Source organism: Rhinopithecus roxellana, chromosome 12 (genome assembly GCF_007565055.1).
Source record: "Rhinopithecus roxellana isolate Shanxi Qingling chromosome 12, ASM756505v1, whole genome shotgun sequence".
In the NCBI taxonomy this organism is placed as follows: Eukaryota; Metazoa; Chordata; class Mammalia; order Primates; family Cercopithecidae; genus Rhinopithecus; species Rhinopithecus roxellana.
The window spans coordinates 79,948,114-80,019,956 of NC_044560.1; the positions used below are offsets into that span (position 1 = coordinate 79,948,114).

Genomic DNA, 71,843 nt, shown 5'->3' on the forward strand with positions numbered 1-71,843 from the left:
TTTTCTTTTCTCTTCTTTTCTGTTTTCTTTGTTTCTTTCTCTTTTTTTGATGGAATCTCACTCTGTCACCCAGGCTAGAGTGCAGTGGCACAATCTCAACCCTGGGGTTGAAGCCTTCGTCTCCCAGATTCAAGCGATTCTTCTGCCTCAGCCTCCCATGTAGCTGAAACTACAGGCACATGACACTATCTATGCCTGGCTAATTTTTGTATTTTCAGTAGAGACAGGGTTTCACCATGTTGGCCAGGCTGGCCTCAAACTCCTGACCTCAGGTTATCCACCCAGTTTGGTCTCCCAAAATACTAGCATTACAGGCATGAGACACCATGCCTGACCATTGTGTGCTTTTTTTTTTTTTTTTTTTTTTTTTTTTTTTGAGATGCAGTCTTGCTCTGTCACCAGGCTGGAGTGCAATGGCACAATCTTGGCTAACTACAACCTCCACTTCACAGGTTGAAGCAGTTCTCCTGCCTCAGCCTCTTGAGTAGCTGGGATTACAGGTGCCCACCACCATGCCTGGCTAATTTTTGTATTTTTTAGTAAAGATGGGCTTTCATCATGTTGGTCAGGCTGTTCTTGAACTCCTGACCTCAGGTTATCCACTTGCCTCAGCCTCCCAAAGTTCTGGGATTATAGGCATGAGCCACCATGCCCAGCCCACTGCCTGCTTTTCTATTGTGCATGTAGTGACAAATAAATGGGAAGATGGAGCCTCCATGTTGAATATACTTGGCTTCCAGGTAGCACTTTTCTATTGGCATAGCTGCTGGCATTTGCCTATGCAATCTTCCAGCTTACTTATCTTTATCTGCAGTTCAATTTTTCAGGCTGCTCTTCGTTAGAAAAAAAAATAATGTGGGAGCTGCTTTAAACCAAAATTCCACTGAGGACTCTCTTACCCTCATTATCTGCCTAAATACTTTCTGTTTAGCTCCTGTGTAATATTTGTCCTCTCAAGAGTGGTAAATCTAACTGCTGTTAGGGGGTATTAAATGATGACTTTTTTTTTTGCTACTTCCTACTGAAAAGGGGCTTTGCATGGGGAACAGCAGCTAGGGCTTCTGCTGGGGTTGATCTAAAGGTTCTTGGAAGAATGGCGTGTCCATGTGTTGTTCCATCTCCAACAGAATTTGGAGTTTAATAGCTTCTATGTGAGAAAAGATAAATTTTACAAAAACATTTAGAATACAGGGTTTGAATATAAGTATTAAGATTACCACTATTGGTAAGGATACTACAGGCTGCAACCATGACAGTATAGTTTGTTTGATATGCATTAGCCATTATGATAGGTTGTACTGCTGGTTTACCTCACCAGATATTACTGTACTTTATCAGAAATATCAGTATAGAAGTAATATTCTTAAAAAAAGAAGTAACATTCTTTTTAGGACAAGTGGCATTAGATTGGGTGGCTAGAGTAATTTTAGTATTAACTTTGGCTAAATATTCTCTGCAATTATCTTTTCACGACTTACACAGACAATCTATGACATGCTTAAACATTCTAACTTGTCCTAAACATCCCTCTTTTTTTTTTTTTTCCTTGAGATGGAGTTTCATTCTTGTTGCCCAGGTTGGAGTGCAATGGCACGATCTTGGCTCACCACAACCTCTGCCTCCTGGATTCAAGTGATTCTCCTGCCTCAGTCTCCCGAGTAGCTGGGACTACAGGCGCCCACCACCTCACCCGGCTAGTTTTTTGTATTTTTTAGTAGAGACGGGGTTTCACCATGTTAGCCAGGATGGTCTCGATCTTCTGACCTCGTGATCCGCCCGTCTTGGCCTCCCAAAGCGCTGGGATTACAGGCTTGAGCCACCGCGCCCGGCCCATCCCTCTTTTTAAATAACCAATTATTCTCTTTAGAACAAAAATTTACCATATAAGATCCTTTCTTATATAAAAACTCTTTGTCTAGGTAATCTTTTTTGCATAGCTAGGCTGTGACATATTACCAAACCCAATATGAAGTGTTAGCCAACTCAGTTATTTTAGACTATTATTTCTGCTATAAAGATAATAATTAAGCAAAATACTACGGCAATTGAGATTCTTTGTTTGATATTCCACTCTGGGGGTGCTACAGTATATAATCCCACTGCAAAAAGTAGAGTGAATATAACAATTCCCTACCCAGTGTGGTGGCTCACACCTATAATCCCAGAACTTTGGGAGGCCAAGGCAGGTGAATAGGAGTTCGAGACCAGTCTGACCAACATGGAGAAATCTCGTCTCTGCTAAAAGTACAAAAATAGCCAGGCATGGTGGTGCATGCCTGTAATGCCAGCTACCTGAGGGGCAGAAGCAGGAGAATTGCTTGAACCTGGGTGGCAGAGTTTGCAGTGAGCCAAGGTCATGCCATTGCACTCCAGCCGGGGCAACAAGAGGGAAACTCCATCTCAAACAAACAAACAAAAAAAACAAAAAACAAAAAACAATTCACCCAAGGGTGGTGTAGTAGATAATTTCTATCTAAAATTTTACTCACCAATTTATAAATTTCCTTTTGGGGGTCTATGAAGCTACAAATGTAATTCCATAAATAATCAAAATCTGCCTGCAAATATGCATCCAAAAAAGTTCTAATACTTGATGGCAAATCTTGAGAGGAAAGGTAGGACTGATTGAAAGTGTTTGGTAAAGTAAGAATGGGACTGAGTAGAATGAGTAGGCCTCACTTACGTACTTATCTTTTGTAATTTTTAGCTTAAGATCCCCTATTTCTTCACATTAATATCTGGGATTTTCCTCTAGGCTGTTCAGGGTTGTTTCCTCAGCTTTCCAGGTTTAACTGAGTATGATATATCCAAGAGTCAATTCCTGTAACTTTCATTGTAAACAGCGTTCAAAGAAGAACCGTGTAAGGTCCTTCTCAATTTGCGCTTAGGGAGGGACAGAGAGAGAGGGGGAACTTTCACCAATACCAGATCTGGGCTAAATGAAGGTGGTTTTATTTTCTGGGGTTGAGACTCTGCTAATTGTGTTAATTCCTGTTGAAAGTGAGCAAGAGGGGTTACATGCTTAACAAATTCAGAGGTCTCCTGGTCTAAGAGAAACCATTGTAAGAAAAGGCCATTCATACAGCATCTTGAAAGGGCTCAGAGCTAACTTTGAAGGGGTATTTCTTACTTGCAATAAAGCCGTGGAAAGAGAAGTCACCCCAGAAAGGTGAGTTTTTGGGGGGCAGTTTTTTTTTTTTTTTTTTTTGGAGACGGAGTTTTGTTCTTGTTGCCCAGGCGGGAGTGCCATGGTGTGATCTTGGCTCACCGCAACCTCTGCCTCCTGGGTTCAAGTGATTCTCTTGCCTTAGCCTCCTGAGTAGCTGGGATTACAGGAATGTGCCACCACACGTGGCTAATTTTGTATTTTTAGTAGAGACAGGGTTTCTCCATGTTGGTCAGGCTGATCTCAAGCTCCCGACCTCAGCTGATCTGCCTGCCTTGGCATCCCAATGTGTTGGGATTACAGGCGTGAGGCACTGTGCCCAGCCTGGGACTGGGCCATCTCTCAAGGGTACGCTTTCCAGCCCTCAGGATGGCCACAGTCAGATGGGTATTAGGCCCATCTGGCCTAATACGTGTTTTAACAAAGAAATATCTTCCCATAATAAACAAGTTTTTCAAAGAATAGATAAATGTATTTAGCTTTTTAAAATGTAGCATAGATTCACAATAGAATACTATTCAGCCTTTAAAGACAAGATGTCTTTCAATAATATCATTTGTCTTCTCTACCTTTCCTGAGTACTGGGATCTTTAAGCATAATGGAGATAATACTGTATTCCTAGTGCTTTTGAGACCCTCTGTGTGATGGCTGCCTTAAATGAGGTGCCATTGTCACTTTGGAGGTAATTAGGTAGACAAAAGTCGGTAGTAAGTTCATTAATTAACACTTTTATTACCTCAGAGGTCTTTTCTGTATGGCATGGAAATGCTTCTACCCCGTTTGTGAAAGTATCTATTAATTCTAGGAGGTACTGCATGCACTTTGTCTTTGGCATATGGGGAGAGTCTATCTGCCAGTCTTTTCCTGGATAGCTTCCCATCCTTTGGATTTGAGAAGAAAGAAGTGGCCTGTTGAGATTATCCTTAAGACAGACTTTGCAAGCACTAACCTGTTTGACTATTTTTAATAGATTCTTTACTGGCCGAGAGTGGTGGGTCATGCCTGTAATCCCAGCACTTTGGGAGGCTGACGGGGGCTGATCACGAGGTCAGGCATTCGAGCCCAGCCTCACCAACATGGTGAAACCCCGTCTCTACTAAAAATACAAAACAAAAACAAAAACAACAAAACCCAAAAAACTAGCCAGGTGTGGTGGCAGGTGCCTGTAGTCCCAGCTACTTGGGAGGCTGAGGCAGGAGAATTGCTTGAAACTGGGAGGCAGAGGCTGCAGTGAGCCAAGATTGTGCCATTGCACTCCAGCCTGGGTGACAGAGTGAGACTTCATCTCAAAAAAAAAAAAAAAAAAAAAAAAAAAATCAAAGTTCTTTCCTGAAAACAATCTCTGAGGACACTGATAAGTTTTATTCTTTCCCAAGTGAAATGGTTGATGGATTTTAAGGACTTTCCATTGGCTAGAGGCTAGCAAGTGGAATTTGCCATTCTCTGACTGTGGCCATCCTGATGGCTGGAAAGTGTACCCTTGAGAGATGGCCCCTTTTATTTTTTCAGGACTACTAAGGCTTAGTTTCTTCACAGATTAGAGGGGCTTCAAGTGTGTTGATGTCTGGAGGCTTCCTTGTAACTGACTAGGCTGCCAGATTAGCTAACTTGTTTCCTCCACTATTTTATCTCTTCCCTTCTGATGTCTCTTACATTGCTGGGAAGAAAAACAGAAAAATAACCTGTTAATTTTATGATTGTCTCCATTTTCCATTGGCTTTCTGCACTCCTAATATTGGAGTGGTGCAGGGACTATTACAGGGTTTGAGGAGGCCCTGCATTTTCAGATTAATAATGGCTTCTAGTCCTTTCCTAGCCTCTGGCTTTAGAGGATATTGTCTCTCATTAGGAAAAACAGTGGGATCCTTAAGATGGGTCTGGACTGGCCTAGTAGTTATAGTTTGGCATATTTTTCCTTGAGTTGCCAATACTTTTGGATTAACATTAACTTCCCTTCCAGGGCTTATTATAAAGATGTTGACCCCATGTTAGCTAAAATTTCTCTACCTAAAAAGGAGTGTGACTTTCTGGCATGATTAACACACTTGAATAAACTTTTTTGTTTTTGTTTTGTTTTGTTTTGTTTTTTTGAGACTGTCTTGCTCTGTCACCCAGGCTGGAGTGCAGTGGCATGATCTTGGCTTACTGGAATCTCCGCCTCCTGGGTTAAAGTGATTCTACTCCCTTAGCCTCTTGAGTAGCTGAGATTACAGGCACCCATTACCACGCCCACCTAATTTTTGTATTTCCAGTAGAGACAGGTTTCACTATGTTGGCTAGGCTGGTCTCGAACTTGTGACCTCAGTTGATCTGCCCACCTCAGCCTCCCAAAGTTCTGAGATTACAGGCATAAGCCACCATGCCTGGATAGAATAAATTTTTTAGTCTTTTTGTTGCTGTTGTTATCTAAGTAAACAAAGATATCACCTGTAAATCATAATTAACTACTTTATAACTGTATTTATTACAAATATTAACTAACTTAGCTTTTTTCTGGCTTAAATTTTTTATGTACCATTTTATACATTTACACACACATATAAAAGTGAAAACATATTCAATATTCAATTAATGACTGTTAAAAATAATTATTTCTCTTTTTTTTTTTTGAAGGGTTTTTATTGTTGTACTCAAGAATGTTATCTCCGGAGGTAATATTGCCTGTATTTCAATATTAACTCTGCTATTGTGAGTGAATAATTTTTCTCTGTGCCTCTATTTTTTCCTCTGTAAAATGAGAATAATAATACCTATGTTATTAAGTTACTATGAGAATTAAATTCATTAACACATGGTGTTATGGTTAGTGCTCAGTAAAGATCAGTTATTAATAAGATATGTACATGCTGAATTAAATTAATACTTCCTTTTTTGAGATGGAGTTCCACTCTTTTTGCCCAGTCTGGAGTGCAATGGCACAATCTCAGCACACTGCAACCTCCGTCTCCAGATTCAACCGATTCTACTGCCTCATCCTCTTGAGTGGCTGGGATTACAGGCGCCCACCGCCATGCCCAGCTAATTTTGTATTTTTAGTAAAGACAGAGTTTCACTATGTTGACTAGGCTGGTCTCAAACTCCTGACCTCAGGTCATCCGCTGCCTCGGCCTCCCAAAGTGCTGGGTTTACAGGCGTGAGCCACCACGCCTGGCCTAATACATGTTTTAACAAAGAAATATCTTCCCATAACACACGAGTTTTTCAAAGAACAGATGAATATATTTAAATTAACTTTTTAAAATGTAGCATAGATTCATAATGGAATACTATTCAACTTTTTTTTTTTTTTTTTTTTTTTTAGACGGAGTCTCGCTCTGTCGCCCAGGCTGGAGTGCAGTGGCCGGATCTCAGCTCACTGCAAGCTCCGCCTCCCGGGTTCCCGCCATTCTCCTGCCTCAGCCTCCCGAGTAGCTGGGACTACAGGCGCCCACCACCTCGCCCGGCTAGTTTTTTGTATTTTTTAGTAGAGACGGGGTTTCACCGGGTTAGCCAGGATTGTCTCGATCTCCTGACCTCGTGATCCGCCCGTCTCGGCCTCCCAAAGTGCTGGTATTACAGGCTTGAGCCACCGCGCCCGGCAATTCAACTTTTAAAAAGGGTAGATTCCATCGTTTAAAACAATGTAGATAAATTTAAAAGACATTATGCTGGATAAAATAAGACTGACAAATAAAGACAAATGCTGCATGATCTCATTTATATATAGAACAAAATTTAACTCAAAAGAGTAGAAAGTGGATTAATGGTTACCAGAGTCTATGGGTAGTGAAAAGGAAATAAAAAGTTGTGGATCAAAAAGTACAAAGTTTCAAATAGACAGGGTAAATAGGTTTTGAGATCTGTTGCACAGCAGCATGACTAAACAATAATGCATTGTATATTTCAAAATAACTAGGAGTAAATTTCAAATGTCTTACCACACAAAATGATAGGTAAGCAAGTTGATAGATACGTTATTTAACTTAACTTAATCACTCCATATATACTTTTTTTCCTTTTTGTGGAGAACAGGGTCTCGCTATATCGCCCAGGCAGGTCTCCAACTCCTGGGCTCAAGCTGTTCTCCCGCCTCTGCCTCCCTGAGAGCTGGGATTACAGGTATGAGCCACTGCACCTGGCAATCACTCCAGGCTTGAATATATTCAAACATCGCATTGTACCCTATCAATGCATAAAACTCTGATTTGCCAATAAAAAATACTATTAGGCTGGGCGTGGTGGCTCATGCCCATAATCCTAGCACTTTGGGAGGCTGAGGCGGGTGGATTACCTGAGGTTGGGAGTTCAAGACCAGCCTGACTAACATGGTGAAACCCCATCTCTACTAAAAATACCAAAATTAGCTGGGCATGGTGGCGCATGCCTGTAATCCCAGCTATTGGGGAGGCTGAGGCAGAATAATCGCTTGAACCTGAGAGGTGGAGGTTGCAGTGAGCCGAGATCGCACCACTGCACTCCAGCCTGGTGACAGAGCGAGACTCCATCTCCAAACAAACGAAAAACAGAAAAATAAAAGTATTAATCAATTTTTACTAAAAAAAGAAACTTTAAAAATTTGGGCTAGACAATAACGTGTCTTATCATCTTAAAGTTCCAGAAAATATATACATATATTTTTTTATTTCAAATGGCTTGCACATTTAGTGATGTAGGTAAGTAAAGGTGGCTTTTTTTTTTTTTTTTTTAGGTTTAATTCACTTTATTTTTCTCGTATAAAAACCCTATGTTGTAGCCACATCTGGAGCCTGGGTCTGTTGCACCGAGACTCTGGTGTGGGTCTTGACAAGGCGGTCAGTGAATTCCTGACAGGGAGATTTGGTAAATACAGTCTACTTCCAGAGGTCAGGGGTCAGGTAGCTATAGGTCTTAGAGATGGCATCAAAGGTGGCCTTGGCAAAGTTGCCCAGGGTGGCAGTGCAGCCCCGGGCTGAGGTGTAGCAGTCATCGATACCAGCCATCATGAGCAGCTTCTTGGGCACAGGTGCTGAGACGATGCCAGTGCCCCTGGGTGCAGGGATGAGGCGCACCAGCACAGAGCCTGCAGCGGCCTGTCACCTTGCAAGGGACGATGTGGGGCTTGCCGATCTTGTTCCCCCAGTGGCCTCTGTGCACGGGGACAATGGAAATTTGGCCAGGATGATGGCCCCACGGATGGCGGTGGCCACCTCCTTGGAGCACTTAACACCCAGGCAGACATGGCCATTGTAGTCCCCCATAGCAACAAACGCCTTGAACCTGGTGCGCTGGCCAGCACGGGTCTGCTTCTGCACAGGCATAATCTTCAAAACCTCGTCTTTGAGAGAGGCCCCCAAGAAAAAGTCAATGATCTCAGATTCCTTAATAGGCAGGGAGAAGAGGTAGATCTCCTTCAGGGACTTGATCTTCATGTCCTTGACCAAGCGGCCCAGCTTGGTGAGGGGCATCCATTCCTTATCCTTGGCCTTGCCTCCAGGAGCTCCGCGGCCTCGCCCCGGCCTGGGATGCCACTGCCGAAACCTCTGCGGAAGCGACCGCGGTTACCCATCCCAGGGCCCCCAGAGCCACCAGAGCCACGAGGGCCTCCGACCCCCACCCCTCGCTGCACCAGCGTCATCCACCATTTGGTGTTTTCTCGGAGAAGAAGCTAAACTTTTAATATCATGAATAGTCTGAACCCCACACTCAGAACAAAATATTTTGATTATTTTTTTCTTTTTTTGAAACGGAGTTTTGCTCTTGTTGCCCAGGCTGAAGTGCAATGGCAGGATCTTGGCTGACTGCAACCTCTGCCTCCCGGGTTCAAGTGATTCTCCTACTTCAGCTTCCCAAGTAGCTGGGATTACAGGCATGCGCCACCACACCCGTCTAATTTTGTATTTTTAGTAGAGACGGCGTTTCCCCATGTTGGTCAGGCTGGTCTTGAACTCCCCACCTCAGGTGATCCGCCCACCTCGGCCTCCCAAAGTGCTAGGATTACAGGCGTAAGCCACCATGCCCAGCCGGTTTTTAATGTTCAAAATAATATAATACTTTAAAAGACAGACTCTAAAGCAACTGTTTGGAGTCTCTAAATTGTCTCTAAATATTTAATGATTTCTTTCACTTGTTAAAGTAAAACATTATTTAAATATGTATTTTCAAACTACATTTAAATTTATCAGATGAACATAAATAATTACTTGGCAATAAGAAATTTATTAAATAAGTAGATGAGGAAATAATTTGCCTCCTTTTCTCATTTTAAAACCGACAAACACTCTGCTTTTACTTATCTAGAGTTACTGGAGTGCTAAAGAGAAGTACTCAATGAGAAATCTTTCCATAATATTCATATCCATGCTGTACGTGAATATGGGAATTTGCCAAGGATAATATTAAAAACATTCAAGCCCCAGACTGATGAGGATGAACATGGATTACAAACCACTGATGTGGCCAGTTTGTTTTCAGGCTTGACATTGATCATGATCTAACAGAATAAAAAAAATAAATAGCTAATAAATTCCTGTACACTTACGATGTGCTGGGCACTCTTTGGCCACCTTTATTTGTATCAATTGCTTTAATTTTACCAAAACCCTAGGAATTATGCACTATTTTTTTTTTTTTTTTTGAGACAGAGTCTCGCTCTGTCGCCCAGGCTGGAGTGCAGTGGCCGGATCTCAGCTCACTGCAAGCTCCGCCTCCCGGGTTTACGCCATTCTCCTGCCTCAGCCTCCCGAGTAGCTGGGACTACAGGCGCCCGCCACCTCGCCCGGCTAGTTTTTTGTATTTTTTTAGTAGAGACGGGGTTTCACCGTGTTAGCCAGGATGGTCTCGATCTCCTGACCTCGTGATCCGCCCGTCTCGGCCTCCCAAAGTGCTGGGATTACAGGCTTGAGCCACCGCGCCCGGCCGGAATTATGCACTATTATCCTCACTCTACAGCTGAAGAGTCAAGCACAGAGAAGCCAAAAAACTGTATTCAGGTCATACAGCCCGTAAGTGGCAGAACTGGAATGCAATTAGGAACCACCTGATATCGAGTTTCAACTTTAACCATTATACTCAACACCCTCTTACTCAATGCTTGTTTCCATTCCTGACATAACATTTTGGCTTTGAAATTTCTAATTTAGTAAAAACAAAGAGAAATTTAAAAATCTCTCTTTTTTACCCTTAGATAGCATGGAGAGCTTGATTTTGTTTAAAGCACCTATTACTAAGCCTAAACGAAATACTTTGTTTTTTTTTTTGTTTTTTTTTTTTTTTTTTTTTTTTTTTTTTTTTTTTGAGGCGGAGTCTTGCTCTGTCGCCCAGGCTGGAGTGCAGTGGCCGGATCTCAGCTCACTGCAAGCTCCGCCTCCCGGGTTCCCGCCATTCTCCTGCCTCAGCCTCCCAAGTAGCTGGGACTACAGGCGCCCGCCTCGTCACCCGGCTAGTTTTTTTTTTTTTGTATTTTTAGTAGAGACGGGGTTTCACTGTGTTCGCCAGGATGGTCTCGATCTCCTGACCTTGTGATCCGCCCGTCTCGGCCTCCCAAAGTGCTGGGATTACAGGCTTGAGCCACCGCGCCCGGCGAAATACTTTGTTAAATGAGTTCTAACAATGGTATACTTCTCATGACTTAACATTGCCACTAATTTTACTTTTGAAATATATTAGATTTTATATTAGAAGCTAGAATAAGCCTATTATGATATAGAAAATTTGTGGTCTGCAGGAACATCATCATTCATTGCATAGTCTACAGTTTCTGAACATTTCAGAAACACTAACTATAAGAATAGTTTTTTGATTGACCAATTTAAGGATATTAAGTCTTCTCAGTGACTAAAATGAAATAGATTAGAGTTACTAATCAGGTTTTAAGTGTTATTTAATGAACACATGTAAAGTTTATTTTAAACACATATTAACAACTTATTTCAATTGCTTTTTCACTTCTATTATAAAAATGTTAAAATGTCTGTGACTACAAATGTATAAATTTCATTCAAATCTAAACATAGCTAATCTTAAAAGTTCTGTATACTTAGTATTATGGAAAGCCTATTCTCTATTTATACTCAGAAGATAAAAAATTGCTTTTCAGCAAACCCAGTGGAGCAATCGTAAACTCACTATCATAAGCTATTATAATAGTAATACAATCATCTAGAGAAAACTTTTACGTACCTGGATGTTCAAGTTGTTTAACCTACGTGATTCAGAAACCATGATTTATTTATTTATTTATTTATTTATTTATTTATTTATTTATTTATTTATTTATAAGATGGAGCCTCACTTTGTTGCCCAGGCAGGAGTGCAATGGCACAATCTCGGTTCACTATAAACCCTGCCTCTTGGGTTCAAGTGGTTCTCCTGCCTCAGCCTCCCATGGTCTCAAACACTTGACCTCAGGTGATTCAACCACCTCAGCCTCCCAAAGTGCTGAGATTACAAAAGTAAGCCACCATGCCCAGCCCAGAAAGTATAAATGTTTATTAAGTATAAAAAATTAAAATATATCAATTTCTTTTTCTCAGTCTCCAAATATTGTCATTATTTCTAGTTGACATTACAAGATAATTTAAATGCTGTGGCTGTAGAAACTAGAAATGTGGGCTGGATGTGGTGGCTCACGCCTGTAATCCCAGCACTTTGGGAGGCTGAGGTCAGTGGATCACCTGAGGTCAGGAGTTTGAGACCAGCCTGGCCAAAAAGGTGAAACCCCATCTCTACCAAAGATACAAAAATTAGCCGGGCATGGTGGCAGGCACCTGTAATCCCAGCTACTCAGGAGGCTGAGGCAGGAGAATTGCTTGAACCCAGAAGCAGAGGTTGCAAGGAGCCAAGATTGTGCCGTTGCACTCCAACCTGGGGGACAAGAGTGAGACTTAGTCTCAAAAAAAAAAAAAAAAAAAGAAGAAGAAACTATAAACGTGATGGTTAACTCTGGTTTACTTTCTGACTTTTTATTTTATACAAACAAAGCAACATAAGTAAGGCCAGAAATAATACACCTTGATTGCAAACACACCAGTGCCCATCTAGAGAGAATATATTTCTGAGTGTATTAACTTGAAATTCATGGCATCTTTTGTAGAAGTATAGACTAGTATATGTCAAACAATAAACACAAATAAAAATTTAAGAATGCAATAGAATTAGAAAAGTATTCTAAAAATAATATCTAATCAATTATTTTTTTTTCACCAGAATAGTTGTGATGAAATGGTTGCGGCAGTGTGATTTTAAGTAACCAACACTCTCATCATTCTTGGGCTATGGCCATTAGATTTTGATGTCTTTTTTCTTTATAAAAGTATTTTATTTTCATAATTCAGGAATTTAACCTGATCTTCACAGCCTCTCATTTTCTTTTTTCTTTTCTTTTTTTTTTTTTTTTGAGATGGAGTCTTGCTCTGTCACCCAGGCTGGAGTGCAGTGGCGCCATCCCAGCTCACTGCAAGCTCCGCCTCCTGGGTTCACGCCATTCTCCTGCCTCAGTCTCCCAAGTAGCTGGGACTACAGGTGCCCACCACCACTCCCGGCTAATTTTTATGTTTTTAGTAGAGATGGGGTTTCACTGTGTTAGCCAGGATGGTCTCGATCTCCTGACCTCGTGATCCGCCTACCTCGGCCTCCTAAAGTGCTGGGATTACAGGCATGAGCCACCGTGCCTGGCAGCAGCCTCTCATTTTCAAAAATAGTTTACTCTAAAAAAGAAATGCGGTTTTAAAACCACATTTTTTCTAAAAACATTAGAGTAACAAATTAGCTCTATAGTGTACGGTTAATTAGTTAAAAATAAGGATGTGGAGTCATTCATTTTAGCCACACAGTTAAGAATAAAACACTTTCTGGGTTAAAAGCTTTCAGAGATGTTAGCTTATAGGATGCGGGGAGACCTGGCATAGAAACACTCACTCTTATGCCCAAAAGGAAAATAATTCTGTGTCTTTCAACCCAATGCTAACTATGAACCAAGAATTGGAAAAATATAACATCATTATACCACAAGGCATTTTATTATTTCTATTATAGATTCAGGGTGTACATGTACAGATTTGTAACATAGGTATACTGTATGTTGTTGAGGTTTGGACACTTAATAATCCCATTGCCCAAGTAGTTTACATTATACCTGATGAGCAATGAGTAATTTTTCTGTTTTGTTTTGTTTTTTTTTCTTCTAAGATGGAGTCTTGCTCTGTTGCCCAGGTTGGAGCGAAGTGGCATGATCTCGGCTCACTGCAACCTCTGCCTCCCAGGTACAAGTGATTCTCCCGCCGCAGCCTCCCAAGTAGCTGGGATTCGAGGCACCTGCCGCCAAGCCCGGTTAATTTTTGTATTTTTAGTAGAGACAGGGTTTTGCCATGTTGGCCAGGCTGGTCTCAAACTGCTGACCTCAAGTGATCTGTCTGTCTCGGCCTCCCAAAATGCTGGGATTACAGGTGTGAGCCACTGTGCATGGCCCACTTTTTGACTTTATTCTTTTTTTTTTTTTTGAGACAGAGTCTCACTCTGTTGCCCAGGCTGGAGGACAATGGCCTGATCTCAGTTCACTGCAACTTCCGCCTCCCGGGTTCAAGTGATTCTCCTGCCTCAGCCTCCTGAGTAGCTGGGACTACAGGCAGGTGCCACCACGCCCAGCTACTTTTCTGTATTTTTAGCAGAGACGGGGTTTCACTGTGTTAGCCAGACTGGTCTTGGTCTTTTGACCTCGTGATCCACCCACCTCAGCCTCCCAAAGTGCTGGGATTACAGCGGTGTGCCACCGCACCCAGCCACTTTTTGACTTTTTAAAAAGAGCGATTGTAACTGGCATAAGATGGTATCACATTGCCATTTTAGTTATATCTCTATTGATTTGGGATGTTGAACAAGTTTTTGCACATTTATTGGCTGCTTTTATGTCTTCCTTTGAGAAGTGTCTAGTCACATCATTTGCGTTTTTCTGATTAAATTCCTGATAGATTCTATATATTAACTCTTTGTTGCATGCAGTTTGTAAATATTTTATACTGTAGGTTGTTTGTTTACTTTGTCAATAGTTTCTTTTACAGTGTGGCTCTGTAGTTGAATTAGGTACTAATTTTTATTTTTGTTGCATTCACTTCTAAGATGTTAGTTATAAATGCTTTCTGGAGGCCAGTGTCTAGAAGAGTACTTTCTAAGTGCTCTAGGATTTTCATAGCTTGAAGTCTCGCAGTTCAGTCTTTAACCTATCTTGAGTTATTTGGTTTTTCATGTATAGTGAGAGTAGAGGTCTAGTTTTCTTCTTCTGCATATGACTAACCAATTTTTCCCAGTGCCATTTATTGCACTCGGAGTTATTTTCTCTTTGTTAATTTCTGTTGACTTTGCCAAAAGTGAGTTGCTTGTAGAAATGGAGATTTGTTTCAGGGCTCTCTCTTCTGTTCAATTGGTCATTATGTATACTTTTGTACCAGAACCATGTTATATTGGTTACTGTAGCTTATAGTATAGTTTAAAGTCAGGTAATGTGAGGCATCTAAGTTGATTGTTTCTCACATTGCCTTGAGTTTTTGGCTTTTTAATTTCTTATATGAATTTTAGAAGTTTTTATCTGAATTATATGAAAAATGGCATTGATAGTTTGATAGAAATAGCAGTTAATCTGTAGGTTGCTTCAAACAGCATGGACATTTAATTATATCGACTCTTTCAATCCATTAGCATAAAATGTTTTCTATTTATTTGTGTTTTCTCTAATTTTCTTCAGCACTGTTTTGTAGTTTTCTTTGCAGAGATATGTTATCTACGTGATTTAATGTATTCTTAGGTATATTATTTGTTTGTGGCTGTTGTAAATAGAACTGTGTTCTTGATTTTGTTCTCAGCTTGAATGTTATTGGTGTACAAAAAAGCTACTCATATGTGTATGTTGGTTTTGTATGGTCAGACTTTGCTGAAGTCATTTTTTAGTCTTAGGGGTGTTTTAGTGAATCTATAAAGTTTTCCAGGTAGAGAATTATTTCACTTGTGAAGATAATCTGACTTCCTTTTTTCCTATTTGGATGACTTGTATTTCTTGATTTTGTTGAATTGCTGTGGCTAGGACTTTTAGAACTATGTTGAATAGGAGTATTTAGGGTGGGTATTTTTGTCTTATTTTTATTCTTATGGAGAATGTATTCAGATTTTGCCCATTTAGTATGATATTGGCTGAAGATTTGTCATAGATGACTCTTATTTCGAGGTATGTTTCTTCTACGTCCAGTTTGTTGATAATAGTTTTTTTCTTTTTCTTTTTTCTTTCTTTTTAAATGGAGTCTCGCTCTGTTGCCCAGGCTGGAGTGCAGTGGCATGATCTCGGCTCACTGCAACCTCCGCCTCCCAGGTTCAAGTTATTCTCTTGCCTCAGCCTCCCTAGTAGCTGGGACTTCAGGCACCCACCACCATGCCCGGCTAATTTTTATATTTTTAGTAGAGATGGGGTTTCACCTTATTGGCCAGGCTGGTCTCGAATTACTGACCTTGTGATCCGCCTGCCTCAGCCTCCCAAAGTGCTGGGATTATAGGTGTGTGTGTGAGCCACTGTGCCTGGCCTTTTTTTTTTTTCTTTTTTTTTTGATTGGAGTCTCGCAGTCACCAGGCTGGAGTGCAGTGGCATGATCTCGGCTCACTGTAAACTCAGCCTCCCAGGTTCGAGCGATTCTCCTGCCTCAGACTCCCGAGTAGCTGAGACTGCAGGCATCCACCACCACGCCCAGCTAATTTTGGTATTGTTAGTAGAGATGGCATTTCACCATGTTGGCCAGGATGGTCTCCATCTCTTGGCCTCATGATCTGCCCGCCTTGGCCTCCCAAAGTGTTGGGATTACAGGTGCATTTTGTATAAGTTAGGGAGGAATCACACCTTGGTTTTTTTGAATACATTCAGTAGAATTAGTACCAGCTCATCTTTTTGTAATACATGTGGTAAAATTCTGCTGTGAATTCATCTGATGTAGGGCTATTTTGGTTGATAAATATTTTTTATTACTAATTCCATTTTATTATACATTTTAGATGTTTATGCTTTAAGATTTTTGTTTCTTTCTGGTTAAATCTTGGGAGGTTGTGTGAATCCAGTAGTTTATTTATTTTCTCTGAAGTTTCTAGTTTGCAAGCGTAGAGGTGTTCATAGACGTATCTGAGTATGTTCATGTGGTATTATTAATTGTGGTTTTACATCTGTAAGGTTTAAATTGATGCAGAATAAAAGTTTTAGAAGTCACATTCCCTCACGATAAATCTTCAAAAATCATAAGTATAAAAAAAATGCACTGCAAGCCAATGAATGCCACATATAGCTTAAAAAAATTCACTGCTAACAACATACTATGTGAGGTAATGTTGTAAGCTTTTACTCTAAGAGCTAGAATACAAAAATGCCCACTTTCTTCAGTCTTACTAAACATGTCCAAGACAAATAAATTAGAGAATAAGTCAAAGTGTATTATTCTGTTCTCTCTTGCTGCTGATGAAAACATACTCCAAACTGGAAAATTTATAAAGGGAAGAGGTTTAATGAACTCACAGTTCAACATGGCTGGGGATGGTCTCATAATCATTATGGAAGGTGAAGGAGAAAAGTCAGGTCTTACATGGTGAAGAGAGAGAGCATGTGCAAGTAAATTGCCCTTTATAAGACCATCAGATCTCATGAGGCTTATTTACTATCATGAGAACAGCATGGGAAAACCCACTGCCATAATTACGTTCCACTGGGTCTTTTCTATGACATGTGGGGATTATGGGAGCTACAATTCAAGATGAGATTTGGGTGGACACACAACCAAATAATACCATAAAAGCATCCACATGGAAAAGAAAAAGTGAAATTATTCCTGTTTGCAGATGATGTAATTTTAGGTAGAGAAAAGGCTATGAATTTACTAAGAACTACTAGAACTAATAAATTTGTTAAACTTGCAGAATACAAAATCAACGTACAAAAGTCAATAGTATTTTTATACACTAAATTAACTATCTCAAATTGAAATTGAAAAAGCAATTCCATCTACAGTAGTTGTAGTAACTATACTTTGAAACAAATTCAGCCAAAAAGTTTCAACACCTTACAATCTAAAGAACATTTAAGGCCGGGCGCGGTGGCTCAAGCCTGTAATCCCAGCACTTTGGGAGGCCGAGACGGGCGGATCACGAGGTCAGGAGATCGAGACCATCCTGGCTAATACAGTGAAACCCCGTCTCTACTAAAAAATACAAAAAAACTAGCCGGGCGAGGTGGTGGGCGCCTGTAGTCCCAGCTACTCGGGAGGCTGAGGCAGGAGAATGGTGTAAACCCAGGAGGCGGAGCTTGCAGTGAGCTGAGATCTGGCCACTGCGCTCCAGCCTGGGCAACAGAGCGAGACTCCGTTTCAAAAAAAAAAAAAAAAAAAAAAAAAAAAAAAAGAACATTTAAGTAAAAAACTAAATAATATGCAAATAAAAATATATTACTCACTCATGAATTGGAATATATATATATATATATATATATATATATTTTTTTTTTTTTTTTTTTTTTTTTTGAGAAGGTGTAGCACTCTGTCACCCAGGCTGGAGTACAATGTCATGATCTCTGCTCACTGCAACCTCTGCCTCCTGAGTTCAAGCAATTCTCCTGCATCAGCCTCCTGAATAGCTGGGATTACAGGTGTGCACCACCACATCTGGCCAACTTTTGTATTTTTAGTAGCAACGGGGTTTCACCATATTGGCCAGGCTGGTCTCAAACTCCTGACCTCATGATCTGTCCCCCTCAGCCTCCTAAAGCGCTGGGATTACAGGCATAAGCCACTGCGCCTCGCCGGCATTAATATTCTTAAATAGCTGTATTACACAAAATGATCTACAGATATAATGCAACCTCTATCAAAATGCCAGTGACACACTTAATATAAATTTTGTAAAATATATCTAAAATTCATATGATACCACAAAAGACCCAGAATAGCCAAAGCAATACAAGAGTAAAAAAGGCTAAATATATCACCCCACCTGACTTTGCAACATGCTGAAAACCTATAGTAACCAAAACAGTGTGGTACTTGAATAAAACTGGATACATAGGGCAATGTAGCTGAGGAGTGTGGAAATACATCCATGTATTTACAGCTAATTGATTTTAGATATAGGTGACATTTTCTTAGAGAAAGGACAGTATCTTCAATTAATGGTATTAAGAAAACTTTCTCTTTTTTTCCTTTTCTTTCTTCCTTTTTTTGTGGGGGGGGAGGGAGTTTTACTCGTTGCCCAGACTGGAATCAATGGCGTGACCTGAGTTCACTGCAACCTCTGCCTCCTCATCGTTCAAGCTTGCCTCAGCCTCCTGAGTACCTGGGATTACAGGCATGCACCAGCAAGCCCAGTTAATTTTTGTATTATTAGTAGAGACGGAGTTTCTCCATGTTGGTCAGGCTGGTCTCAAACTCCTGACCTCAGATGACTGGCCTCCCCAAGTGTTGAGATTACAGACGTGAGCCAACACACCCGGTGAGAAAACTTTCTAGTCACATGCAGAGCAATAAAATGAGACCCTCATCTCATACCACATACAAAAATTAACTCAAAATAAATTAGATATTACAATGTGAGGTTTGAAACTCTGAAACTACTCCAAAAAAAAAAAAAAAAAAGAAAAACAGAGTGAAAGACCCGTAACATTAGTTTGGGCAGGGACTTTTTAAATTTAACCTCAAAAATCCCAGGGAACCAAAAGAAAAATAGATTAATCAGATTACTTCAAATCAAAAAACAGCTGCAAAGAATCTGAGACAATCAACAGGATCAGACAACTAAAAAATGGAAAAAAATGTGCAAATCATACATGTGACATGTTAATACCAAAAATATATAAGAATCTCAAATGACAATACAACAAAAAACAAATAACTATTAAAAATGAGCAAAAGGCTTAAGTATTTTTCAAGAATAGACATATATACAGTCAAAAGATATATTTTAAAATGCTCAATATCAATTATTATCAGGGAAAGGAAAGCAAAAAAATAAACAATGAGGTATCAACTCACTCCTGTTAGAAAGACTATTAAGGCCGGGCGCGGTGGCTGAAGCCTGTAATCCCAGCACTTTGGGAGGCCAAGGCAGGTGGATCACGAGGTCAGGACATCGAGACCATCCTGGCTAACATGGTGAAACCCTGTCTCTACTAAAAATACAAAAAAATTAGCTGGACTTGGTGGCAGGCGCCTGTAGTGTCAGCTACTTGGGAGGCTGAGGTAGGAGAATGGCAGGAACCCGGGAGGCAGAGGTTGCAGTGAGCCGAGATCACGTGAATGCACTCCAGCCTGGGAGACAGAGCCAGATTCCATATCAAAAAAAAAAAAAAAAAAAAAAAAAAAAAGACTCTTAAAAAGAAAAAGAAGACAAGTATTAGTAAAAGTGTGAAGAAAATAGAATGCTTGCACACTGTTGCTTTTAACATAAATGAGGGCAGCCATTATGAAAAACAAAACAAAGATTTCTTTAAAAATTAAAGATCAAACTACCATATAATATAGCAACTTCAATAATGGATACATATCTCAAAATAATTAAATCAGAATGATGAAATATTTGCAGAAATATCTGCAAATAATCTGCATGAAATATTTGCAGAATGAAGAAATATTTGTAACACTCTTCACAAATGTCAAATATAGAATTAACAGTTCAACATCTAATGAGTACATAAAGACAACATGGTATATATACACAATGGAATACTATTCAATTTTTTTTTTATTTATTATTATTATTATTTTTTTGAGATGGAGTCTCGCTCTGTCGCCCAGGCTGGAGTGCAGTGGCCGGATCTCAGCTCACTGCAAGCTCTGCCTCCCGGGTTTATGCCATTCTCCTGCCTCAGCCTCCCAAGTAGCTGGGACTACAGGCGCCCGCCACCTCGCCAGGCTAGTTTTTTGTATTTTTTTTTTGTAGAGATGGGGTTTCACTGTGTTAGCCAGGATGGTCTCGATCTCCTGACCTCATGATCCACCCGCCTCGGCCTCCCAAAGTGCTGGGATTACAGGCGTCAGCCACCGCGCCCAGCTATTCATCTTTAAAATAAAAAATTATTATTTTAAATTACATAGATTAACCTGGAGGACATTATATAAGGTGAAATAAAATGGGCACAGAAAAATTACTTAATGATTTCACTTACATAATTCTAGAAAAGTTAATCTAATTGAAGTAGAGAATAAAATAGTGACCATCAGATGCCACGGTATTTGGGGGAAAAAAGGGGTTTAGAAAGACGTCTGTCAAATACATAATTACAGTTGAGTAGGAGAAATAAGTTCAAAAAAGCTTTTGAACTGCATGGTGTTTCTAGTTTGTAACAATGCATTTGTATTTCTGAAAAATGCTAAAACATTGTCATGTGCTCTTACCACAAAAAGGTTAACTATGTGTGTTAAAGCATTAATTACCTAGAATTAAGCATTTGACAATGTGTATATACTTCAAAATGTCATGTTTCACAGAATAAATTCACATTTATATATTACAGATGGTAATGGTATGAAAGACATTACAAGGGAAGCTGTTTCTTTCTTTCTTTCTTTTTTTTTTTTTTACTTTGTTTCTTTGTTTCTTTTTTTTTAAATTATTATTATACTTTAAGTTCTAGGGTACATGTGCATAACGTGCAGGTTTGTTACATATGTATACTTGTGCCATGTTGGTGTGCTGCACCCATCAAATCGTCAGCACCCATCAACTCATCATTTACATCAGGTATAACTCCCAGTGCAATCCCTCCCCCCTCCCCCCTCCCCATGATAGGCCCCGGTGTGTGATGTTCCCCTTCCCGAGTCCAAGTGATCTCATTGTTCAGTTCCCACCTATGAGTGAGAACATGCGGTGTTTGGTTTTCTGTTCTTGTGATAGTTTGCTAAGAATGATGGTTTCCAGCTGCATCCATGTCCCTACGAAGGACGCAAACTCATCCTTTTTTATGGCTGCATAGTATTCCATGGTGTATATATGCCACATTTTCTTAATCCAGTCTGTCACTGATGGACATTTGGGTTGATTCCAAGTCTTTGCAATTGTGAATAGTGCCGCAATAAACATACGTGTGCATGTGTCTTTATAGCAGCATGATTTATGATCCTTTGGGTATATACCCAGTAGTGGGATGGCTGGGTCATATGGTACATCTAGTTCTAGATCCTTGAGGAATCGCCATACTATTTTCCATAATGGTTGAACTAGTTTACAATCCCACCAACAGTGTAAAAGTGTTCCTATTTCTCCACATCCTCTCCAGCACCTGTTGTTTCCTGACTTTTTAATGATTGCCATTCTAACTGGTGTGAGATGGTATCTCATTGTGGTTTTGATTTGCATTTCTCTGATGGCCAGTGATGATGAGCATTTTTTCATGTGTCTGTTGGGGGAAGCTGTTTCTTATGGTCTCATGACTGGCCACTCTGTGAACACAGTAAACAAGTTTGCACGCAAAATAACAGAAAATGTTTTAATCCAAAAACTGCCGTGATCTTTGAATGTTTTCCAGAGAAAATGACCAAGAAGTTGGCTAGAGTTATGTGACTGAATATAAAAACTGTAGACTGAACTTCACCCACTAAAAAAATCGTGTAAGACTGAGAACATTTCTTCAAATTGTAATCGTGTAAGACTGAGAACATTTCTTCAGATTGTTTAATTTCTAAGATATATTTTGAAGCAAATTTTATATTTGCCACACTTTGTGTAACAGTTTTATAAGATTATTCTTTAACAGAGAAAAACAATACTAAAAGATTTGATCCTTTCATCTGTGGACATTATATGCTTTTTGTCTTCATTAACTGATCAGAAAGTTAAATTGATAAGCAAAATCTCCAGTTAAAACCAATCTTGCAGGGCATTGAAAATACCAATTTTTCATCCAAACCTACAATATACCATGGGAAATGACATGGTGTCAAGAGAACAGTGAGAAAACTGTAGCTATAGCACAGCAAAAAGGAGGGCTGTGATGCATACACAGCTGAAATACACATAATATGACAAACAAAACTGAAGACAATTAGGAAATAAAAGAAGCAAAATTTAATTCAGCAAAATTGAGTTTTGCGGCCTGAAAAAAAAGTCCTCTCCACATAAAAAATCAATGTTATTTCTCACCATTGATATGTTCCACCTCTGTCTTGAAGTTACAAACTAACTCCAACAGGAATATTTATGGCTTATTAAAAAGCATCTGTGACACAGAAAGCACTGTCACGTTTGTTTGTTACATTTATATATAAAAACATCCTCATGGTTTAGGAAGCCCCCCTAGTACTTACCTAAACAAATGGGTTAAATCAATATTTACTTATATTCATCATAAAAAGTGAAAGGAACAAAAACTTAAAAAAAGTAGGCTTATATAGCATTCTTCAATTAAAAGAACAAAATAAAATATTCTAACATAAAATATAACAATACACTAATTTTGAAATTAAATCTAATTTTTGCACTACTTAATTTTATAAAAATTATTTTTATAACCTCTGACCAGCTCACATAGTATCTTATATAAAACAAGAGAAAAAAATGTAAGACATAAGAAAATTATGGGTCTAGCATAAGTATCAGGCAAGTAAAAACAAAAATTTGCATAGGGAGATTCTGAATTATAAGCCACACAATTTTATAGTAATCAATTCAATACAAAGCAGAGTATGGATTTGTTTTCAGCATTTTAAAATTATTTTAGTTTTGTAGTAGTCACCTAATTAAAATAATTTGTTTCAATATCACTCTTCTGAAACTAGGTACAATCTCATACTCACAAAAAAGGCATTTATTTACCCCATAATTTTTTAAACCCAAGCTTTATCTTTAAAGTAACATATGTATATAGTTAACTCTATGTAAATCAAAACTAGTAGTCTGTATGTGCTTGCAGGCAGAGGCAACATGTTTAAAGAAAAATATATAACAAATTTTTAATGTCAATTAAGGTCTCAGAAATGTATGCATTTTGTTTATATTGCTATATAATTTTTCTTATGACCATAAAAGAGGCCCTGTAGCCAATAACAATGTAATGTACATTTAAAAATAACTAAGTGACTGGTAGTGGTGGCTCACACCTGTAATCCCAGCACTTTGGGAGGCCGAGGTAATCATGGGGTCAGGAGTTCAAGACAAACCTGGCCAACACAGTGAAACCCCATCTCTACTAAAAATACAAAAATTAGCTGAGTGTGGTGGCATGTGCCTGTAGTCTCAACTACTTGGGAGGCTGAGGCGGGAGAATCACTTGCACCCAGTAGGCAGAGGTTGCAGTGAGCCAAGACCACACCAATGCACTCCAGCCTGGGTGACATAGTGAGACTCTGTCTCAAAAAAAACACCTAAAAGTGCAGAATTCATTTATAATACAAAGAATAAATGCTGCAGGTAATGAATATTTCATTTACCCATATGTAATTATTACATATATATACCTGTATCAAAATATGCCACATATGCCATATTTACACATACTATGTACCCACAAAAGTTAAGAAAAATAAGCCTAAATAACAAAAAAGGAATAGTAATTCAACCTACAGGAACAATATTCCTTGACTTATTTGCAATTTAAAGCCACTAGCACCGGGTGCGGTGGCTCATGCCGGTAATCCCAGCACTTTGGGCGGCCAAGGCGGGCAGATCAGGAGGTCAGGAGATCGCGACCACCTAGCTAACACGGTGAAACCCCGTCTCCACTGAAAATACAAAAAAGTAGCCGGGCGTTGTGGCGGGCGCCTGTAGTCCCAGCTATGCGGGAGGCTGAGACAGGAGAATAGCATGAACCTGAGAGGCTGAGCTTGCAGTTAGCCAAGATTGCGCTACTGCACTCCAGCCTGGGCAACAGAGTGAGACTCGGTCTCAAAAGAAAAGAAAAGAAAAAAAAGCCTGATCAATAAGTTCGCACATTATCTAACACTTTTAAAATGTACTACATTTTATTACATAAAAGTACAATTGGCCAGCCATGGTGGCTCATGCCTGTAATCCCGGCACTTTGGGAGGCCAAGGTGGGTGGATCGCCTGAGGTCAGGAGTTCGAGGCCAGCCTGACCAACATAGAGAAACCCCATCTCTACTAAAAATACAAAATTAGCCGGGCATGGTGACACATGCCTGTAATCCCAGCTACTCGGGAGGCTGAGGCAGGAGAATCCCTTGAACCTGGGAGGTGGAGGTTTCAGTGAGCCAAGATCACACCACTACACTCCAGCCTGGGCAACAAGAGTGAAACAATGTCTAAAAAAAAAAAAAAAAAAAAAAAGTACAATTAGTGAAATGATACACTACTAATTTTAAGTAAATTTTTTTTTCTCACTATAACACAGGTTATTTCTCTGAACACCTACCTCATGCATCACTCAATATTATAAATTAACCACAGTCTCTCCACTTACATTTTCTTTTTTTTTTTTTTTTTTTTTTTTGAGACGGAGTCTTGCTCTGTCGCCCGAGCTGGAGTGCAGTGGCCGGATCTCAGCTCACTGCAAGCTCCGCCTCCCGGGTTTACGCCATTCTCCTGCCTCAGCCTCCCCAGGAGCTGGGACTACAGGCGCCTGCCACCTCGCCCGGCTAGTTTTTTGTATTTTTAGTAGAGACGGGGTTTCACCGTGTTAGCCAGGATGGTCTCGATCTCCTGACCTCGTGATCCGCCCGTCTCGGCCTCCCAAAGTGCTGGGATTACAGGCTTGAGCCACCGCGCCCGGCCTCCACTTACATTTTCATGCTGCATCTTACATTTTAATGTCCTTACTTTTTCACTAAAAAAGGTCATAAATAATGCACACCTAATAACAAAGAATCGCTCATATCTTTGATGCAGCAACAATTTGTCACATGCTTTCACATGTGAATACAATAGGAATGAAGAAAGCACATGAATAATTTGAGAGTTAAATGACATCATTATTCACTTTTTATAAAATTGAATTTTTGAGTTAAATGACATCATTCTTTTTATAAAATCTAACTTTTTCAAAGAAAAGTATACTTTGAATGTGATTATAACTGCAAAAATTTTCTACTTATGCTATATATAAATAATTTATTTACCAACTTTAGATTTTTTTATACTCAGCAATCTGATTTAGTGTAATGTCTGAAGTGTCAATGCCTTAAATACTTCTACTGTGAATTATCTGATATTTATGTAGAATTTTGGATTAAATATTTTTTCATATTTACTGCTTTGGCAAAAATAGATTTTAGTATGAACCCTCTAGTGTTTTCTAAGCTGTGGTTTCTGAAAAAGTTTTTCCAAATTTATTACATTTGCAGATTTTTCTCCAATAAAAATTTCCTTATGTTGCACAAAGTTTAAGCAACTGCTCCAGGGTTTTCCTCTAGCACAAAATGTGTACAATGAGATCTGTGATACAATTAAAGGTACTACTGTAATGTAAATGAGGGAGCCAAGCAAGAAGACACGAGGCAGATGAGAACAAAGGCAGCGTTTATTGGGCTCGTGGGTGAGGTTCACCGATCCTCTAGAGGGAGGGCCCAGGAAGTCGCGCTCGGGGCGGGTATTGGGGGCATTTTGTAGGGCAAGGTAGGCGGGGTTTGTAGGTATCGACTTTCTTGAGGTAGGTTTCGATTTCTAGGGAATAACATGTCCAGGAGCTTGTGCAGAGTGGGGGTTCTTTGGTGGGTGTGGGCTTTTTTCACACACTGACAGTCTTAGCAGGAAGTGAAGGGCGGGGAGTCCTAACAAAGGGCCTGCCATGCTGGGTGATATCACCATGTTGGGTCTAGATTCCTGCCTAACATTCCGACCTCTTTCTAATAAGAAAAAGGGGCGATGTGTTCATCTGGCTGCTTCCTGCTGGTATAGGTCGTCGTGGGGGTTCTTAGGTCAGAACTCGGGTATAGGGGTGGAGCAGCATCTGATTGAAAGTGACCCGGGAGACTTCTTTCATGCGGTCCTGCATGAAGCAGAGGACACAGAGAGCTATGAGTAGCAAGAAGCCAATGATTAGTAAGGGGCTTAGAAAGGGTAGGACCCAACCGGCCATAGACGACTGCCACCACCCAAGTGAGGGCCCCGATCCAAGGTTTTTCTGGTGGAGTCCTTCCTGAATCTTTTCTAGAGTGAGGAGATTGGTTTCTACTAGTCCTGACTCACTGATGTAGAAGGAACATTCTTCATTGAGGAACATGCAGGTGCCGCCCTTATCGGCCGTAAGGAGGTCGAGTGCCCGACAGTTTTGGGCTGCCACCTGGGCAACTGAGGTGATCTGTTGTTGGAGGGAGGCCAAGGACTCTGCAGAAGCTTCGATTGCTACCTGTAATTGGGCTGAAAGGTCTTGAGAGGTCTGGACAGAATGAGTTAGGGCTCCGGTTCCTAGGCCAGACGCTACGAGGGATGAGGCTAAAGAGACCCCGATCATCAATGAAAGGAATACTGCCCTTGCCTGGCGGGAGCAGGCAAGGGGCAGAAGGGAGGATAGCTCAGCCTCACTGTACAGGGTGAGGCTGGGGATTAGGGAGATGGGAACACATAGGGTAGTGTTGGAAGCCTTGAGAGTTTTCAACAGGGTGGAATTGCACCAAAAATACCCACCTGGGGGGGCAGTTAGATTTAGAGGTGCCGATCCTGTCTGGTTGCACCAGGAAGCATTAGGGGTGGAGTAGCAAAAGGGGAGTTGTTGTGTAAGTGGGTCTTGGAACAAAAGGACTTCCCCCAGGGTTCGGCCAGGAAGGGGAAAGGAGAGGGTTAGGTTAGAGGAGTTAAAAGGGCTGGGTAAGGGCACCGCAACCAGTGGGGGCCTATTCAAGGTTGCACACAGGAAACAACGAGAGATATTGTGTATACCAGTCATTTGCACTACTTGAGCCCCTCCCCTGACTAGGGTTAGCCAGGAAAAGGGGTTGCTGCTGTCCTGGAGCTTGCTGCCTGGGTCAGCAAGAGCTGAGATGGCCTTTTTCTGTTGTTTGATGTCGGAGGCCAGGCTGAAAAGGCCGCTCACGACCCTGACGTAGGACCTAAAGATCTTGAGTTGGGACATGGGATAGGAGTCACGGGCCCCTCGATAAAGGCTGGCCTCAACCCCTGACACCCCCTTCGGGTCTCAAGGGTCAGGGATGGTGAGGAAAAATGTTCACTTGTCCCGAAATGTCAACTTGTCACACGTGTCACTCCTAACCAGTTGCACAGAGGAAGTGGGCTGCTGCCAGAGGGTTCCTCCATTGTCCGGATGGGTTCAGTGCATGTTGCAGTAGTGATAAGGAGAGCCTCCATTGGTCTCAACCCAAGTGGATCAACAGGCATCCTTTGATCATATACGAAACAAATGACTAGGTACGGAGGGGGATATTTTTGGGGAATGCTTTGGAAGGAGAAGTTAAAGGTTACTTGGCTTTGGCACCCCAGGGGCTGGCAGTCTACTGTGGCTATGGTAAGGGAGCCCCCGCTCCTTTCTTGGGCCCTGCTATTTCCTTGGGTCCAGGTCTCGGAAAGGTAGAATCGCTGCTGCTCCTCCTGCTGTGGGACCGCTGACCGCGCTGCTGCTCCGCTCTCCCAGCTCCAAGCGCCGACCTGGGCACCCGCCACCAGCATGGACGCTCGCCGCGTGCCGCAGAAAGATCTCAGAGTAAAGAAGAACTTAAAGAAATTCAGATATGTGAAGTTGATTTCCATGGAAACCTCGTCATCCTCTGATGACAGTTGTGACAGCTTTGCTTCTGATAATTTTGCAAACACGAGGCTGCAGTCAGTTCGGGAAGGCTGTAGGACCCGCAGCCAGTGCAGGCACTCTGGACCTCTCAGGGTGGCAATGAAGTTTCCAGCGCGAAGTACTAGGGGAGCAACCAACAAAAAAGCAGAGTCCCCCCAGCCCTCAGAGAATTCTGTGACTGATTCCAACTCCGATTCGGAAGATGAAAGTGGCATGAATTTTTTGGAGAAAAGGGCTTTAAATATAAAGCAAAACAAAGCAATGCTTGCAAAACTCATGTCTGAATTAGAAAGCTTCCCTGGCTCGTTCCCTGGAAGACATCCCCTCCCAGGCTCCGACTCACGATCAAGGAGACCGCGAAGGCGTACATTCCCGGGTGTTGCTTCCAGGAGAAACCCTGAACGGAGAGCTCGTCCTCTTACCAGGTCAAGGTCCCGGATCCTCGGGTCCCTTGACGCTCTACCCATGGAGGAGGAGGAGGAAGAGGATAAGTACATGTTGGTGAGAAAGAGGAAGACCATGGACGGCTACATGAACGCATCGTTTCCAAAATGTCCAGTTATGGCTACGGAAGATGACCTGCCCAGAAGTCGTCGCTCCAGATCATCCATGACCCTTCCGCATATAATTCGCCCAGTGGAAGAAATTACAGAGGAAGAGTTGGAGAACATCTGCAGCAACTCTCGAGAGAAGATATATAACCGTTCACTGGGCTCTACTTGTCATCAATGCCGTCAGAAGACTATTGATACCAAAACAAACTGCAGAAACCCAGACTGCTGGGGCGTTCGAGGCCAGTTCTGCGGCCCCTGCCTTCGAAACCGTTATGGTGAAGAGGTCAGGGATGCTCTGCTGGATCCGAACTGGCGTTGCCCACCTTGTCGAGGAATCTGCAACTGCAGTTTCTGCCGGCAGCGAGATGGACGGTGTGCGACTGGGGTCCTTGTGTATTTAGCCAAATATCATGGCTTTGGGAATGTGCATGCCTACTTGAAAAGCCTGAAACAGGAATTTGAAATGCAAGCATAATATCTGGAAAATTTGCTGCCTGCCTTCTACTTCTCAAATCTTTCTTATAAAAGTTTCCAATTTTTTCACTGAAACCTGAGTTAAGAATCTTGATGATCAGCCTGTTTCATAAGAAACTCCAGTCAAGTTAATCTTAGTAGACATGTGTTTCTGGAGCATCACGGAAGGTATACTGCTAGTTACACTTTGCCCTCCTGCAGTTTCTTCTCTGCTCCCAACTCCCATCTCATAGCATCCCCCTCTATTTCCAATGCCCCTCTCCAACCGCTTAGTTTTTGTATTTCTTTTAAATTACAGTTTTATGAAAGCATATTTTATTTACTTGGTGTTGAAATAGCCTTCATAAAACCTAAGCACTTGGAAACACAATAAAAGTATTAACTAACTAGATCTATTGAATTTCAGAGAAGAACCTTCTAACTTGTTTACACAAAAACAAGTATGATTTAGCATTCATACTAGTTGAAATTTTTAATATAATCAAGGCACAAAAGTCTTACAACCATGTGGAAAAATTAGGTAATTATTGCAGATTGATGCCTCTCAATTCCATGTATTGCGCTTATGTTACAAGTTGTTGTCACAGTTGAGACTTAATTTCTCCTAATTTCTTCTGCCTGAAGGGTAAGTGGTGCGTCCAGCTTACACAATCATGATTCAAAGGTTGGTGGGCAATGTAATACTTTAAAAGTATGATGGAAGAGCTATCTGGAAATTATGAGTAGGCTGAATTTTTGGTATAAAACTTTAGTGTAATTGTAGTTTGCGAAGTTTATTTCAGTTCACATGTAAGGTATTGCAAATAAATTCTTGGACAATTTTGCATGGAAACTTGATATTAAAAACTAGTCAGTGGTTCTTTGCAGTTTCTTGAAAATTTATAAACCAGGCACAAGGTTCAATTTAGATTTTAAGCACTTTTATAACAATGAGAAGTGCCTTTTTGGAGATGTAACTTTCCGCAGTTTGTTAACCTGACATCTCTGCCAGTCGAGTTTCTGGGCAGATTTCCTGTGTCAGTGTTCCCCCTCCTCGTTGCATTAATCAAGTTACTTGGTAAAGGCAGAATCTAAGTGTTTGTATGTCCCAGTTTACTTGCATGTGTAAACCATTGCTGTGCCATTCAATGTTTGATGTATAATTGGGCCTTGAATTGATAAGTGTACATACAGCTTTTGATTTGTAATGCTTTTATACAAAAGTTTATTTTAATAATAAAATGTTTGTTCTAACTTGTCTGCTTTTTTAAAAATAATCTCACTGCTAATTTTTTTTCATATTTAAATAAAAGGCCATTTCCACCTTTTCTAAAAAAAAAAAAAAAAAAAAGGTAGAATCTCCACTGGAATGGATTGGTGGGGGGAGTTTGGGCACGAGTCTTACCTAGACTTGGGAGGACTAGATGGCCGAGGAAGGCTAGGCAGAGGGCCGTTACCTGTTCGCGTTGAGTCGTAACTTGGTAGGGGTAACAACCTGAGTGTTCCAATTGGAATCATGTTGGGTGGGCGCCTTTTTCAGCTGGGACAGGTGATACCAGGAGGGAAGACCAAGAAGCTTGGCAGCGGTGGGAGTGGTGAGGATTACAGTGTATGGTCCTTCCCACTGAGGAGATAAGGCTTGGGGTTGCAGCTGCTTGACCAGGACCAGGTCTTCAGGTGCTACGACAGTGGGATTCTCAAGGTTTGGGGAAGCGGGTGCAGGGAGACACCGGTCCACGTGTTTTCTCAGAAGCTCGCAAAGGAGAGTTAAGTAAGGGAGGTAGGAGCCTAAGGGAGGGGAGAGGGCTGGCAGCCCCTGGAAGAGAAACGGGCGTCAGTACAGTAGCTCAAAAGGGCTGAGCCCTGTGGGGGCCCACGGAGCTGCCCTAAGATGAGTGAGAGCCAAGGGAAGGAGAGTCACCTACGAGAAGCAGGTTTCTAGAGTGAGTTTGGTTAGATGTAGTTTAAGGAGACTGTTTGCACGGTCTACCTTTCCAGATGACTGTGGATGGTAGGGAATGTGGAGCTTCCAAGTAATCTGGAGTGTGGCCACCACCTGCTGGGTGAGTTTAGAAATGAATACCGGACCATTGTCTGATTGGATGGTTCAGGGGAGACCGAACCTGGGGATGATGTGCTCCAGGAGAATGGTTGCCGTGACTTTTGCAGTCTCTGGAGTGGTGGGGAAAGCCTTGATATATCCTGAGGTGTCAACCAAGGTCGGCAGGTAGTGGAATTTTTTATGGCAGGGCATGTGGGTAAAATCAAGTTGCCAATCTTCCCCTGGCTGGTGGCCCCTTAGCTGATGAGTGGGCCCTGGGTGTCTGAGCCTACCTTGGGGGTTAACGGCTGAACGGGTGGCACATTGCTGATGTACCTTCCTAATTTGGGCCTGCAGTGAGGGGAGGTGAAGGATGGGTTCCAGGAAGTTATACATAGCCTTAGGCCCTATGTGGAGAGAGCAGTGTATGTTTGTCAATATATGCACTGCCTGAGTCTGAGGGAGTGCTACTCGACTGTCAATGAACACCCACACATCCTCACTCTGGGTAGCACTGGGATGGGCCATCAGGGTTTGAATTTCCTGGGTAGAGTAGTCGGGGGAATATGTGGGGGAAAGAAAGAGCAAAGGCCCTTGGGTAGGGGAGGAAGTGAGGGCAGTGGCCCGTGTGGTGGAATCAGCTAGGTTGTTACCCTGTGACACAGGGTCCTTAAAATGCTGGTGGCTTTTACAGTGGATGATGGCTACCTCCTTGGGGGCCTGGAGAGCATCAAGCAACCTCTTTATAAGTGGTCCATTGACTACTGGCGTCCCTTTGGTGGTAAGGAACCCACCCTCTTGCCAGAGAAGGGAGTGGGTGTGTGCAATAAGGTAGGCATATTTAGAGTCCATGTAGATATTAACTCGCTGACCTTCGGAGAGAAGTAAGGCACGAGTAAGGGCAGTGAGTTCAGCCTTCTGGGAGGTGGTGCCTAAAGGCAAGGGCCTGGTTTCGACAGTCTGGGTTGCTGTTACGACAGCGTAGGCCGCCTCACGGCAGCCATCGAGGGTTAAGACAGAACTCCCATCCACAAACAGGGTACGGTCTGGGTGTTCTAACGGCTGTTAGGAAAGGCCGAGGCGGGCGGGTGGCAAGGCGGTGAGAACCTCCGGGCAGGAATGTGCGGGGGCAGAATCGCACCCTGGTCAAGAGGGTAGCAGGGATTAGAGGGGGAGAGGTGGTGAGGGTGATGTGAGGGTTTTTGACGAATAGCAGGTGGAACTGTTGAAGCCAGGATGGGGTGAGGTGGCTGAGACACTTGTATGTGATGAGATCTGACAGGTGGTGAGAAGAGTAGACAGTGAGAGGATGTCCTAGGGTGAGCTTGAGGGCATCCTTGGTAAGTTCGGTGGCAGCCGCCAGTGCTCGCAGACAAGGTTGCCAGCCCTGGACCGTGGGGTCTAACTGCTTGGAGAGATAGGCCACAGTCTGGTATGTGGACCCAACCGGCTGGGCTAGGAGGCCAGTAGCTACCTTTTGGCACTCCTCAGTGAATAGATGAAAGGGCCGAAGGGGGTTGGGGAGAGAGAGAGCAGGGGCAGAAAGGAGACAGTCCTGAAGCTTCTTGAAAGAGTTGGCAACCAATGAGGGGTCGGACAGCGGTCCGGTGGGCACTTCCTTGGCAGCCTGGTAGAGGGGCTTGGCTAGGACCCCAAAGTTGAGAATCCAATGCCTGAAATACCCTACCAGTCCTAGGAAGGACAAGATCTCTTCCGCATCCTAAGGAGGCTGGAGAGTTTCAATGAGGCTTATTCTATTCGCCGTGAGGCTTTTTGTAGTGGGTGTGAGGAGTATACCTAGGTAGGTGACAGTAGGGGTGCAAAGCTGAGCCTTGGCTGGGGTAACCCGGTAACCTTGGTCGCCAAGAAAATTTAAAAGCATAGTGGTATCTGCAAGGGAGCTGTCCCAGGAGCGACTGCATAGCAATAAGTCATCTACATATTGCAATAGTGTGCTGTGGGTAAGGGGACAGAGGACAACATCCTGTGCCAGTGCCTGTCTGAAAAAATGGGGGCTATCTCGGAACCCTTGAGGCAAAACAGTCCAAGTCAGCTGGGAAGAAATATGAGTGTCTGGATCTTCCCGTGTAAAGGCAAACAGAAAGTGACAGTAGGGATGTAAGGGAATGGTGAAGAAGGCATCCTTTAGGTCAAGGACAGTAAAACGAGTGGTATCCAGGGGGAACGCGTGAGAGAAGTGTATGTGTGTTAGGAACAACAGGAAAGGTGGGGACTACTGCCTCATTGATGAGGCGTAGATGCTGCACGAGGTGGTAGGCCCCGGAGCTTTTCTGTACAGGCAGGAAAGGAGTATTGCATGGTGAGTTGGCAGGGACTAGAATGTGTTGTTGGAGCAGGCACGAGATGATGGGTTTTAGCCCGTCGGTGCTCAAGGGAGATAGGGAACTGAGGTCTAGAGGGACACTTGGAGGGGTCCTTTAGCCGGATGTGGACTGGAGTATGATGCTGGGCAATGATCAGGGTGGAGGTGTCCCACACCTTAGGGTTAATGGGGACTGGAAACGGGAGTGGGGGATCAGCCTGGTAGGGTTTATCGGGTTAGAGGAGGGGGAAGAGGAATGCGAGGTGTGGGGAGGGGTTGGGCCAGAAGTGAACTGAGGCTCCTAGTTTGGAGAGGTGGTCTTGTCCTAACAAGGGGACTGGGCACAAAGGAATGATGAGAAATGAGTGCGAGAAGAGGGAGCCATCTAGGCGGCAAGACAGAGGAGTCTGGGGATAGGTGGAGGGAGTGCCATCAATTCCCGTGACCGTGATGGCGGAGGGGTGGCTGGGGCCACTGAAGGAAGGCAAAACACAGTAGGTAGCCCCCATGTCCATAAGGAAGGATATGGACTTACCCGGTACCTGGAGCATAACGCTGGGCTTGGCGAGAGTAAGAGGGGTTCCCAAGCCTGGGCCTCTTCAATCTTCATCAGTGTCGAGGAGCTGAAAGGTGCCTCCAGTACTTGGAGGAGGGTCGTCACGTGGAAGTGTAGCGACCGTCCTCAGGTTGGGGCAGTCTGACTTCCAGTGGCCCATTTGCCGACAGCTCAGACAGGGGCGAGTTGGCTCCTTAGGGTTGGGGCACTGCTTGGCCCAGTGGCCTTCATTGCTGCACTTGAAGCAGGCACCAGGTGGTACTCGGGGAGTACCTCCTCTCTGAGAGCTCCTGGAGCCGGCTGGGCTCAGGGCTGCTACCAGGGCCTGGGTTTGGAGTTGTACCTTCTGTTTTAGCCTGGCCTGTCACTGGGCCTCAGCTGCTTCCTCCCTGGAGTTGTAGGCCTTGGAGAGTTTGACTGAATCCTGGATGGGAGTTTGAGGGCCATCCTCCACCTTTTAAAATTTTTTTTGAATATCGGGGACTGACTGAGAAATAAAGTACGTAGCCAAGATGGTTCCTCCTGCGGGGGAGGCAGGGTCAAGGTGGGTGTACTGAATGAGTGCCTCCGTCAAGTCAGTTAAGAAAAACGGCCAGATTCTCATCTGACCCTTGGACTACCTCCTTTAACTTATTAAAGTTGACTGACTTATTGGAGGCTGCCTGCATGCTGGCAAGAAGGCACTGGACCATCACGTCTCGGCGGCGGCGACCTGCCTGCCCAATCTGGTAGTCCCAGTTGGGCTCGGCCGAGGGCACCACCTCGGCGCCAACTGGCATGGCAGGGTCAGTTACATGAACCTGGTCCACGTGCTGCCTGGCTGCCGCTAGGATACACTCCCGTTCCTCAGGGGACAGGGTTGAGGTCATAACGACATGGAGATCATGTCAGGTGAGGTCATACACCTGGCATAGGTATCTGAACTCTTTGATATACCAAGTGGGGTTGGCCAAAAAAGAGCCTGCATGCTCTTCAATTGTAGACAGGTCTGCCAGTGAGAACGGCACATGGATGGGGACCACTCCTTCGGCGCCTGCCACTTCCCGCAAGGGGCACAGGAGGTCGCTCCTGGACTAGGTACGAGCTGAGACCGGCGAGGAGGAGGAGGTAGGAGAGACAGGGTCCGTCAGGTTTGGTGGGGACATAGGAGGGGTGGGGGGAAGGGGTGGTTCCGACGAGGACAGAGACGATGGGTCAGGGTAAGGGGGAGGTTGGGCGGGGGACCGAAAGGGGGACAGGGAAAGAGTATCAGGAGGCTCAGAGAAGAAGGAAGAAGGGGGAGGTTGAGTGGGGGACCGAAGGAGGGACAGGGAAAGAGTATCAAGAGGCTCAGAGAAGGAAGAATCCTTCTTCTTCTTGCTTGAGGGAGTAGATTTTGCGAGCAAGACCTAGGCCAACGAACATCGGACACAGACGTCCAGGCCTGAACAAAAGTCCCAAAAGGCCTGAACATAGGGTACCTCAAACCATTTGCCTAGTCTCTTGCAGAAGTTGGTCAGATCCGTGAGAATGTTAAAGTCTAGAGTGCCCTCTGCAGGCCACTGAGACTGGTTATCCAATCTATACTGCGGCCATGCCACTGTGCAGAATAAGTCGCTTTCGTTTTAGGTCTTGGCTGAGACCTAAAGTCTCGAAATTAGCCAAGAGGCACCCCAGAGGGGATTTTGAGTCTGGTTTGGACTGGGCAGCCCCCATGGTCCTGAGGCGGGCAGTCTGGAGGCAGCGGGAGTGTCCTCTCACTGCCACATGGAGTGCGGGGTACGGTGGCTTCTGGGGAGGTTGGATGTCTCCTAGTCCCCGGTGCTGAGGTCACAGTTGACCGGAGGGAGCCCCCGACGTGGCCACGCGTTTCGGACAGGGATTCCCGGAGGGGGCCTGCAGAACAGGGGAAAACTTACCCAGCAGTGATCGAATCAAGTCCTGATTTTTGTGAAACCGGCTCCTGGCGCAGAGAGGAGGTACCAGCTCAGAGGAGAGGAGAGCCTACCCGGACCGGGGGAAGCCTCCTTCCGGGCTTTTGGCACCAATGTAATGTAAATGAAGCCGAGCAAGAAGACACGAGGCAGATGAGAACAAAGGCAGCCTTTATTGGGCTCGCGGGAGAGGTTCACATGTCCTCTAGTGGGAGGGCCGAGGTAGGCGGGGTTTGTAGCTATCAGCTTTCTTGAGGTAGGTTTCGACTTCTGGGGAATAACATGTCCAGGAGCTTGCGCAGAGTGGGGGTTCTTTGGCGGACGCGGGCTTTTTTCGCACACTGACAGTCTTAGCAGGAAGTGAAGGGCAGGCAGTCCTAACAAAGAGCCTGCCATGCCAGGTGATATCACCATGTTGGGTCTAGATTCCTGCCTAACAACTAAAATCCTCTTGATGTTCATAATGTATGTCATCAAAATGAATACTCTTCACTTTAGAGGCTTATATTTTCTGAAAGATTTTTGACGTAATTGCATGTATAATGCTTTTATTAAGTATGAACTCTGATGTTGAGTGAGATGTGAACGGGTATTAATGGCTTTTTCACATTCTGTATATTTGACTTTTTTTTTTCTAGTACAAATCCTTTCCTGTGCAATAAGGTGTAAGCATTGGTTACAAGTTTTGCCACATGCTAAAAACACTTGTAGGTTTTTAGTATGAATTATCTTATGTACAATGAAGTGTGACAACTTTTAAAGGGTTTGTTACATTCTTCAGATTTCTAAGATTTCTCACCAGTATAATTTCCTTTATGTTTAGAAAAATTTGAGGTGTTTTCAAAATCACAGTTACATCTTTTAGGTTTGTAGAGTTTCTCACCAGTATGAATTTTCTTATGTGCAGTAAGGTGTGAGGACTGGTTAAAAGCTTTGCCACATTTTTCACATTGGTAGGGTTTCTCTCCAGTATGAATTCTCTTATGTCTAGTAAGCTGTGAGGACCGGTTAAAGGCTTTGCCACATTCTTCACATGTATAGCGTTTCTCTCTAATATGAATTTTCTTATGTTCAGTAAGTTTTGAGGATGGGTTAGAAGTTTTGCCACATTTTTCACATTGGTAGGGTTTCTCTCCAGCATGAATGCTCTTATGTCTAGTAAGGTGTGAAGAATTATTAAAAGCTTTGCCACATTCTTCACATTTGTAGGGCTTCTCTCCAGTATGAATCATCTTATGTGTAGTAAGGTGCACGGACCGCGTAAAGGCTTTGCCACATTCTTCACATTTGTAGGGCTTCTCTCCAGTATGAATCATCTTATGTGTAGTAAGGTGTGAGGACTGGTTAAAGGCTTTACCACATTCTTCACATTTGTAGGCTTTCTCTCCAGTACGAATTCTCTTATGTCTGCTGAGGTGTGAGGGCTGGTGGAAAGTTTTGCCACATTCCTTATATTTATTGAGTTTCTCTCTAGTATGAATTATCTTATGTGTAGTAAGGGTTGAGGACTGATTAAAGGCTTTGCCACATTCTTCACATTTGTAGGGCTTCTCTCCTGTATGAATTATCTTATGTGTAGTAAGGTTTGAGGGCCGGTTAAAGGCTTTGCCACATTCTTCACATTTGTAGGGCTTCTCTCCAGTATGAATTATCTTATGTCTGGTAAGGTGTGAGGGCCGGTTAAAGGCTTTACCACATTCTTCACATTTGTAGGCTTTCTCTCCAGTATGAATTATCTTATGTCTGGTAAGGTGTGAGGGCCGCTTAAAGGCTTTACCACATTCTTCACATTTGTAGGCTTTCTCTCCAGTATGAATTATCTTATGTCTGGTAAGGTGTGAGGGCCGCTTAAAGGCTTTACCACATTCTTCACATTTGTAGGCTTTCTCTCCAGTATGAATTATCTTATGTCTGCTGAGGTGTGAGGGCTGGTTGAAAGCTTTGCCACATTCCTCATATTCATTGAGTTTCTCTCTAGTATGAATTATCTTATGTGTAGTAAGGGTTGAGGACCGATTAAAGGCTTTGCCACATTCTTCATGTTTGTAGGGATTCTCTCCAGTATTAATTATTTTATGTGTTGTAATGTGTGACGACAGGTTAAAGGCTTCACTACATTCTTCACATTTGTAGAGTTTCTCTGTAGTGTAAATTATCTTATGTGTAGTAAGGTTTGTGAACTGGTTACAGGCTTTGCCACATTCTTCACATTTGTACGGTTTCTCTCCACTATGATTTCTTTTATGTTTAGTAAAGATTAAGGATCCATTAAAGGCTTTTCCACAGTCTTCACATTTGTAGAAATTTACTCTAGTACAAGTTATTTTATGTTGAGTTAGGTTTGAAAACATGTAAAATGATTTGCCAAATTCTTTACATGTAAAAGGTTTTGTTCTGGTGTGTCTTATCTTATGTCCATTTAAATTTGAAAATTTATGAAAGATTTTCATATATTCATCACAATGAAATAGTTTGCTCTGGGTAGCTGGCAAACATTGGTTAAGTCCATTGTAACCTCCTTTTTGCAACCTGCACTCATCCACACTTTTACTACATTTTCTTAACTGTAAATTCTCATGTTCATATTTTCCATAGCTTCTCAGTGTCACTTTTTGGAAAGAATCTTTTATGTTCTGCTCTGGTGAAAAGTCTTGGGCAAAATGAGAACAAGTAACTGAAAGAAATAAAAATAACAAATGACTTCACTTGACAGACTCTAAATATACTTTACAAATCCAACCTATACCATTATACAAATTACATAAGCAAGATGGCATAGCAAAATACCAAAGGCCCTAATTTCTTCTTTTTTTTTTTTTTTTTTTCTGAGATGGAGTCTCAATCTGTCACTTGGGTTGGTCTGCAGCAGCGTGATCTCAGCTCACTGCAAACTCTGCCTCCCAGATTCAAGCAATTCTCTTGCCTCAGCCTCCTGAGTAGCCAGGATTACAGGCATGCACCACCATGCCCAGCTAATTTTTGTATTTTTAGTAGAAAAGGGTTTCACCATGTTGGCCAGGCTGGTCTCAAATTCCTGACCACCTCAGCCTCCCAAAATGCTGGGATTACAGGCATGAGCCACTGTGCCCAGCCCAAAGGCCTTAATTTCTTAATAGAAATATAAATGTAACAAAAACACATTGACCAAAATACATTTGTGGAAAATTTATAAATTAGTTAAGTGTGTGAGCAGAATGCAAAGAGTCACATAGAAAGAAAAGTCTGTTACATTTACCCAACACAGATCTTTCTGCTCCCCAATATAACATAATACCTTTAAAATTGCCAACTTCAATTATTTTGCATATAGACGTATACCTGAGAGCGGGTAATTTATAAAGAAAAAAGGTTGGCAGGATGCGGTGGCTCATGCCTGTAATCACAGCACTTTGGGAGGCCAAGACAGGCGAATCAACTGAGGTCAGGAGTTTGAGACCAGCCTTACCAACATGGTGAAACCCTGTCTCTACTAAAAATACAAAATTAGCCAGGCATGGTGGTACATGCCTGTAATCCCAGCTACTTGGGAGGCTGAGGCAGGAGAATCACTTGAACCAGTGAGGTGGAGGTTGCAGTGAGCCAAGATTGTGCCACTGCAGTCCAGCCTAGGTGACAGAGTGAGACTATGTCTCAAAAAAAAAAAAAAAAAAAAAAAAAAAAAGAAAAGAAAGAAAGAAAGGAAAGAAAAAAAGAAAAAAGGTTATTTGGCACACACTTTGGCAGACTGTACAAGAAGTGTGTGCCAGCATCGGCTTCTGGTGAGGGTTTCACAAAGCTTACAATCATGGTGAAATGCAAAGAGTAACTGAACATATCACATGGCAAGGGACAGAGCAAGTGTGAAATAATGAACCAGTTCTCATTTAAATTAACAGAGGGTAAAGTTTTTGATTACCAAGAGGGTGATGTCAAGCCATTCATGAGAAACTTGCCCCCGTGACCCAAACATCTCCCACCAGGTTCTGCATCCAACATTGAGGACTGCATTGCAGCATAATATTTGGGGAATGTGAACATTTAGGTTATATCATAGACCAACAAGGCTTGACAGACATGTAAAAAACTTTCCAGTTAAAAGCAAGAAAATACACAATATTCTTATCTGCATCTGGTGTATTCTGTTAGGATACACAACAAGTCTTATTAAATTTAAGAATACCAGGTGGGTGCTGTGGCTCATGCCTATAATTTCAACACTTTGGGAGACCAAGATGGGAGGATCTCTTGGGGTCAGAAGTTTGAGACCAGCCTAGGCAACATAGTAGTACTCTGTCCCTACAAATAATCAATAAATTAGCCAGGCATGGTAGTGTATCTCTGTAGTCCCAGCTACTCAGGAGGCTGAGGTGAAAGAAGCACTTGAACCCTGAAGGTTGAGGCTGCAGTAACTGCACTCCAGTCTAGGTAACAGAAAGAGATCCTGTCTCAAAACAACAACAACAACAAATAAATGTAAGAAAATAAAAATTATACACTGAATGTTTTCTGACTAAAACTGAATGAAACTGGAAATTGAGAGCATGAGTAAAACTGGCACATCCAAATATATATGAAAATAACACATACTCTTCAACATAGTTTTACTCAAGGGTCAAAAAATTTAATTTTTCAAAGATGTCTGTACAACTTACAGTAATGAATACATTCAATATAATTTCTATAAAAATCCCCAAAGCACAATTTTTACAAGAATATTGTTTAAAATTTTTAAATTTGATTATAAACTACAGCCAAACACTCATGTGTGAGGTGTTACATATCTAGATTTTAAAATATATTAATAGCTACAAATACAAGGTGGTACTGACACAAAGACAGATAAACAGATGAAAAAACAGAATAGAGAGCCCAGAAATACACTCTTTGGTATATGATTAAATAATCTTTTACAACGTTGCCATGAGCACACAATAGAGAAAAGACAATCTCTTCAAAAAATCATGTTGAAAACTGGACACCAACACTGATAAAGCTGGATTCTTTCTCTGTATCATATACAAAAAATATTTTAAATAAAAAAATATATAAAAATTACTAACAAATCTCTTAGAAAAAAAGAGAAATGATGTGATGTTGGTCTTGGCACCATTTTTTTTTTGATATGACAAATGCATGAACAACAAAGAAAAAAGTAACTACACTACAATTCAAAATTTCCACACATCAAAAAAAACTAGAGTGACAATACCTTGTAGAAAATAAGCAAAAATATTTGCAAATTATATGTGATAAGAGTTAACTGTAGGGAGCTAAAGACCCAAGGGTCATGACCAACTCAGCATTCCACTGAAGGCTATGTGATCAAACAGCAAACTGTTTATCATGAGTGCAGGATGTAGGCAAATTCACATCTGTGCCTGCCACCAGAAGGTTTGCTGAGGGCAGTCACTCCCTGGTGCCGTGCCGTGCTCCTTGAGGTTATCTACTGGAATATCTGGAGACTACTGTTCAAAGAATGCAGTCATGCAAGCCTGCCCTAGGTGACTGACAACCACCCCCTTCTCCCTTCTCCCTATCTCTTTTACTCAATAAATACAAAGGGCTATAGAAGTTCAGCGCCCTTGTTCACTAGAAGCAAGGAGCCCCCTGACCCCTTCTTCCAAATATACTCTTTTGTTTTTGTCTTTATTCCCGCATTCACCTTCCTTTGTTCAGTCAAGCAAGGTCCATGGCAGTTAATACTGAGAATATATAAATAAGTCTTAAATGGACTAATAATTGAAATTAGTTTTCATCAAAAAAAAAAAAATACAAAAATGGGAAAAAGCATTTGAAAGGACACAGGAAATTACATTTGTACAGAAATGCATAAAAATCACATGAAAAAATCAACTCAAACCAATTAGAATGGCCACTATCAATTTTTTAAAAACATTAAAACTGTTGATGAACTGAAAACCTGTTACTGTTGGTGTAAAACAAGGATGCAGCCACTGTTTTTAAATGTTATAAATGTTACTCAAATAATTCAAAATGGAATTATTAAAACCAACAATTCAATTTGTAAATTGATATGCAAACTCTGCAATGTAGGACCTAGAAGGCATATCTGAACACTGATGTTTACTGTAGCAGTATTAACAAAACCCAAAAGACTTGAAGCAACCCTTTCTTGACTTATAAATACATCAAAAAATATAACATATAAGTACAATGGAGTATTATTCAGCCTTAAAAAAAATATTGACACACTTTAAGACAAACTTTGAAAATATTATGTCACCTGAAATAAGCCAGTAACAAAATGATGGATACTATATGATCTCATTTATAGGAGATATCTTAAGTAGTTACACTCATAAAAACAGAAAGTAGAAGGATATTTGTCAAGGGCTGGAGAAAGGGTAAAATGTTCAGCTGTTACTTAACGGATATTGAGTTTTAGTTTTATAAGATGTAAAATTTTTAGAAGTCTTTTGCATAACAATGTGAATATACTTAACATGCCTGATATGTACAGCTTTTTTTTGAGACAGGGTCTCATTCTGTCACGAAAGGCAGAGTGCAGTGGCACAATTATGGCTGAGTGTAGCCTCAAATTCTCAGACTCAAGTAATCTTCCTCTCTCAATCTTTCAAAGAGCTGGGACCACAGTTGCATACAACCATGCCTGGGTTAAAAAAAAAAAAAAATTGTAGAGAGGGAATCTCCATATGTTGCCCAGGCTGGTCTCAAACTTTTGGAATCAAGCAATCCTCCTGCCTTAACATCCCCAAATTCTGGGATTACACATGTAAGCCACAACCATGCCTGGCCCTGAAATGTACGCTTCAACAGACTTAAGACGGTAAATTTTATGTTATGTCTTTTTACAATTAATTTTTCTCAAAACAAATCTGAAAAAACACAGAATCATAAATCTTTTCATAAATTATCTTCAAATCACAAAAGTGTTTCTCTCACACAGAGCAAATATATATTCATCATTAAACACATGGTGAAAATAAAACTATTTCCATGACTACTCAATTAGACAAGATAAAACAACCACTGAAAATTAAGAAAATAAAAAAGTCGGCGGCGGGGGGCAGTGGGCCAGGCACAGTGGCTCATGCCAGTAATCTCAGCACTTTGGGAGACCGAGGTGAGCAGATCACCTGAGGTTGGAAGTTTGAGACCAGCCTGGCCAATATATGAAACCCCATCTCTACTAAAAATACAAAAATTATCTGGGTGTGGTGACATGCGCCTGTAATCCCAGTTACTTGGGTGGCTGAGACTGGAGAATTGCTTGAACCTGGGAGGCAGAGGTTGCAGTTAGCCGAGATCATGCCATTGCACTCCAGCCTGGGAGACAGAGTAAGATTCCATCTCAAAAAAAAAGAAACAAAAAGAAAAAGAAAAAAAAAATCAACTAAGAAAGAATATGTACAAGATAAGTCATAACCAAAATTGCGGTTATATTTATAGATAAACACACAAATATATATATATTGTCATTGTGATAGACATGCGGCTGATGTATCTCTTAAGTAAATCCCACATTGACTTAAAATGTACAAACAGAATGGCAAATTGTCTGAAATTATAATACATATGTAAAACTAAAAAGCACAAGAAACTAATATTAAGAAACCTACACTAAAAAAACACACTAGTATGAACCATAAAACAATAATGAGAGAAATGTTTACTCAAAATATGGTTTGCAGCCAGGTGTGGTGGCTCACGCCTGTAATCCCAGCACTTAGGGAGGCTGAGGTGGACAAATCACCTGAGGTCAGAAGTAGGAGACCAGCCTGGCCAACATGGGGAAACCCCATCTCTACCAAAAATATGAAAATCAGCCAGGCCTCGCGGAATGTGCCTGTAGTCCCAGATACTCCGGAGGCTCAAGTGGTAGGATCCCTTGAACATGGGAGGCAGAGATTGCAGTGAGCTGAAATCACTCCACTGCACTTCAGCCTAGGCAACAGATTGAGACTGCATCTCCAAAAAAAAAAAAAAAGACCAGGCGCAGTGGCTCACACCTGTAATCCCAGCACTTTGGGAGGCTGAGGTAGGTGGATCATCTGAGGTTGGGGGTTCAAGACCAGCCTGACCAAAATGGAGAAACTCCGTCTCTACTGAAAAAAAAGTACAAAATCAGCCAGGCATGGTGGCATATGCCTGTAATCCCAGCTACTAGGGAGGCTGAGGCAGGAGAATTGCTTGAACCTGGCAGGTGGAGGCTGCAGTGAGCCGAGACTGCGCCATTGCACTCCAGCCTGTGCAACTGCACTCCAGCCTGTGCAATAAGAGCAAAACTCCACCTCAAAAAAAAAAAAAAAAAAAAAAAAAAAAAAAAAAAAAAAAAAAAGAAAGATGTGGTTTGCAATACTGATGCACCATTAAAAATTTCTCTAAATAGGCCGGGTGCGGTGGCTCACACATGCAATCCCAGCACTTTGGGTGGCTGAGATGGGTGGATCACCTGAGGTTGGGAGTTCAAGACCAGCCTGACCAACATGGTGAAACCCCGTCTCTAGGAAAATACAAAATTAGCCAGCCAGTTTGGCACATGGATGCAACCCTAGCTACTCGGGAGTCTGAGGCAGGAGAATCGCTTCAACCTGGGAGGCAGAAGTTGCAGTGACCCTAGACTGCGCCATTGTACTCTAGCCTGAAGACAGAGTAAGATTCCGTCTCAAAAAAAAAAAAAAAAAAAAAAAAAAAATTCTATTCTCTAAATCACTATAATATGTGACTGTGTACTCACAGAAGGCAGGTATTTTGAATAACTGGCATGTGCTCCACGGCAGTAAAATTTCAAAGAAAATGAAGTGCAATCATAAACAGAAGATTCTAATGAAAACATTTTAATAAATAAGCATTTAAAAGAAACTAACGAGAAACTTTTAATAAATAAGCATTTAAAAGAAACTAGAGACAATTTTTTTTTTTTTTTTTTTTTTTTTTTTTTTTTTGAGGTGGAGTCTCGCTCTGTCGCCCGGACTGGAGTGCAGTGGCCAGATCTCAGCTCACTGCAAGCTCCGCCTCCCGGGTTTACGCCATTCTCCTGCCTCAGCCTCCCGAGTAGCTGGGACTACAGGCGCCCGCCACCTCGCCCGGCTAGTTTTTTGTATTTTTAGTAGAGACGGGGTTTCACCATGTTAGCCAGGATGGTCTCGATCTCCTGACCTCGTGATCCGCCCGTCTCGGCCTCCCAAAGTGCTGGGATTACAGGCTTGAGCCACCGCGCCCGGCCAATTTTTTTTTTTTTTGAGACAGAGTCTTGCTGTCACCCAGGCTGGAGTGCAGTGGCACAGTCTCCGCTTACTGCAACCTCTGCCTCCCGGGTTCATGCCATTCTCTTGCCTCAGCCTCCTGAGTAGCCGGGACTACAGGAGCCTGCCACCATGCCTGGCTAATTTTTTTTTTTTGTTATTTTTTGTAGAGACGGGGTTTCACCATGTGAGCCTGGATGGTCTCTATCTCCTGACCTCGTGATCTGCCCACTTCGGCCTCCCAAAGTGCTGGCATTACAGGCGTGAGCCACCGCACCGGGTCTGAGGTTGGGAAATTGCTTCAGGCCAGGATTTCAAAACCAGCCTGGGTTATGTAGCAAGACTCAATCTCCAAATTAAGTGCCTTTAGGAGAGCTTTGAGACCCACGGAGGGAGTTGTGAAACTGCTAATGCCCAATTCTGTGGAGTGCTCCTTTCCAGAAGGCAGGTGGCAAACTACAGAACTCCAGTTTTTCAGTATAGACCAGGAAATGGCCTACCCAACTTGGTCTTCTGATAGTTCTGAAGTTACCCTGTAATCATCTCATACTTTTCCCAGCCACAGTCTGTAAGAGGTCACACCCTTTCAGAGGCCTTGAGAAAGATACCCACTTATAGCCATGCAGCAGGCCTGCAGACCTTGGCCTTTACTGTGGTCCCTGAAGCAGTTCAATGACTCAGTTTCAGATACTTGAGCCACAGTTCACAGCCGGTTCTGCCTATGTTGAAACCCACTCAGTGACCTGGAAAAATCCTCTCTGATACACAGTGAATGCCATACTCATCCACATTCTTAAATAAGACTTACCATATACAGACCTGACTGCAGAAACCTGCCCTAGTGTCTGCCCTACAGGTCAGTCTTGAGAGAAATTCAGTCTGTCCAAAAAATAAAATGTGAATTACAACTACCCAAACCCCTTGTAAGAAGCTAACTGAAGGTAGACCCCAGTGCAGACCCAGCAGCCTTGTGACCAAGCTACATCCCCTTTCCACTACAAACCCAGAGGGCATCGCATTACCCTGGGGGCCCAATAAAAGATCTTTACCTTCTGAAAACAGGTTATAAAAACTTGAAGAGGTGTTTGCTTTTTCAAGTTTAAAGACACTAATACAAAACTGCATTTTGCCTATTGTCAATGCTTCTATTTTAACAAAGAACATTAAGTATGTGGCAAAAGAATTAGTCAAAAAAATGAAAAAGAACCATTGAAACTGAAGACAAGGGCCGGGCATGGTGGCTCATGCCTGTAATCTCAGCACTTTGGGAGGCCGAGGCGGGTGGATCACAAGGTCAGGAGTTCAAGACTAGCCTGGTCAACATACTGAAACCCATCTATACTAAAAATACAAAAAGTAGCCAGGCATGGTGGTGCGTGCCTGTAGTCCCAGCTATTTGGGAGGCTGAGGCAGGATAATTGCTTGAACCTGGGAGGCAGAGGTTGCTGTGAGCCGAGATTGTGCCACTGTACTCCAGCCTGGGCAAGAGACTGAGACTCTGTCTCAAAAAAGAAACAACAACAAAAAAATCCTATTTACGACAGCATTAAAATAAATTTCTGAGAAGAAATGTAATCAAAGAGGTAGAAAATCTTTACAATGAAAGATATATGAAAGAAATTAGAAAAGACACAAATAAATTTAGAAATATTTCATGTCTATAGATTGAAAGAATAAATACTGTTAAAGTGCCATGTTGGCCAGGCGCGGTGGCTCACGCCTGTAATCCCAGCACTTTGGGAGGCTGAGGCAGGCAGATCAGGAGGTCAAGAGATGGAGACCATCCTGGCCAACATAGTGAAACTCTGTCTCTTAGCATACTAAAACAAAACATAGCTGGGCGTGGTGGTGAGCTCCTGTTCCAGCTACTTGGGGGGCTGAGGCAGGATAATAGCTTGAACCTGGAAGGGAGAGGTTTCAGTGAGCCAAGATTGTGCCACTGCACTCCAGCCTGGCGAAAGAGCGAGATTTCGTCTCAAAATAAAAAGTGCCATGTTAATGGCACTTAGATCTATAGATTCAAAAAATGGCACTGGGATCTATAGATCCAATAAACTCCCTATCAAAATTCCAGTGGCGTTTTACAGTAATTAAAAATACAAGTCTAAAATTTACATATGAAACTACAATAAACTTTGAATAGTGAAAGCACTCTTGAGAAAATAAAAACAAAGCTGAACGACATCATACTTTGTAATTTCAAACTATATTTGAAGACTATAGTAATACAAACAGGATGGAATGTGCAGAAAGAGGAACAAAAACCTACTTCTCTCACACATTTCAGAGATGATGTAAAAAGAGAACTTAAAAAATAGTTTAACATAGAGTTTCTCAAAATTATGCAGGTATCTGTGTGTCCCCCAAAACAATGGAAAAGCACTCAGATTGTGCAGTCTCTTATATGCCATTAAGAAGACTTTGGTTCTCACTCTAAATTAGAAGGCAGATCACTGAAGGGAAAGCGGAGTCCTAAGAGAACTTAAAAGCATAAGACAGAAGATGCTCTTATGTGAGAGCAAAACAGAAAAACTCAGCCAGGTGCTGTGGCTCATGCCTGTAATCCCAGCACTTTCAGAGGCCAAGGCGGGTGAATCACCTGAGGTTAGGAGTTCAAGACCAGCCTGGTCAACACACAGTGAAACCCCGTCTCTACTAAAAAAAATACAAAAATTAGCTGGGCATGGTGGCGCACACCTGTAGTCCCAGCTACCTGGGAAGCTGAGGCAGGAGAATCGCTTGAACCCCGAAGGTGGAGGTTGCAGTGAAGCCGAGACTGTGCCACTGCACTCCAGCCTGGGTGACAGAACGAGACTCCATCTCTCAAAAGAAAAAAAAAAAAAGAAAAGAAAAACTTGGGCTTTCCAGAAGTGAGCTGAGATTGAGATTGTGCCACTGCACTCCAGCCTGGGTGACAGAGTAAGACTCCATCTCTCAAAGGAAAAAAAAAGAAAAGAAAAGAAAAACTCAGGCTTTCCAGAAACTATTTCCTTTGGAACATAGCTTCCCAAATCACATTATTAAGGACTAGCTTTTTCTTTGACTTTTAAACCGTTCATCTATGTTATCTGTTGTATTCACTTTCACTCTCACCTACCTGGGGGTTTGGCCACTATCCTATGTCTCTTTCTAGTCCAAGGCTCTTTTTCTTGCTCCAGACAGGTGATCAGATCTGGCTTAGAGACAGCAATACCTGTTTTATTGAAAATAAATAACATAAATCTTGCTTATATTCTCTAATCACCAACATGGCAATGTGCTCAGTAAAGAGGGTGAAACAGAAGATTCTTGTAAATCAATTCCAAAATACTAATTTATAAAAGAAATTTCTAAATATTTAGAAAATATTTTAAATTTGTTAGTTCTTAATTTCACTGTCCAGTACAACAAATCAAAAATTAGTGTTGGCAATTAGATTTTAAAGTGTGGGCAATAATATTTTATGCCACTAAACTTCTGGAATTACCACTCTAATCTAGAGTGAAGAATACAGATTAGCTCAGGAATGCAGAAAGTTCAGGGCAAGATGAAACAGCTTAAAGAAATTCTTTTCTACAGACATGAAACCCTAAGATTTTTATAAAAACAGGGATCTGAAACTCACTTATGCAAAGCATAAATTACCTAAAAACATTACACAAAAAAGAAAAATGAAACCTTTAGGATATAATAGGAATTCTGTATTGAAGTTATCCTCACCCAAGAAGACCAGGTTTCTGTAGTTCTCTAACATCACATTCCTATACAAATTCTGCTGTGCAGTGTCCAGGCATTGCCACTCCTCCAGAGAGAATTCTATGGCCACATCCCTAAATTTCAGTGGTTCCTGAAAATCACACACACACATACACATACGTATTTACAAAGTGGCCATGGAAAGAATTTATAATTTGATTCAAGGTAAAATAACAAAGTGAAGAAAACTGGTTCTGACTTACATAAATGACTGAAATTATTCAATAAAATAATTTTTTTTTTACACAGGAACATTCTCTGATCTATTCTCTATGAGAAAAGAAAGTGGTATTAGATCTATAACACCAGACCTAAATAAATCACCAGTCAGAATGGTAATTATTAAAAAGTCAAGAAACAATAAATGCTGGTGAGGCTGTGGAGAAATATGAATGCTTTTACAATGTTGGTGGGAATGTAAATTAGTTCAACCATTGTGGAAGACAGTGTGGTGATTCCTCAAGGATCTAGGACCAGAAATACCATTTGACCCAGTGATACCATTCCGGAGTATATACTCCCAAGAATATAAATCATTCTACTATAAAGACACATATGTTTACTGCATCACTGTTCACAATAGCAAAGATATGGAACCAACCTAAATGCCCATCAATGACAGAATGGATAAAGAAAATGTGGTACATACACAACCATGGAATACTATGCAGCCATAAAAAGGAATGAGATCATGTATTTTGCAGGGACATGGATGCAGCTGAAAGCTATTATCCTCAGAAAACTAACACAGGAACAGAAAACCAAACACTGCATGTTGTCACTCATTAGTAAGAATTGAACAACGAGCACTCATAAACACAAGGAGAGAAACCACATACACCCGGGCCAGTCGGGGTGTGGGGGGACGAGGAGAGAAAGAGCATTAGGATAAATAGCTAATGCATGCTGGGCTTAAAACCTAGATGATGGGTTGATAAGTACAGCAAACCACCATGACACATGTATACCTATGTAACAAACCTACACGTTCTGCACTTGTATCCCAAAACTTAAAGTAAAATAGAAAAAAAAAATATTATAAAAGACTATACTTAGAAATAAATAACAAAAATTTTTCAATTTTTTTTTTTTTTGAGTTGCAGTCTCGCTCTGTCACCCAAGCTGGAGTGCCATGACATGATCTTGGCTCACTGCAACCTCTCTCTCATGGGTTCAAGCAATTCTCCAACCTCAGCCTCCAGAGTAGCTGGGATTACAGATGTCCATCACCACACCCGGCTAATGTTTGTATTTTTAGTAGAGACAGGCTTTCACCATGTTGGCCAGGCTGGTCTCAAACTCCTCACCTCGTGATCCACTTGCCATGGCCTCCCAAAATGCTGGGATTACAGGCATGAGCCACCTCAACCGGCTTATAAAAGTTATAGTTAAAAGTGCTGAGATACAACAAAAGAAAAAAGAAAAAAGATTATGTTACAGGGCACTGTGCCTGAGATAACACATTATGTAATTTAATTTTTATAACACCCTGAGAGCTGGTACTGCTTAATAATTCCCAGGATTTAGATTAAAAGTCCAGCATTTTTATTTCTTCTGTTTCTCTGTCATTGATTTTTTTTAAAAAAAATATAAACAATAAAAGTTAAATATAGACAGAGAGAAATGCAGAAGGAATTTAATGTATTTTAGAAAAATTTATATTCTTCCAATTTTTAGTATATGTGCTGCCGAAGCGAGCACAGAAAAATTTATATTCTTTATGTTTACTTTTTTGTGACTTGTGGAGCAACTCCTAGATCTGTAGGAATAGAAAACAAGTTGCTAGATAGAATGCAAGTACTAGTTTCAATAAAAAATTATAACCCTAAAATATATACTTTATTTTTAAAATTTATTTGCTTTTGTGTTTCAGGAATTGTAAGCACCAGCTCTAGAAAGGCAGCAGAATTCACCAGTCAAAACTCTGATCTCCACTAATCAGTTCTATGAGGCAACACCTCAGGGTAGGGCCAGACCTATATAAGGCCTCCAAAAAGGTGAACTTGAGCAGAACTGGGGCAGCGAGTGGACTCTATGTAGAATTCTGTTCTCTATGCTACTGGGATATTTCCAGTTCTGTTTTTCCTAAATTTACCTTAAAAAAAAATTTAAATCTCAGAGTTTGTATAATTTTAACCTTTCTTAGAAACTGCCCTATCAATTATATGTAACATATACTAATAAGCAATTTAAACAAATTTATAAAGGTTTTCTAGGGTAATTTTATTAAAAGATAAATATGTAATAACAAGGTAAAAGAAATAAATATCCCTTCAGGTGATGACATCACAAGTCACAATTATATAAAGAAAGTGGCACAAATAGAGCCCAAGTTTTCTGCACACATCTGTTTATTGTACCAATTATATGATGTTTAATTTAACCATTTATCCAGCTGTTAGTCTAGACTAAAATCTCCTGGATTGTAGGGACCATGACTGCTTCATCTATTTTTCTAATGGCCATATGAAACGAAAACAATTTAGCCGGGCGTGGTGGCACATGTCTGTAATTACAACTACTGTAATTACAACTACAATTACAAGCCTGAAGCTACTCAAAATAAAAAATCAGGTTTTTGAAATCCCATAAAAAAGCAAACACAAAAACAGCCACTTTGACCGAGGAGAGAGTGGGATGGAGGGGTTTAGGAGGCTACTCGTTTCACCTCCTAGCCCCATGTGGAGGAGGCTGCCTCCAACAGCCTGGCCTCGTGTTCTGCCCGCCTCAGCCTCCCAAAGTGCTGGGATTACAGGCATGAGCCACCGCGCCAACTCTTTTGACTCCCATACATTTTTTATTTTTATTTTTATTTATTTTTTTTTTTTTTGAGACGGAGTCTCGCTCTATCGCCCAGGCTGGAGTGCAATGGCCGGATCTCAGCTCACTGCAAGCTCTGCCTCCCGGGTTTACGCCATTCTCCTGCCTCAGCCTCCCGAGTAGCTGGGACTATAGGCGCCCGCCACCTCACCCGGCTAGTTTTTTGTATTTTTTAGTAGAGACGGGGTTTCACGGTGTTAGCCAGGATGGTCTCGATCTCCTGACCTCGTGATCCACCCGTCTCGGCCTCCCAAAGTGCTGGGATTACAGGCTTGAGCCACCGCGCCCGGCACATTTTTTAATAGAAGGAAAGAGAAACCGGAACGCCACGGGCCAAAGCTCTTCCCATTCATGAACCCGGCATACGTCTGTATTCCTCCCTGACGACCCTCCCGTGGTCCCTGCACAATCCGGGAGAGACCCCGCGTTGCAGGTACGGAGCCGTCCAGAGAGAGCTGCAGGCCAGGACGCAGGCACTGACTAGGGAACAGACAGGACGCCCGGGGGGTTGGCTGGCTGCGCAGCCGCCATCTTACCGTCGAAGGGGACTGAGGCCGACCTGGGCGAGAACTCAGGGTGCAGACTGTGGAACTGACTGCGGGGAAGCCTGAGTCCCGCCATAGCCCCTTCCCGTCTCTCGGGATGTCGGACCCGGCATTCTCACCATTTCTAGGTTTCCGGGGGCCCTGGCGTCTTAGCTATGGATCTCCAATAACTGCAGGTCACTGAGCCACAGAGACTGGGCCTCTAGAAGGAGAGGACACAGAGCAGTGAAGTCGAAACCTCGAGCTCCGGCTGGAGAGACACAAAGGCCCCGCCAAACCCGGAAGCCGCCCTGTCCGCTCTACGTGCATTCCTGATTGGACAGTTCCCAGCCCAGCGTCCCTGATTAGATAATAAGTAAAACCCCACCCCCTCAGGTCCTGAATGACAGAAGACGTGATCAGATGCTCGGCTGAATGAAGACTAACAGCCTAAGTTGCAGCCTTTTCAGACAGGGCTCCCTCCCAGAGCTGAGCCGGGCCCACCCAAAAGGGTATTCTGTGTAAGTCACATGCATTTCAAATAATGGACTAGATAGCTATTCAAAAATAAATACATATATAATAACGATTATTTTAAAATTTCAACTTTTATGACCGTCCTGCTTTCTGGCAGCCATAGTCCCTACCCTGACAGCCCCCAGCCCAGATGGCATTCAAATCTGCCTGGATGGGCTTGAAGCCCGTCACTCACCTGCTCTTTAGCACTGCCTTGTGTTGGTTACTCAGGCCCTGGGGGAGGAGGTGGGGATTGTAGATCGCGGGTGGGAACCACCTCACACCCAGAGTTCACCTGGTCTCAGGCCAGCAAGCAAGCCCATGAAGCACAGCTCTAGACCCTGAGCCTTGGCACCTCCAGCTGCACTTTCTATTTATATATCAGGTTTTTTTTTTTTTTTAATTTTTATTTATTTATTTTTAGACGGAGCCTTGCTCTGTTGCCCAGGCTGGAGTGCAGTGGCACAATCTCAGATCACCACAACCTCTGCCTTACGGGTTCAAGCGATTCTCCTGCCTCAGCCTCCTGAGGAGCTGGGACTACAGGTACGTGCCACCATGCCTGGCTAATTTTTGTATTTTTAGTAGAGACGGGGTTTCACTATGTTGGCCAGGCTGGTCTTGAACTCCTGACCTCGTGATCCACACCCCTCAGCTTCCCAAAGTGCTGGGGTTACAGGTGTGAGCCACCGCTCCCGGCTATATATCAGGTTTTTAAAACCATAAACAGACACAAAAGCAGCCACTTTGATTGAGGAGAAAGTGGGAGCCTAAAGCAGCTGACCCTCAAACAGCTTCACCAAGCCCCAGGCCAGGCCATCTGAACACTCCAAGGCCACATGATAGTTACAGAGGATGACAGTTCCCACAGGTACTTATCAAACACTGTGCTAGCTTCTCAGTCACAGAGTCTCAGAATTTCTCCTTGCCAATACCCTGTGAGGGGAGGCCCTGACTCACTAGAGCACAGGAGGTTCCTAAGCTCTTTCTAGGAAATGGTTAACAAAGTGTGGAGGTGGGCCGGGCGCGGTGGCTCAAGCCTGTAATCCCAGCACTTTGGGAGGCCGAGACGGGCGGATCACGAGGTCAGGAGATCGAGACCATCCTGGCTAACACGGTGAAACCCCGTCTCTACTAAAAAATACAAAAACTAGCCGGGCGAGGTGGCGGGCGCCTGTAGTCCCAGCTACTTGGGAGGCTGAGGCAGGAGAATGGCGTGGACCCGGGAGGCGGAGCTTGCAGTGAGCTGAGATCGGGCCACTGCACTCCAGCCTGGGCGACAGAGCGAGACTCCGTCTCAAAAAAAAAAAAAAAAAAAAAAAAGTGTGGAGGTGGAGGAAAGCCCAGTCAGAACAAGTGACTTCCCAGGGTTTCCCTAGACTCCATCCCCTCCTCCACATGGGGCTAGGAGGTGAAACGAGCAGCCTCCTAAACCCCTCCATCCCACTCTCTCCTCGGTCAAAGTGGCTGTTTTTGTGTTTGCTTTTTTATGGGATTTCAAAAACCTGATTTTTTATTTTGAGTAGCTTCAGGCTTGTGTGTATTTGTATAGGCTTTATTAGAAGGAAAAGGGCTTAAGACAATAACATTTTTAAAATGTCTCAGTGGGGAATAGACTTCCATGTCATGAACGACGATACTGACCTCCTTCTGCTGCCTTTATGCAAAGTATAAATAGTGTGAGAATTGGCATGTGCTGGGTTGTGGTTTCAGTATGGGAGGGCGGTTCCTTAAGACGGAGACCAAGTCTCACTGAGCTGTAGAGCCACACTCACCTTTTATCACATTCCCCACCATAGTCTTTCACTTCTTCTGTGGTTAAATTTCTTTCAACATCCTATTTTTTTTTTTTTTTTTTTTTTTTTTAAGACAGAGTTGTGCTGTGTTACCGAGGCTGGAGTGCCATGGTGCAATCTTGGCTCACTGCAACATCCGCCTCCCAGGTCCAAGCAATCCTCCTGCCTCAGTCTCCGAAGAGTTGGGATTACAGACGCGTGCCACGACGCCAGGCCAATTGTTGTTATGTTTAGTAGAGTAGGGGTTTCACCATGTTGGGCAGGCTGGTCTCGAACTCCTGACCTCATGTGATCTGCCCACCTTGGCCTCCCAAAATGCTGGGATTACAGGTGTGAGCCACCATGCCTGGCAAACATATATATTGTTTTGATTATATATATAGGGTGTATATATACATATATAGGGAATATATATGTGTATATGTTTGTGTGTGTATATATGTGTATATATATGTGTGTGTGATTTTGTGTGTGTGTGTGTGTACACATAGAGGTCTCACTCTGTCACCCAGACTGGAGTGTAGTGGCTGAATGGTCACTGCAGCCTTAACCTCCAGTGATCCTTCTACCTCAGCCTGTTGAGTAGCTGGGACTATCTATAGGCATGCAACACCAAACAAGGCCAATTTTAAAAATTTTTGTAGAGACTGAGTCTCACTACATTGCCCAGACTGGTCTTGAACCCCTGGGCTTAAGCAATCATTCCACCATGGCTTTCCAAAGTGTTTTGATTACAGGTGTTAGCCATCAAACCCTGCCAACAATATTTTTTAAAAAACTGTTACAACCAAATTATGAGCTATGGTTGTGCCACTGCATTCCAGCCTGAGCACCAGAGTGAGACCTTGTCTCCAAAAACAAAACAAGGCCGGGTGCGGTGGCTCAAGCCTGTAATCCCAGCACTTTGGGAGGCCGAGACGGGCGGATCATGAGGTCAGGAGATCGAGACCATCCTGGCTAACACAGTGAAACCCCGTCTCTACTAAAAATACAAAAAACTAGCCGGGCGAGGTGGCGGGCGCTTGTAGTCCCAGCTACTTGGGAGGCTGAGGCAGGAGAATGGCGGGAACCCAGGAGGCGGAGCTTGCAGTGAGCTGAGATCCGGCCACTGCACTCCAGCCTGGGCGGCAGAGCGAGACTCCGTCTCAAAAAAAAAAAACAAAAAACAAAACAAAAAACAAAAACAAAACAAAACAAAACAAAAAAACTTATGACCAAATTAAAATTCTAAGGTTGTGTCCTTTGTGTCCCCTTCCTGCCCTGTAAGCTATCACTGTTAAATATAATGGGTATTGAGAAAACTGTTAGATATTAGTAAGAAATTCCTACATATCCTCTAAGTGAGATAAGGTATTCTGATGTGGCCCAATATTTCCTCACCCCTACCTCCAGGGTCTAAACTAGCAAATCAAATCAGGACACCCACAAAGAACAGCTGGTCATTTTCAATTAGAAAATTAAATACCTCCCTTAGTGAGAGTAATCCAGTGATTTTAAAAAAGAGAAGCCAAACTGAAATGCAGCGCAGTCAGGGCACAATTACCCTGGAATAGCCACTTCACACGGAATGACTGAGGAGCCTTTCTTTTTTTTTTTTTTTTTTTTTTTTTTTTTTGAGAGGGAGTCTTGCTCTGTTGCCCAGGCTGGAGTGCAGTGGCATGGTCTTGGCTCACTGCAAGCTCTGCTTCCTGGGTTCATGCCATTCTCCTGCCTCAGCCTCCCCAGTAGCTGGGACAACAGGCGCCCGCCACCACGCCCGGCTAATTTTTTGTATTTTTAGTAGAGATGGGGTTTCACCGTGTTAGCCACAATGTTCTGGATCTCCTAACCTCGTGATCCGTCCGTCTCGGCCTCCCAAAGTGAGGAGGCTTTCTAAGATGAACAAATTTGGGTAACACAATTCTTTCTTTTCTTTTCTTTTTTTTTGAGACGATATCTCGCTCTATCACCCAGGCTGGAGTGCAGTGGCATAATTTCGGCTCACTGCAACCTCCGCCTCCCGGATACAAGCAATTCTCCTGCCTCAGCCTCCAGAGTAGCTAGCTGGGTTTCCGGCGCATGCCACCACGCCCGGTTAATTTTTGTATTTTTTAGTAGAGACGGGGTTTCACCATGTTGGTCAGGCTCATCTCGAACTCCTGACCTCGTGATCCTCCCACCTCAGCCTCCCAAAGTGTTGGGATTACAGGGGTGAGCCACCGTGCCCCGCCCGGTAACATAATTTTTTCTACACCATTCTCAGCCTGGGCTGCCCCCCACCCCTGCCTCATTTCTAATGGCCATGCCACAGTGTGGTCAGCAGCACAGTACAGCATGGTGAGAGAGGGGCTCAGGGATGGGATGAGGTTCTTTCCTGCATTATGAAAATCATTAAAAAGTGGTTTAAAAATATCCAAATGGGCAGGGCACGGTGGCTCACGCCTGTAATCCCGGCACTTTGGGAGGCGGGCGGAACACCTGAGATCTAGAGTTCGAGAGCAGCCTGGCCAACATGGTGAAACCACATCTTTATTAAAAATACAAAAAGTACCCGGGCGTGGTGGCATGCGCCTGTAACCCCAGCTACTCGTGAGGCTGAGGCAAGAAAATCATTTGAACCTGGGAGTAGGAGGTTGCAGTGAGCCAAGATCGCACCACTGCACTTGAGCCTGGGCAATGAGAGCGAAACTCGGTCTCAAAAAAAAAAAAGAAAGAAAAAAAAGTCCAGATGTTTTTTTCTTACCCTTAAGTAGCAAATAAGATGCATTATACAAGACCCAGGTAAGGAAAAGAGTAAGTGCATTCATGTCTCAGCTTACTTCTTAATTAACTGTAATTCCCTGTGCCTGTTATCTTACCTACTTTTAGCATGTTTTCCCGTCCGTAAAATGCACTAATGCCGAGTGGGGCGAGTGGTGGTATGGGGAGAGTGCTGTTGCTTTATCCAATCAGTGGCGCTGGCGCGGGAACCGCCTAATCAGCGGCTCCTCCGGGGGGGAGGGCGTGGCTTCCAACATTCAGCGGGGCCTTTGCTTTTTGCTCTCCAGAGTTTGGGATCCGTCTCTACTGTTCCGCATTCTACACCTCGGGAGCCTCCGGTGACTCTGTCACAGCCTCTGTTAACCTGTGATCTACAGGGAGACGCACAGCAAAATGCCAGGACGTCCTGGAACATGGGAAAGGGTGAGTGTGTGGGGTTGGGCAACCCGAGAGGGGAGACCAGGCTGTGAAACCAGCAGGACCGGCCTCCCCACAGTCCGCTCCCGGGTCGCAGACCAGAGTCTCCTCTGGCGCAGCTCCGCCTCAGGCCCCTCTGGTCGCAAGATGGCGGCTGGGCCAATAGCCGGGACCCCAGGGTCCCGCCCCTTCCCTGCGGCGCAATGTCTGGAGCTCCCTTGGGAGCTCTTCAGGCAGCCCCAATTATTGCCCAGATTGTTCAGGGATGCGGGGCGGGTCATCAGGGCAGAATCCCTACCCGGTGTTTGCGTGGGAAGAACTGCGGCCGGTGGGGGCTCCCAATCTCTTTTGTTAAACATTTTGTTTGAGATGGAGTCTTGCTCTGTCGCCCAGGCTGAAGTGCCGTGCGACATCACGGCAACCTCCGCCTCTCAGGCTCAAGCGATTCTCGTGCCTCAGCCCCCAGAGAAGCTGGGATTACAGAACTGCGCCACCACTCCTGGCTAATTTTTGTATTTTTAGTAGAGAAGTGGTTTCGCCATGGCAGAAAATGGTCTGGAATTCCTGGCCTCAAGTGATCCGCCAGCCTTGGCCTTCCAAAGTACTAAGATTACGAGCATGAGGCACTGCGCCCAGCCCCTTCTCTTAAAAATTAAAGGGAGTCAATGTTAGAACGTTAACGAGTTTATTTGAGCAGTGATTGGTGAAATGGAAAGCACCCAGCCATAATATGTGGCCCACCTGAGCGGCATAAAGGAAAGGGTTTTATAAAGGGCGTGTGGGAAGGCAAACCAAATTCAAGAATTGCTTACAGTTATGTAGTCACCTTATTTGTATGATTCAGGTGGAAATTTCCTGGTTATGTAATCAGAGGTTAATTGCAGGTTTATGATCTGTTAAGCCTGAATTTTGTTTCCGCCTAAAATAGTAATTTATAAGAAATAAACTCGAGTTAGGTTTTACATTTTTACTTATGAACAAAGGGCACTAGAGCCACTTCAGTCTAATTTTCTGCTTTTTAATTATTTTAACGCCCCACAGGAGGACTGGTTTTCCTCTGACTTCCTAATATATGGCAAGCAGGACTTCTAATCCACTACCCTCTTCCCCTAGCTTAACTAAGGCTCGCAGTAAAATTATAAATTTCCACTTTCTTTCCTACATTCTCAAACGTAGGAAATGAGGACAAACAACTTCCTGTCTCCAATTTACAGCACTATCAACTATTTGTCCTTTATTGTACATTTCAAACCCAGTGTTTTGTTAATCATGTTTTTACACAGCAGTGGATAGCAGGTTTTTAAATATTTGTTTTCTGTTTGTAAACTTTTTTTTTTTGGTGACAGTTTCATTCTTGTTGCCCTTGCTGGAGTGCAATGGCATGATCTCCGCTCCCTGCAGCCTCCGCCTCCCAGGTTCAAGCGATTCTCCTGCCTCAGCTTCCCAAGTAGCTGGGATCACAGGCTCCCACCACTGTGCCCTGCTAATTTTTATAATTTTAGTAGAGATTGGGTTTTGTCTTTTTGGACAGGCTGGTCTCGAACTCCTCACTTCAGGTGATTCATCCGCCTCAGCCTCCCAAGTCTGTAAACATTTTACGTGATTAAAAAAAGTAGAAAAATAATCTTCTGGAACTCCACTGTAAAAAAAAAAAAAAAAAAAAAGTCTGCGCCTCTCCTTTTATCTTGCCTAGGCACACACACCTTACTAGTACGTCTTTGGGTTGAAGTTTTGCTTTGCAGAAATTACAGGGCCCTTTACAGCAGCCGTTTAGTCTATTCCTGGTCATGAGTTTCAGAACTGTCTGGGAGAACCCAAGATACCCACAGTGGCCATGTATCTTGGAATGTCTAATGAATATCATCCCAAGTTGTCTCTTAGAGGACAGCCTGAGGAGTAAGAATGTAGCCTCTCAGAAGAGCTGCTGGATGGCCTAGGCCTGTGGAAAATTTCCTTGTATAGTATTTGTCTAAAAAACTAACCTCTTAGAAAATTAAAATTATTTTTTCACAAAGGAATGCTTATACACTGTTGGTGGGAGTGTAAATTAGTTCAACCATTATGGAAGACATGATGGGAACTGCCTGAAGACCTAAAGACAGAAATACGATATGACCCAGTAATCCATTATTGAGTATTTACCCAAAGCAATATGAATTATTCTATCGTAAAGACACATGCATGCGTGTGCGCATTGCAGCACAATTCACAATAGCAAAGACATGCAATCAACCTAAATGCCTATCAGTGATAGACTGGATAAAGAAAATGTACATATAAAACATGGAGTACTATGCACCTATAAAAAAATGAGATTATGTCCTTTGCAGGAACATGGATGGAGCCGTAAGCCATTATTCTTAGCAAACTAACACAGGAATAGAAAACTAAATACCACATGTTCTCATTATAAGTGGGAGTTAAATCATGGGAACACATAGACCTGTAGAGGGGAACAACACATACTAGGGCCTATTGGAGGAGGGAGAGGATCAGGAAAAATAATGGGTAGTAGACTTAATACTTGGGTTATGAAATAATCTGCACAACAAACCCCCATGACACACATTTACCTATGCAAAAAATTTGCAAATGAACCCTTGAACTTAAAAGTTAAAAAAAAAAATTGTTAGCTTTTCCAGTAATTCCCTGATAGCATTTTGATTTTATGTGTATATGACGCCTATTATGTATCAGAAATTTGGATTACACAGATGAACAGGGTTCAACATACCTGCCATGTAGGAGTTTATAGCTCATTAGCATGGGTAAGTGTGTAAACAATTTATACTCTAGAATAATACTTGTACATAAAAAGACTTATAAGGTATTGAGCTGAAAGGTAATAGTGATCAATTCTGCCACTAACAGCAGTGGAAATATCAAGGAGGGCTTTATAGAAGAGGTGACATTTGAGTGGGTGTCATTGTTTAATGGAACTTTTTGTGTTAATGTTGCTGGTGCGGATATTTCATTACCTTTTTTTTTTTTTTTTTTTTTTTTTTGAGGTGGATTCTCACTGTCTCGCCCAGGCTAGAGTGCAGTGGTGCAATCTTGGCTCACTACAACCTCCACCTCCCAGGTTCAAACCATTCTCCTGCCTCAGCCTCCTGAGTAGCTGGGACTACAGGCGTGTGCCACCATGCCCAGCTAATTTTTGTGTTTTTAGTAGAGACGGGGTTTTGCTATGTTGCCCAGGCTGGTCTTGAACTCCTAACCTCAGGTTATCCACCCGCCTCAGCCTCCCAAAGTTTTGGGATTATAGGCGTAAGCCATGGCACCTGGCCTAATTTTTTGTATTTTTAGTGCATACGGGGTTTCATTATGTTTGCCAGGCTGGTCTCTAACTCATGACCTCAGGTGGTCCATTCTCCTTGGCCTCCCAAAGTGCAGGGATTACAGGTGTGAGCCACCATGGCTAGCCTCTCAACCTGATTTTTATTTTTAGTAGACACATTGGTGATGAGACAATCAGATGTTCATATTGATGAGAAAAGGCAGAAATGATTTTTCTTCTCTGGATTGAAATAAATTTTTTCCCAAAGGACAAGAAGATCCCATCCCAGTAAGGCAATGCAAGAACCTGCAAGCAAAATGTACCTGAGACTTACAGTGGGGTACAGTACAGTGTCTCCTGGGAAGGTGGTCACTGAGTAATTTGATGGGCAGGATGGGGATGAAAGAATATTTTGAGTGATATGGTCTGACTTGACAGTGGAGTCGGACATATTTGTGTCCCAATCAGCACTGCCACTTCCTGAGTTTATCACCTTGAAAGATTTTTTCACTTATTTCAATTTCAGTTTTTTTTTTTTTTTTTGAGACGGAGTCAAGCTCTGTCACCCAAGCTGGAGTGCAGTGGCACAATCTCGGCCCACCACAACCTCCGCCTCCCGGGTTCAAGTGATTCTCCTGCCTCAGCCTCCCAAGTAGCTAGGATTACAGGCACCTACCACTACGCCCAGCTAATTTTTATATTTTTAGTAGAGACGGGGTTTCACTGTGTTGGCCAGGCTGGTCTGGAACTCCTGACCCCATGATCCGCCTACCTCAGCCTCCCAAAGTGCTGGGATTACAAGTGCAAGCCACCACGCCCGGCCCAATTTCAGTTTTTTAATAACTGTAAATTACATTTCATCAGAAGGGCTTAAAAGATGTTTAAGAAGTCAAAGACTATGAAAGGTATATTTCGGAAAAATCTAGTGATATATTTTGTTAAATTTATGTTTTTTTTCTGGTTGTGTGACTTTAAATAGAACCCCAAGGGTTTGCTTTGGGAATGCTACCAGAGAAGAGAAGTAGGAAAAATCTTTTTTCCATTATGGCTATAGAAAGTGAATACATTTCCACAAGCAAATATGATAGACTAATTGGGGCATTGTGTATATTTCTCAAACCATCAGCTCCTCTTTTTTTGCAGGGTCTAGAATTTGTAACAGTGGATATCTCTGTTCTGTATTCCGTTGTCTGGATGTCCAAGTTTAATGCAAAATTTTATGACATGGAACTTGATACCTTCTGGAAATGTTCACATATGGTTGTTTATTAAATTATCTCTCTGGCCGGGCGCGGTGGCTCAAGCCTGTAATCCTAGCACTTTGGGAGGCCGAGACGGGCGGATCACGAGGTCAGGAGATCAAGACCATCCTGGCTAACATGGTGAAACCCCGTCTCTACTAAAAACTAAAAAAAAACTAGCCGGGCGAGGTGGCAGGCGCCTGTAGTCCCAGCTACTCGGGAGGCTGAGGCAGGAGAATGGCGTGAGCCCGGGAGGCGGAACTTGCAGTGAGCTGAGATCCAGCCACTGCACTCCAGCCTGGGTGACAGAGCGAGACTCCGTCTCAAAAAAAAAAAAAAAAAAAAAAAAAATTATCTCTCATGGAAATATTTAAATGACATGTTTATTGTCTGAAAAGGACAGATATTTAAGCTTTTTTTTCTTTTTTTTCCTGGAGAAAGAGTCTTGCTCTTTTGCCCAAGCTGGGGTATAGCGGCACAATCTCAGCTCACTACAACCTTCACCTCGCAAGTTCAAGCGATTCTCCTGCCTCAGCCTCCCTAGTAGCTGAGATTACAGGTGCACACCACCAGGCCCATCTAATTTTTCTATTTTTAGTAGAGACGAGTTTCACCGTGTTGGCCAGGCTGGTCTCAAACTCCTGACCTCAGCCAATCCGCCCACCTCAACCTCCTAAAGTTATGGGATTACAGGTGTGAGCCATTTTGCTTGGCCCCCTTTAACTATTTTATGTGACTCTTCTCTCTTACCGGAACGCTGCCCAAAAAGAGATTGTGACATATACTTGGACCCAGCACCAAGGTGATTTGACTCTCCTCTTCGGCCTGGGCCTTGCCCACAGAAGAGAGAGTGACTTATTGCTGAGTTTAGCATACAGGTGATATGATTCTTCTGCTGACTCCCAGAAGTCACTGTAACATATATCTGGGTCCATCGCTGAGATTGTGTGGCTCTTCTCCCTGGAACTTGTTCATAGTGAGGATTGTGACATATTGGTTGGCCAAGCACCTACATGATATGACTTGGGCCCTGCCTGCTGGAGTGATTTTGACACATTTGCTGGGCCCAGCTGAAAGGTTATATGTGACTTCACACTTCTTCCTGAGCCCTACCCATGAAGGGCACTGTGTCTTAACTCTGAGACACTTAATTAGGTGATATGACTCTTTTTTTTGAGATGGAGTCTGGCTCTGTCACCCAGTCTGGAGTGCAGTGGCACAATCTTGGCTCACTGCAACCTCTGCCTCCTGGGTTCAAGCGATTCACCTGCCTCAGCCTCATGAGTAGCTGGGATTATAGGCGTGCACTACCACAGTTGGCTACTTTTTGTATTTTTAGTAGAGATGAGGTTTCACCATGTTGGCCAGGCTGGTCTCGAATTCCTGACCTCAAGTGATCCACCTGTGCTGGGATTACAGGCGTGAGCCACCATGCCTGGCTGATGTGATACTTTTGTGTGGACTCTCTTCTTGGGATATTGTGACATATTGCTGGGCCCAACATCTAGGTGATGTGACTCTACTCTTTGGTCTCTGCCCAAAAAGGGATTGTGGCATATCAGTGGGTCAAGAACCTAGATGAGGTGACTCTCCTCTCCAGCCTGGGATCTGCACACACTGTGTACTGAGACATATCACTGGGTGTCACACCTAGGTAATGCAACTCTCCTGCATGGGCCCCGCCCGCAGAGGTATTATGAAATATCTTTCTATTAATCACCTAGGTGATGTGACACTCCTCTTCTGCCTGGGAACTGCGAAAAAAGTGTTAAATATCACTGGGCCCAGGACCTAGGTGATGTGACTCTTTGCTCATGCATGCGCTCTGCAAGCTGGGGTGTTTGTTACATATAATTGGGGCTAAACCCTAGGTCATGTGATTCTTTCATTTTCCTGAGCCATACTCAGAGCATTTTGACATATTTTTGGGCCCATAGTTTAGATGATGTGACTCTTGCATGGGCCCTCCCCATAAAGGGTAGTGTGACATATTATTGAGCCTAGTACATAGGTGATGTGACTTATAGTTCTCTATGGCTTAGGCTTTGCCCAAGCAATTGTGATGTGTTGCTGGACTCAACACCTATGTGTTATGACTGTCTTCTGCCTAAGCCCTGCATGCATTGTGTATTGTGACATATGCCTGGATTCAGCACTTAGGTGATAGGGTATTTTTATTTTTATTTTTAAATCCTGAACGGAGTATTGCTCTGTCGCCCAGGCTGGAGTGCAGTGGCACTCGACTCACTTGGCTCACTGCAAGCTCTGCCTCCCGAGTTCACGCCATTCTCCTGCCTCAGCCTCTCCGGTAGCTGGGACTACAGGTTCCCACCACCACGCCTGGCTAATTTGATACATACATACATACATATATATATATATATATTTTAAAGACAGAGTCTCACTCTGTCACCCAGGCTGGAGTGCAGTGGCGCGATCTCAGCTCACTGCAACCTCTGCCTCCTGGGTTCAAGCGATTCTCCTGCCTCAGCCTCCTGAGAAGCTAGGATTACAGGCACACACCACCATGCCCAGCTAATTTTTGTATTTTTAGTGGAGACAGAGTTTCACCATGTTGACCAGGTGTCGATCTCCTGACCTCATGATCTGCCCGCCTCAGTCTCCCAGTGTGCTGGGATTACAGGCATGAGCCACTGCAGCCGGCCTGGAGATTTTTACTGTTGTGTGAACACACATCAAACAGCATACATCATCATTTTCTCACATAAACACAGCCTACTTTTGAAGTTCTGACTCTCACACATAGAGGAAGTCAGAGGTGGAAAAATTGACTCTCACGTGTGGATCCAGTTCGTAGGTGAGTTGATGATACTCAGAGCAAGATTCAGCACACCTATGAGGCTGTGACTTCACTAATTAAAGTCCACAGGAGGAGTATAGGCTGTCAGGTACAAATTTAGTCCATAGTTGAAATTGTAACTCCTGTTCTTAGAAACAATATATAGGAAGGGTTAACTTTCTATTCCTAAAACCAGAACATGTATGGGATTGTTAATTTCATCCCTGCACCTTCCTGCAGGTTTAATTGTAACGTTTTTCTCTGCCCAGCACCTGAGTGATCTGCCTCTTGCCTAAGACCAGGCCACAGATGGAATAGTGACATATATCTGAACCCAGAACTGAAGGGATGTGACTCTATTTTTCTGTATTGGTGTTGCACTGTAACATATTCATGGGCCCAACACCAAGGTGATAAGTGTGTCCAGCCTGGACCCTGCCCACAGGGGCATTGTAACATATCACTTGGCTCCTCAGATGTTTGATGTTATCCCCTCCCATCTCCTACCCTGTGTTTGCCTATAAGAGACATTGTCACAAGTTTCTGGGCCCAGCACCTACGTGATATCTTCCTGGGACCTGTCCATATGGGGATTGTGATATATTGCATGGCCCAGCACTTACTTGATGTGACTCTCCTCTCATACCTAGGCCCTGTTCACAGGTGTGATTGTGACACATAGCTTGGCCTAGCCCCTAGGTTATGTTACTCTCCTCTTATCCTTCAGTTATTCTCACAAGGGGCATTGTGACATATTGCTGGACTGGGAACCCAGGCGATTTGACTCTCCTCTACTGCCTGAAATATACCCCAAAAGAGAGTTTGATATATTGCTTGACCAGGATCCTAGGTGATGTTACTCTTTTCTCCTGCCTAAACCCTGCATACATTTATGTATGTTGACACATCGTTGGGGCCAACACCGAGGTGATGTAACTCTCCTGCATGGGCTTTGCCTACAGGGGTATGATGATGTATCTTTTCATTCATCACCCAGGTGGTGTGACTCTCCACTTATGCCTGGGTCTTGATGAAAGAGGAATTGTGACATATCCCTGGACTTAGCACTTAGGTGATATAACTCACCTTTATTGCCAGGGCATAGAATATTATGAGAATTGTGACAAATCTCTTGGCCTGACAGCTAGGGGATGAGAGGCTCCTGCCTGGGTCCTGCCCACAGGATGCTTTGTGGCCTGTCTTCTGGTTTTATTACCTAGAAAGATGTGACTCTCCTCTTCTGCCTGCATTCTTCCCACAGAGAAGATTGTGACATCACTGGACCCAGCAATTAGAAGATGTTTCTCTCCTGCCTGAGCCTTGCCCACAGGAACCGTGTGACATATCCTTGGGCTCAGCACCCAGGTGATGGAACTCTGCCACCTGTGCCCTGTCTACTTAGGCTATTGCAAAGTATAGCTGGTTTCAATACCCACGTGATGTAACTCTCCTGCCAGGCCACTGCCTTCCAGGGATATTGTGACATATCTTTGTGCCAATCACCCAGGTGACGTGAATCTTTTCACCTGTCTGGTCCTTGTTCACTGGGGGATAATGATGCATATTGCTGGTTACAGCACGCAGCTGATGTGACTTTTCTCTTCTTCCTAGATTCTACCCGCAAAAAACCTGACATATCACTAGGCCCATCAGCAAAGTTATTTTGCCTGGCCCTGCCCTTAAAAGACATTGTGACATATTGCAGTGCCCAGAACCAATGTAATTTTTTTTTTTTTTGAGACGGAGTCTCGCTCTGCCGCCCAGGCTGGAGTGCAGTGGCCGGATCTCAGCTCACTGCAAGCTCCGCCTCCCGGGTTTACGCCATTCTCCTGCCTCAGCCTCCTGAGTAGCTAGGACTACAGGCGCCCGCCACATCGCCCGGCTAGTTTTTTGTATTTTTTAGTAGAGACGGGGTTTCACCGTGTTAGCCAGGATGGTCTCGATCTCCTGACCTCGTGATCCACCCGTCTCGGCCTCCCAAAGTGCTGGGATTACAGGCTTGAGCCACCGCGCCCGGCCTTTTTTTTTTTTTTGAGATAGAGTCTTGCTCAGTTGCCCAGGCTGGAGTGTGGTGGTGCAATCTCAGCTCACTGCAAGCTCCACCTCCCGGGTTCACGCCATTCTTCTGCCTCAGCCTCCCGAGTAGCTGGGACTACAGGCGCCCGCCACTACGCCCGGCTCATTTTTTTGTATTTTTAGTAGAAACCATGTTAGCCAGGATGGTCTCGATCTCCTGACCTCGTGATCCACCCGTCTCGGCCTCCCAAAGTGCTGGGATTACAGGTATGAGCCACCATGCCCAGCCCTACCAATGTAATTTATCTCTTGCCTAAACCCTGCCTACTGGGGGAATTGTGATAGGTCTCTTGGCCAATGAACTATATGATGTGACTCTCCTTTGTGGTTTTTTTTTTGTTTTTTTGTTTTTAACACAGTTTCGCTCTTGTTTCCCAGGCTGGAATGCAATGGCACAATCTCGGCTCACTGCAACCTCTGCTTCCCAGTTTCAAGCGATTCTCCTGCCTCAGCCTCCCAAATAGCTGGGATTACAGGCATGCACCACCACACCTGGCTAATTTTTTGTATTTTTAGTAGAGACAGGGTTTCTCCATGTTGGTCAGGCTGGTCTCGAACTCCTGACCTCAGGTGATCTGCCCACTTCAGCCCCTCAAGGTACTGGGATTACAGCTGTGAGCCACTGTGCCTGGTGATCCTCCTTTTTTACCTGGGCTTTGCCAATAGTAGAGATTGTGACCTATCTCTGGGCCCAGCACCTAGATGTTATGACTTTCCTCTCCTGCCTGGTCCATGCCCACAGAAAAGAGAGTGACTTATCACTAGGCTCGACACACAAGTGATTAGATTCTTCTGCGTGAACCCAGCCCACGTGGCTTATTGTGACATCTCTAGGCCCATCACCTAGATGATGTGACTCGTCTTCCTGGGAACTGTCCATAGTGAGGATTGTGATACATCACTTGGCCCAGCACTTATGTGGTAAGACTGTCTTCTTTTGCCTGGGCCTATCAATTTGGGCAACTGTGTCATATAGCTTTACTCAGCCCCTAGGTTATGCGACTCTCTTGTTTTTCCTGAGTCCTACCCACAGAGGTCATTGCAACATATCTCTGAGCCCCTAATGTAGGTAATTTGGCTGACTCTCCTGCCTGGGCTTTCTGCTCGGTGATTTTTGTGACACATTTTTTGACTCAGCACCTAGGTAATGTGACTCTTCTCCACTGCTTGGACTCTGTCACAGAAGGTATTGTGATGTATCACTGGGCCTAACACCTAGGTGAAGATACTGTCTTCTCCTGCCTGGACACTGCATAAACTGTATATTTTGATATGTTGCTGGGGTTAACACATGGGTGATTCAGCTCTCTCACATGGATCATGAGCATGGGGTTATTAGGACATTTATTTTTGTTAATCACCTAAGTGATATGACTCCTCTCCTCCCTGAACCCTGTCGAAAGGAAAGATTGTGACATATCACTGAAACCAGAACTTAGGTGATGCGACTTTTCTGTTTAGCAACTGTGTATTTTGGGTATTGTGACATTTCACATGGCCAAACACCTAGAAGAATGGGAGACTTCGGCCTCAGTCCTGTCCACAGGGTTTCTTGTGATGTATATCTGCATCCATTACATAAAAGATGTGATGCCTTTTCTATCTGCACCCTGCCCACAGGAAAGATTGTGACATACTTCAATCCCCAGCCACCAAGTGATGTGTCTCTCCTGCATGTGCATAACTTTCAGGAGAAAATTTAACACATCACTGGTTGAGAACCCAGATGATGTGACTCGCCTGCCTTGTCACAGTCCTCAGGGAAAAGAAAAATTAGATATCAGTGGTCCAGCATCCAGGTGATGTCACTGTCCTGGGTGATTTCTGCCAAAAAGTTCATTGGTAACATATATCTTGGCCCAGCTCACAGGTTTGATAACTAATACCTCGTACCAGTCAATAGAAGACATACTGTCTCCCACAGCTAGGCTTGCAAAAAGGAGTAAAATCCCAGGTCTCCTCTCTGTTTGAAGGTTATAGAGAATTACCACTCTCTCGTATATTGTATAAAGCACTCACACATGGAAAAGCCCGCTGATGAGGTCATAATTCTCATGCACAGATGCAGGCCACAGTTAAAACTGTGAACATCATTTGTGAACATGTGGCCACAGTTGAGATGGTGACTCATTTCTAAGCCCAGCTCAGAGGTGGGTGAGGATGTTCCTCTCTGGACCCAGCCAATTGGAGAGATGTTGACCACATTAGATCATGGGTACAGAGCAGCACAACGTTCTCAGAGCAGGTTGCAACTCTCATGCACACCATATACAGTCCTCAAGAGTGTGCCCTTACAGGGCCAAGCACACAGGTGAGATTGTGAAACTTATATTCACACCCAGTCAGTAGCAAAGATTGTCATCCACTTAAATACAGCCTACCTTTGAGGTTCTGAACCTCACTTTTGGAGGTAGTTGAATGTTGGAAAATTGACTCTCATTTGTGGATTTTGTCCACAGTTGGGTTAGTGACTTTTTTTTTTTTCTTTGAGATGGAGTCTCACTCTGTCACCCAGGCTGGAGTACAGTAGCCTGATCTCGGCTCACTGCAACCTCCACCTACCAGGTCCAAGCGATTCTCTCACCTCAGCCTTCAGAGTAGCTGAGACTACAGGTGCATGCCACCATGCCTGGCTAATTATTGTATTTTTACTAGAGACAGGGTTTCACCATGTTGGCCAGACTGGTCTCAAACTCCTGACGTCGTGATCTGCCCACCTCGGTCTCCCGAAGTGTTGGGACTACAGGCATGACCACCACGCCTGGCCTCGAGTTAGTGACTCTGTAACCAAAATTCAACACAGCTTTGTTACTGTAACCTCACTAAGGAGCATAATTCATTTGTTTATTTTGAGATGGAGTTTCTCCTTACCCAGGCTAGAGTGCAGTGGCGTGATCTCGGCTCACTGCAACTTCTGCTTCCTGGGTTCAAGTGATTCTCCTGCCTCAGCCTCCCGAGTAGCTGGGATTATGGATGCCCACCACCACGCAGGCTAATATTTTGTATTTTTAGTAGAGATGGGGTTTCACCATGTTGGTCAGGCTGGTCTGGAACTCCTGACCTCAAATGATCTGCCCACTTCGGTCTCCCAAGGTGCTGGGATTACAGGTGTGAGCTACCGTGCCCAGCCTAAGGCTGGGCAAAGGAAATGGAGGTTCTCATGCACAAATCCAGTTCACCATTGAGATTGTGACCCCTGTACTTAGACCCAACATACAGGAGGTGTTGATTCTCATCCCTTGACTCAGGACATGTGTGTAACTGTTAATGTCATCACAAGACCTTTTTTTTTTTTTTTATTTATTTTTTGCCAGGGAGGAAGGCTTTATCCTGCGGCTGCAATCAAGGAGAAGGGGTGGTAAAGTCCCATATGTCTCCCTGACCAACTAAAATTGGGGAGTTTACATAGCTGGGGAATGGGAGAAAACAAATTCAGGGAGGATGTTAAGGAAGTAATCTTGATGGATGATGGGGTCTGGACTCTTCATTGTCTGGATCTGATGATCTGATGAGTTTCAGTTCCTTGCCTGATGGTCAGTTTCCCAGGCTTACCATTTCTCAAGTGCTTGCGAGGTGATTAGGAGGCAAAGATGGCGGAGCGAAAAGTATTAAACGTAAGTGTTGGGCGACTGGGGCTTTCCAATCGGAGCGGGACATCCCGGAACTCCGGGAGAGGGAGGAGCTTCCTCGGATCTCCTCTTTGGAACCCTTCTTTCCCAACGGCCTTCCACGGGATGGGGCTTCCCAGACTCTTCCCCAGCATCACAAGACCTTTCTACAAGTGTATTGTGACATCTGAGTTATTTGTCTCTTTTTCCTGGGCCCAGTTCACAGTGCTGTATCACTGGATCCAGACCCCTGGTAATGTGGTTCTATTCTGCCTTGATACAGCCCACAGGGGTCATTGTGACATATTGTGAGGAGTTGCACCCAGGTGATTTGAGTCTCCTCTTCTGCCTTGGTGCTACCCACAGGTGTATTGTGACATATTGCTTGGTCTATGTTATGTGAATCTTTTGCTTTTGCCCTAAACACATAGGCCATTGTAACATTGCTGAGTCCAACACCCAGGTGATGTAACGCTTCATCCTGGACCTGTCTACAGAGGGGATTGTAATATATGTCTTCACCAGTCACCCTGGAAATATGACTGACTTTTCCTGCCTATTCCCTAATAACAGGGGGTATTGGGACATACTCTTGGGTCCAGCACCTAGCCGATGTGACACTTTTCTTTTTTTAAGGTTCTGCTTAGAAAAGAGATTATGATGTATGACTGTCCCTAACACTAAGGTGATGTTAATTTTTTTGATTTGGCTCTGCCCTTAGAAGGCATTGAGACATACTGCTGGGCCTAACACTAAGATGATGTGAGTGCTCTGCCTGAATCCTGACCACAGGGAGCATTGTGACATATTTCTTGACCCATTACAATCTCTCCTATAGGCCAAGCTCAGGTAAATGCCCTTTATACTTACATGAGGTGACCTTCCTCTTCTGCCTGGGCCATGCCCACAGAATAGAGAGTGACTTATTGCTGGGGCAAGCAAAACAGTGATGTAATTATTCTGCCTGGTCCCTGCACATGGGAGTCACTGTGATATATGTTTAGGCCTCCCACCTGGATGATGTGACTCTTTTCTTCTAGGGTTTGTCCACAGTGGGAATTGTGATATGCCACTTGACATAGCTGCTATGTGATGTGACTCTTCCTCATTCTTGGCTTCTTTCCACTGGGGTGATTGGAACATAAAGCTGAGCCCAGCACCTAGGCTGTGTCTCTCCTCTTGTTTATGAGCCCTACCCACAAGGGACATTGTGACATAACTCTAGGCTTCTCACTTAGGTAATGTGACTTGTTTGCCTAGGCCCTCCCTTCAGGGGTATTGTGAAATACTGCTGGACCAAGAACCTAGGTGTTATGACTCTCTGCGACTGCTTGGGGTGTGCTTAAGGAGAAATTGTGATGTACATTTAGGTGCATCCATCACCTACGTGGTGTTACTCTCTTCTCCTGCCTGAGACCTGCATGCATCATGT

At 43.2% G+C, this 71,843-nt stretch overlaps 1 protein-coding gene, 1 long non-coding RNA gene and 1 pseudogene across 9 annotated transcripts; 2 read left to right on the forward strand and 1 right to left on the reverse strand.

The window, feature by feature from the left end:
* The first annotated feature begins 27,613 nt into the window (after positions 1 to 27,613).
* On the forward strand, positions 27,614 to 30,129 carry LOC104667901 (annotated as a pseudogene). The gene has a single exon (XR_004051977.1). The product of XR_004051977.1 is annotated as a cell division cycle-associated protein 7 pseudogene (transcript).
* Positions 30,130 to 35,810: 5,681 nt separating this feature from the next.
* Positions 35,811 to 52,228, reverse strand: LOC104667896 (zinc finger protein 681). 7 transcript variants are annotated; one of them, XM_010370505.2, is made up of 4 exons: positions 52,082 to 52,228; positions 48,562 to 48,688; positions 47,960 to 48,055; positions 35,811 to 38,330 (listed from the first exon to the last, which is right to left on the reverse strand). In XM_010370505.2, exons 1-4 carry the CDS (start codon positions 52,082 to 52,084, stop codon positions 36,442 to 36,444), a joined length of 2,115 nt encoding a protein of 704 aa, XP_010368807.2. In that variant the 5' UTR covers positions 52,085 to 52,228; the 3' UTR covers positions 35,811 to 36,441. The 7 variants fall into 7 exon arrangements, with proteins under 7 accessions (XP_010368807.2, XP_030768538.1, XP_030768540.1 ...); XM_030912678.1 differs by having other exon boundaries at positions 51,954 to 52,228; XM_030912680.1 differs by lacking the exon at positions 48,562 to 48,688.
* A 5,026-nt stretch (positions 52,229 to 57,254) lies between these two features.
* LOC115900856 lies at positions 57,255 to 66,489 on the forward strand. Its single transcript, XR_004060508.1, has 3 exons — positions 57,255 to 57,415; positions 65,989 to 66,092; positions 66,339 to 66,489. It is a non-coding gene; the product is annotated as an uncharacterized LOC115900856 (long non-coding RNA).
* Positions 66,490 to 71,843: the final 5,354 nt, after the last annotated feature.

Excerpts from the sequence above, each read along its gene's own strand:
- LOC104667896 (XM_010370505.2), bottom strand. Across the intron at positions 48,056-48,561 it reads CAGAAACCTGGTCTTCTTGG|GTATTGCTGTCTCTAAGCCA; the intron begins GTGAGGATAACT and ends TCAATAAAACAG. Across the intron at positions 38,331-47,959 it reads GATAGTGGCCAAACCCCCAG|TTACTTGTTCTCATTTTGCC; the intron begins GTAGGTGAGAGT and ends TATTTCTTTCAG.